Genomic DNA, 72,089 nt, shown 5'->3' with positions numbered 1-72,089 from the left:
AATCGAAATGAGCAAATGGGAAAACATGTGGAATAAAATAACAAAGTACACAAAGTCTCAAAGTTTGAGGGAAATTATTTATAAATGTAACTATGCTGGTATATCACCTCAGATAAACTTGCAAAAATATACAAAAATAATTCAGATACATGTTGGAAATGTGATAGAGAACAGGGGATGTTTTACCACTGTTGGTGGTGATGTAAAAAAGTTAAAGAGTATTGGAAGAGCATAAACAACATAATGACAATAATCTTGAAGAAAACAATTAAGTTCAAACCTGAATTTTACTTATTAAGCATGAGACCAGAAATAGAAAAAAAAAAAGAAAAAAAATTGTTTTTACATGACCATGACGGGATGCATTACATTTGCACAACACTGGAAATTAAAAACAATACCAGAAGAAAGAGATTGGCTACTCAAACTATATGAAGCATTGGAAATGGATATATTATCTCAAAAATTGGCATTAAAACCCCTGGAAGAAATACAAAAAGAATGGGAACCAATCTTAGTATATTTTGAGGAAAGGAAAACAAACAAATAGGATATAGACTTAACAAAAAGAATTAATATTTAATTGACAGGTATGAGCTGGAGGTTACGAAGAAGCGGAGAGGGAATGGGAGAGAGAGAAACTATTATATGGCTTAATTAATTAACTAATTGAATAACTATTTAATGACATATATTTTGAATTTTTTATGTTTATGTTTAGAAAGAAACGTATAAAAATAAGTAGATTATAAACTCATGAATTTTCATAGACTAAGAGAGAAAGGTAATAGATATTTGGTATAAACAGTAGCAAAGATACTGATAGAAATACAAAGGGATTAAAGCTAGGGGATAAAATCAAGTTACATAAAACAGAATATTTTGGAAATCCAAGAGGTCATGAGGGAAAGAAACTGTTAAGGGTTGAGGAGGAAATTAGTTTGTGAGGAGAGGTGAATGAAGGTATAAGCAGGTTATGTAAAAGGTTAGAGAGGGGAGAATAGAAAATGTCAGTACGTAAGAAGATTGGAAAATGATGATGTGAGAGTTGTTGGATGGGGAAGGAGAAAGATTTGGGGAAGTTGGGTTATGTAAAGAGAAGGAATGAGAAGGGAAGAAGAGAAAAGAAAAGAAGAACGGAAGAAAGAATAAGAAAATCTGCAAGATTTGAAGCAATGAAAATCTGAAGACCTCCAGTATTATAGTTTATGTTAATATAAGATGAATGTTAGACACAAAGTTTTAAAATGGTGAGAGGTGATTGAACAGATTGTTTGACTGACTGTTTGTAAGTAAGTAAGTAAAATTTTATTTATATACCGCTTTTCTCAGACCAAGGCGGTTTCCAACATTCCACATAACAATATAAAATCACAAGAAACATAAGATTAAAACCTTGTACAATAAAAACAATAAAAACTACAATTCATGCCAGCTTGACATGCTGACGAAAGAAGGGGGCGAGGAGAGAATACTTCAGGGGTCAGGGAGTCAGGGGTAAGCCTGCTCAAATAGGAATGTTTTTAACCCCTTCCTAAACTGAGTAAGGGAGGCGGCCAAGCGGAGCTCAAAGGGCAGCGCGTTCCAGAGGCTGGGGGCCGAGATAGAAAAGGCCCTCCTAGTAGTGGCAACTAATCTGGCCTCTGGAACCCTTAGCAATTGCTGCCCGGTTGATCTGAGTGTGCGGGGCGGATTGTACGGAGAGTTTGATGTTTTTAACTAATAAAAATTTAAAAATAAAAAAGAAGGCACACAGCAACAATAACTGCTGACATGTACTTCATGCAGTTAAGATGCAAAGCAGATACTATATCAGATAGTATTTCTCCATTCCTAAAGGATTTTGAATGTACTACACAAATACAGTCAAGAAAGCATACAATTGGGGCTGGGAACAGGGTGGGGAGAGTAGGAGCCATAGGCATGCTCCTGTGGCTCCTAGTACCGGACATTTCCTGGCCTTCAGCTGTCTCTCGGAGATAGCTGAAGGCCAGGAAAAGCACAAGGGGAGAAATCCCACCCCGGAAGTCCTGCCCCCAGAGGGCAGAATCCTGTCCCCAGCACCAGGTAACACAAGGTGCCAAAAAAATACTTGGTTGGGGCACATGGCCACAAAAAGGTTCGCCCTCACTGGCCTATGTTGACTTTTAAGCATAACTGGCAACGTGATTATACTGTGTATATTGGGGGGAAATTTCCCTTAAGTCCGTTTTACCTTATTTAATTAATGCACAAAAAGAAATCTCTTGTTTGTCCTGAATAGGGTAATAAATGCTTACATTCTTATGAAATCCATTACAGTCTCATCCAGAACAAACAATTATAAAAACATTAAACTGATGCTGACACAGTATATTTGCTGCAATTGCAGTTCATTTATACATCACACAATCAATGTTGCTCATTAAGGTATATCACAAATTCTTCAACACCTTAAAAACACATTTTCAGAACAAGCCTGGAACATAATTCTGTACTTATTTCATGGTAGTAAGAGAAATATGATCATGTTGTAATAGAAATGCTGATACAACAAAAACCACAACACAAGTCATGGTGGCAAGACTACAATTTCAGTTCCTCAATCAAAGCCAGTATTACACTTTAAAGACATTACAATTCACACATTTTTCTTATGCTCTGGCATGGGCTTTTGATCTAGTATTTTAGCTGCATCTCTTTGATCCGTACTTCAACCATGTGGGCTAAAAAAACAATTGTTTTTTAATGAGGTTCAAAATGACTCAATGGTTATAATGGAAAGAGAAAATTACTTTTAAAATTCAGTCCTAACAACAAAAAAAGGGGCAACATCAAACTAATTGACAGATAAATCTGGGAAAGAAAATGTTAGCTCTTTCTGTCTGTTTAGGCATACTTAACATCCCATTCATGGGCTGGGGGTGGGAGATGTGCCAGATTTTAAAAAGAACTTTACACAAACAAATCCCGATTTCTGTTGAGAATTGAAGCCCACTGGCACTCCCACTGTTGCACCTAAATATAAGTGATGGCTGGTTGAGGTATGTTGGGGAGGGGAGGGGAGAAGAAGCACGCATGTAAGAGTCCTGGTGGTGCAGTGGTTAAATGCCTGCACTGCAGCCACTTACTCAGGTTGGGAGTTCAATACCAGCACAAGGGGTCAAGCTCCACTCGGGCTTGCATCCTTCTGAAGTCGCTAAAATGAGTACCCAAGTTGTTAGGGGCAATTAGCTTACGCTTTGTAAACCGCTTAGGGAGTGCTTAAGTGCACTGATAAGCAGTATAGAAATGTACTTACTATTGCTACTTTTAAGTTGCCTGTCAACTTATGGCAATGCCACAATTTAATGGGGTTTTCTTAGGAAAGGAATACAGTTTTGCCAGTTACTTCCTCTGAAATATAGCCTGGTCTTGATTGGCAGTCTCCTACCCAAGTACTAACTGGGACTGACCCTGTTTAACTTCCAAGATCAGAGAGGATCTAGTTCTTTTAGGCATTTAGGCCCTCAGGTTGGATGTACCTGGATCTTTTTAATTTCGGTGCAAAAACATGTGAAATAATCATAAAGTGGTTTCAAAATACACAGTGTTTCTGCTACTAGTGGGGATCTGTGATCAGCTTTGCCTCTTTGAAATTTGTGGGGAAAGCTTCCAGATTGTCTTGAATCCCATCGTCTCTTCTTTTTAGACAATAAACACAGAACTTGTGGATTATAAATTTGAATAATATATTAAAGGACAGAGAATAGATGTCCTGATGTGTATGCATCTATGGAAAATTTATATATTCCAACATTGGTATTTTAATAGGCAGAAAAGTAATACTAAAAAGAAGAATATTGTTTGGCAGTGTCATCTCTGCAGGGTTGCAAACTACTGTGAGCTCATTACAGTTGAGCAGCAGACTAAGGAAGGGTCACTACAGAGGCATAAAAACAATGAACTGGAAACATGAAATGTTGTGTCAGAAAGCTTTCTCCTGCATAGAAAAATTTATATCCAATTTGCTTCAATCTATGGATTTAAGAGCAATTGAATTTAATTCAGTTTCAGTTTAATCAGCCAGCAGATAAATATTGTGCCAGTCTCTCACAATAGTTAAAAGGTTTACAGTCAATGACTTATATCCAGTTGTTAGTGCCAATTACAACAGACCCACTAAATCAATGGGAAGTTGGTAAACTGAAGTTTATGTGAATTTCACCTGATTCAATTCAACTGGATGTGTAAGTTCTCAGAAGCTTAAATATACCTAAATATAATCTCCTGAAAGAAGCAGGAGAATATCAGATAAACAGATTATTGGCACTTGAAAAATTAAAAGGATTAAAACAGTGTGTTCATCTGTGTCTTCTAACTCAGGTTAATTCAATTTTAAATCATGACTTTTTAATTGGTATACAGTTGCCCCTCCAAGTCTGCGGACTTGAAATCCATGGACTTGAAAATCTGTGGAGGGGTGACCATCATTAACCTTAATGGGTATGCACCTGTGGCGCACGCCCCACATGCACGCGTCCCATTCAAGCCTATGGGGCTTGAATATGCACAAGATTTGGAACTGGTGGCAGGGGGTCCAGAATGGATCCCCTGCAAATTCCAAGGGGTGACTGTAGTGTAAAGACTGTATTATATAAATGTATTTTAATGTTTTTATAGTATTGTTGGTTTATGTGTTGTTTTAAACTGTGTTTGTATTTTAACTTGTTGTACCCTGCCTTGAGGAGAGGTGGGAAAGAGATCAAATTTATTAATGTTGTTGTTTATTAAAGTCTACAGTAACAGTTACAAAACTTGAGACTTGTAGTTTTGTTGTGGCACCAGAGCTCTCTGATAGAGGAGGCTAAATGTCTCTCACTACGGCTCCACTTTGGCCCCTATGGCTGAATCCTACATAGGCTCTGTAAGGCACTTGAGATCTCTGGCTGGGAACTCTAATTCCCCTCCCTAAACTACAAATCCCACGATTTACAGGTGGTTTTCATGACGGTCAGAAATGAAACCGTGTCACTGTCACTGGGTGATGCAAAAGGGTCCTACTGTAAATAAAAACATTATAGTTTTATAACATTATGTTATCTTATATAGCTTTTCATTCCATATATATATATATATATATATATACGCACACACACACATATACTATATATATATATATATATGAAATGAAAAGCTATATAAGATAAAGGTCTGATGCAAACAGACTGTCTTTAAGTTTCATAGAATATTTTGGTTTGTTGTTTTTTTACTTTCCGCTCCGGGCCAACAACAAACTCCAGCTCCCAGAATTCCATAGCCTTGAGCCAGAAAAAGAATTAAAGCGGTGCCAAACCGGGTTATTTCCCCAATGTGGATGCAGAGAAGGTTGCCCAAAGTGGGGAAAGACTGGAAGGCACTGGGTTTTTCTGGAGCTTTTCCGTCACTTCTGGGTGGAGAGGGGTCCCAAAGAGTGCCTCCTTCCCCCAGGCTTCCCAGTATATCCCAGTATAACCCAGTAAAGCCCTCGCTGTCCCCCATCTTACGCACCCAGCCGCCCCTGGCGCTGATCAACTGCTCTGTTTGACTGTCTCCAAGACTCAGGATGCCTCCTGAGACCGTTGCTCTGGGGAGGGTTAAACCATTCCAGAACTAGGGGGGTGAATGGGTCCCTGAGGGAACAGGGTTGCCCCTTTTGCGCTTCGAAGTCGAGCTTTTTCTTCCTTAAGCCTTAGAGGATACTTTTTTAAAACCTAGCCCCTTTCCGACGCCTCGGATAGTTTCGCTTTTCCACGCTTTTCTCTCCCTCATGTCTCCATGCCCCCCCGCGGGCGAGAAATTGGTTTCTTCCAAGCAAAGCCTGCTCCTCCTGGCGACAGTTGAAGCCGCCAAGAGCTTTTGAGGGTGTCCCTCCGCCACCAAACTGTGCCCTTTGAGAGATTTCGGACTTCAGCTCCCAGAATCCTCAGCCACGTTGGCCAATAGTCTGGGATTCTGGGAGATGAAGTCCAAAATTCCCTTAAAGGGCACAGTTTGGAGACCATCCATGAGCTACACTGTAGAAATAAAGCAGTTTGACACACCATTTTAGCTGTCATGTCTCCATCCTGGGATATGTAGTTTCATGAGGCACCTGCACTCTTTGGCAGAGAGAAAGCTGAAGGCCTTGTAAAACTACAAATCCCAGGATTGCATAAGATGGAGCTACAGCACTCAAAAGTGGTGTCAAACTACCTTATTTTATACAGTGCAGACAAGAGGCACCTTCAGTGTGGAGGTTTTCTTATAGGATATCATGGCATGAATATCAGGGGCTGTAGGCTTTATTTAAGAGGAAGGAACTGGACAAACCACCTCTTAAGAGTCCTCTCTGCCTAAAACAGGGTGTCCAGATGTCCTAACCACGTAAGAGGGCAGGACCTGGAAAAATGTAGGACGTTTGAGGGTGCTCTGATGGTGAGTTCCTGCATGGCAGAATGAAGTTGGACTGGATGGTCCTTGGACTTTCTCCCAACTCTACGATTCTATGATTCAAGAAAAATATGGGACATTACTAAATAAAGGCTAACAGCACTCATTTTTTAAAAAGTAAATTCAAGCTCCTTAGTTCTGCTCAAAATGGAGGACAGTGTGAAATTCCTCCTGGAGTGAAGGTTGAAATGGAGGACATGTCCTGGAAGAGGAGGACGACTGGTCACCCTAGCCTATGGAAAGCCTCTTAAATTCATGGGGTCGCCATAAAAAAGACAGGCCTGTCTGAGGTTTAAGGTGACAACCTGAAGGCACACAGACACAAAATCACAGACGCTTGGGATAGGCCAGCCCAGAGAGGACAACTACAATGAGTCTGGGCCCCAAACATTCTCTCACTGGGCCCCTCCAAAGGTCACACAGACCCAGAGGTTTCCAGGAAAGGAAATCCATCCCTAGGAGGGGCAAGAAAATTCAGGGAGTCCGGAGGAGCTGTGCCTAATTTTTAAGGAACAGCCTGAGGAGGAACATGCAACCTCACCTCAGGGCCTCGCTCTGGGTTAGGCAAAGCCATCTGGGTTACAATCCTTGCATCACATCAAACTTCACGTTAGAAGTGTCGCCATCCTGGAAGAGACATAACATAAATCATGGATGGCCTGAGGGCCAAACTAGACAAACTGTGGATGGTTTTTTTGTGGGGTTTTCAGGCTATGTGGCCGTGATCTGGAAGTATTTATTCCTGACGTTTCGCCATCATCTTTGACTGACATCTTCATAGAATGCTGGCATACACACACACACACACACACTGTGTGACCCTTGGCTGAGACGAAATGATTTACACATTAATCCCCCTGCTTTTAAAACTCGTGCAGTTTCTTATATGTGTGTTATTTTACTTCTTATGTATTTTTTTATCATTGATTTGCTGGTCTTTGACCATAATAAAGTTTATTGACACATTAATCTGTGTGTTGGTCAGTTGGTGCATGGCAAGGCCTCAAGGTGGGAAGATATGCAGGAGGATATGTGTGTCCATCAATCAGTGATCCATTGTCTGTGCAGGGACCGTAGCCAAGGGAGGGGTTTCTTGGGGTCCGGACCCCCCCCTTCCATTAGAAAAATGAATGGTGTGTGTGCTGCTGCGCTGCCGCACCCAAGCCCCTTATAATGTGGCACTTATCTGGACCCCCCCCCCCTTCCTAAAATCCTAGCTACGTCCCTGGTCTGTGGGGAAACCCGTGATCCTGGGTGATGTTCATTGTATACTTGCTGGGTCTTGATTTTGGTGTTTTTCAGGACTGTAGCCACACTTTGTTTACTTCAAGAGTTTCTTCTTTTCTGTGCAGTTAGTTGTCCAGGTGTTTATGGATTTCAGTGACCATCCCTGTGCATTCTTTGACCTGATAGATCTTTCGCCAGTGTTGCCGGTGGTCAGACTTCTCCTGTTCCCTTATCTGTTGGAGTTCCCCAGGGCTCTGTTCTGGGTCCCCTTCGTGTTTCCTCTACACACTAATCCTTAGGTAACTCATGAGCTCTTTTGGTTTTTTCCTACCATCTCTTGCCAATGACACCACAGTTATATCTTTCCACACCTTACCTTCTTTCCAAGGCTTGAACAGCAAGTCTGGTCCTGCCTCACAGCCGTCTCGCCGTGGATGCGACCATCGGTGTTTGAAGCTCAACATGTCCAGGACGGAGCTTCTTGTCTTTCCTCCTAAGCCCACCCTTCAAACACTCCTTTTCTGTCTCTGTGGACCACAATTCCATTCAACCATCCAGCAAGCCCGCAGTCTTGGTTTTTATCTTTGACTCTCTCTGTCGTGTATCCCTTAGATCCAGACCACAGCCAAGGCTTGTACAGTGGTACCCCGGGATCGAATGGCCCCCTTACGAAATTTCCGGGTTACGAAAAAATCCATTGAAAAAAACGGTCCGGGTTACGAAGGTTTATTTCGGGTTACGAAAAAAAATTTGGTGCTTTTCGGCGCTTTTTTCGCACGAAATCGCGGCTTTCGCTATTAGCGCCTATGGGTTTTTTCGGCTTGCGAAGATTTGGGTGTACGAAAGCGGCGGCGGAACGAATTTAAATTCGTAACCCGGGGGGTACCACTGTAGATTCTTTTTGTATTGAATATGCCAAAATCCGACCATATCTCTCCGCCTCTACTGCCAAGTCCTGTTCCATGCCCTAGTGATCTCACGAATTGATTACTGTAATGTCCTCCTGGCTGGGCTTTCCTCTTTCTCACCTCCGTCCTTTAATCTCTGTCCAGCATTCAGCTGCACGCATTATCACTTCCCACCCACGGCTCTGACCACATCCTCTCCTGTGTTGGCATCCTTCACTGGCTCCCCCTCCCTTTCCGCTATCAGTATAAGCTCCTGCTGTCGACATTTAAAGCCCTCCATGGACTGGCCCCTCCTTACTTATCAGACCTTCTTTCTCCTCACTTCCCACAGGGCCCTCCGTTCCGGTAGTCAGGCTTGCTGTCCAAGCCCAGGATTTCCTCTGCCCCCTCCCGGATTCGCCCCTTTTCACTCGCTGCCCCTCACTCCTGGAACCTTCTTCCCTGTGAGCAAGAGCCATCACTTCTTTAACACAGACTTCAAATGGAGTTGAAGACCAGTCTGTTCAGGGCAGCGTTCCCAGGCATTGCATAATTGTCACTTGCATTTGATATTCTTTTGTTTTCTGTTTTATTGAATCATTTCCTGTATTGCTATGTATTTTATATGTATTATCCTACTAGAGATGCCCTTCCCCACCACCACTCCTGTGTCGTGTCTTTCTAGATTGTAAGCCTGAGGGCAGGGAACTGTCCAATTAAAAAGATTGTTATGTACAGCACTGTGTAAATTTACTGCGCTTTATAAATAAAGGTTAATAATAATAATAATAATAATAATAATAATAATAATAGTTGTTGGTATTTTATTTTTATTTTATTTATTACGGTATTTATACCCCGCCCTTCAGCCCTAATGGCTATCGGAACAGCTTACAATTATTATTTTTAATTAGAAGTTTCCCTGCCCTCAGGCTTACAGTCTAATTATGGTCCAGAATTTCAGTGTTTTCAAGTAGCATTTTATGCCCAGGGTGGTTTATAACATGTTCTGCTACTGCTGATTTTTCTTGTAGATAAAGGGACTTAGTAGCTTAAGCAAGGGGGAGAACTGAGAATGAGATATGAACACACAGCACAGGATGTACCTGGACTGCAGATTTCAGCCCTGAATCTGGGTGGGAAGATTGTTATCCTTGATCAAGGAGGTTCTCTCCCCTCCAGAACAGCACAGCCAAGTAGTCTGTACCAGGAGGAAAGAAGAACAACTTTATTTATAGGGTTCCAAAATTTATAAGCTTGCAAAGTGATGTTACAGAGGACTAAAAATTCATGTGTACGTTATTGAGATTCCCGTGATTTCATTTGGTGCATGTGTTTACTTGGTCTTAGTTTTTAACAAACAACAATTGAGCATTCAATTTACTTTCCCTTAGTCATGCCACATTGCCCAAGTCTAATAGTAAATTATACAATGAGCGGAGGGAGCCATAGTTCATAGCAGTTTTCCAGCAGCTGCAATAGCATCTGTAACATTCCAGACTGATTAAGGTCACTTTCCAATCTTACTATTCACAACCCCATCATCAATACAGGTGAGCTCTAGTTTGCTATACAGAAAACATGCAGGGGTAGCTGTCTTGGCCATTTAACAAATCCAAACAAAAATCCATCAGTGATGCCTTTATAGGCCAACCAAAATGCACAATATACTAGTTTGCTAATGATCATTGATTTTGGGCCTTTAAATGTGAAAATCCCTTCATTATAGAAAATCACACTCTGAGAACAACCAGCCTGATCCTGACTACAAGGAACTTGGGAATCTTGGTTTGAACTTTTAGATAAATCATTGAATTACTCATATGGTTTCAGTATTCAGTTTACAGTAGCACTTTTGAGAGAGAATCAACATGGAATAGTGGTTTGAGTGTTGGGCTGTGACTATGGAGACCAGGGTTCGATTTCCCACTTGGCCAGAAAACCCACGGGGTGTCCTCAGGCTAAGGTAACCAGATATCCTTACCACAAAGCAGGACAAGGCACTGCAAAATGTAGGGCAGGGGTAGGCAACCCTTTTGAGCCGGGGGTCAGGTTGCTGTCCCTCAGACAACTGGGGGGCCGAAGCCCAAAAATAAATAAATAAATAATTTTTAAATAAATAAATAAATAAATAAATAAACCGGGACAAATGTAGGACAAAATTTTCAAAATGGAGGGCACTTTTTAAATAAAAAATGGAGGACACATGAAAAAATTTGCTGATTTTTAAAAAAATGTTAAGATAAATGCATGTTTCTGAGGCTTCTATAGACAATTTCCCCACCATGCCCCTCGCGCGAGACGCCAAAGGCCCCGGTGGCAATCGGCGGCAGGACCAGGCTGGGGCCGGTCCCAAGGCCTCAACGGGCCGCATCCGGCCCGCGGGCCGCAGGTTGCCTACCCCTGATGTAGGGTGTTCAAGAAAAATGTAGGCCATTAGAAAAATAAAAGCTAACAATATTAATATAAATATAAATTCATGCTTCTTAGTCATGCTCAGAATGGAAGACATTTTCAAATTCTTTCTGGATAGAAGATTGAAATGGAGGACACATCCTGGAAGAGGATGACGGCTGGTCACTCTACCTCAGGCAAGTCATGTGCTTTCAGCCTCAGGGGAAGGCAGTGGCAAACCTTCTCTGAACAAATTTTGCCAGGAAAACCCCATGATAGGTTCGCCTTAGGGTCACTATAAGTCGGAAATGATTTAAAGGCACACAACAGCAACAAACACCTTTGAGACTAACTGAAAAAAGAAGCAGGTAGCATGAGCTTTCATAGACTTGAGCCTAATTCCTCAGATGCATAAAGTGGAGTACAGGAATTGTAATTTTTCATTCCTTTAATTTTGATGAGAGTGGTAGTAGTGGAAGCCACTGTGAAAAGGTGGATGCAATTCAGATTGGGAGTGAGATGGACATCCACTTAACATTCCCCCCCCCCCCCCCCCCGCAATGTCATGTCCCCTGTGTAATCCCCTTCCCTGCTTCTGTTTACCCAGTTACATGACAAAAGGATAAAACAAATGATAAAAGCTGTTCAACAGTGGAATATGCTGTCTCAAAGTATGGTGGAGTCTCCTTCTTTGGAGATCTTTAAACAGGCTGGATGACCATCTGTCTGTGATGCTTTGATTTTGTTTTCCTGTATCGCAGGATGTGGACTGGATGACCATAGTGGTCTCTTCCAACTCTATGATTCTGATTTTATGTAAAGAGCAAGAAATGGTTCCATGGTAAATGATAAGGAAGGCTGCAGCTGAGGTGGTGTGTACACATTACATTCAGAAATTAATAAAGTAACTTTTTTGGATTGCAGTTCTGACAATCACCCCTGGCTATGCTGGCCAGAGAATTCTAAGACCAAAATGTTACTTTACCAAGCTCTGATTAAAACAAAGTTTTAAACTTTGTAATTATCCAGAAAAATGATCTAAGAGTAATTTACAGTTCATGGAAGAGTGATGAGACTCTAACAAACTGATCAACAAAACATTTGAAATTAGAAAAGAAAAAGATTTATTTTGTTAAGTTTACAAAGGGATAGTTCTGTCACGGCAAAAGCAGCAAAGACTCCTGTGGTTCCTTAGCAAGCAACCAATGTATTTGTTTTTCTTCTCCAAGATAGCTATATGCAGATGCCCAGAGAAAACTAATTTGAAAATGCTTAAGTCTGGGTAAATTTCTAGAGCAGGTATTTTATTTTATGACACCACAGAATAATTTCTCTGAATGAATCTGGGGTATGTGAGAAGTCTCTGCACCTTTGCTTAATTTTGAACTGCCCTGTAGTCTTGTTCTGCAATATAACCAGCTTCAATTGGGCAGGAGAGAAATAGCAATTTCCATTCATTGAAACATTTCTCAGAGGGATAAATATGTTGGACTGTTACAGGGGAAAAAAAGAAAAGAAAAAAAGAGCACAGGCCTTTGTGACATCTTAAGAGCTTAAGGATGCTTTATTTATCCTCCTAGCAATTGAAAGGCCCTGTGTACCTTTTCCATCTTTTCTTGCAACAGATTTCCACAGTACAAGAAAGATGGAAGAAGCAAAGGAAAAACAAGGGAGGATTGAGGATGGAAGATGATGTTGTCTGAAGCCCCCATAAAATTGAGTGAATGCAGCATGGCTGAGGATGCAGTAAAAGTCTCAACTGGAACCACACTACACATTACAAATTTCATGTTGGTTATAGCTTAGGATAGGTTTTTGTGTATTAGAATTCACTACAGTTTTATCTGATGCAATCGATTCTGTCCACAAATGTTTATGCCGTGATAAATTCATTGGCCCTTAATATTGCACAAGACTTTTTTTCCTATTTATTAACTAGATTATTCATCAATCCTTTGGCATCAGTGAGGCCCAAAACAACTCCAAAGTGATGACTCAGGTTCTGAAGATGATATTCTGGGAGTGATTTACTTATTTAAAACATTTTTACCCCACTCTTCAGTTTAAAAGACTCCCAAAGCAGGGGAGGGGGGGAAACTATCGCTACCACACCATATTACAATCTGGAAGATACAACATTAAAAGAAAAAGGGATGGGAAGAGAACTGGAAAACAAATGGAGAAAGTAATTTTTAAACAGCAATGTTCTATTACTGCCATCAATGTATTGTGGAAGGTTGTATTGACAGAAGGTTGATATGTACGACATGTCCTGAAAAAAGAGAACATCTAGTCACCCTGGGTGTGAATGTAGACTTGCAACAAGGACAGGGCCCAATGCACCTAAAAGATGGAGACATTACAAAAGATGACCATTACTTGAAGGGGGACCCTCTATGACCCCCACTATACTGGATAATTACTAGTCAGGGCCCTATCACACTACACTGTTACTGTGCTATATTCTACTTACGTGGAATTCTGGAGTTTGTTGTTTAATGAGGCCCAAGAGCCCTCTAGCTGAGAATTGTAAATTTCCCTCCCTAAACTACAAATAACAGCATTCCATATTATGTTGCCATGGCAGTTAGTGTGGAATCATAGTCCTATAACAGTGTAGAGTGTTAGGGCCTTCAGTCTCCAGTGTTACATTTTTGGCAAGGTCATGAAGTGTATGGTGGTCTGTCACTCCAACAGTTCTCTTACGTAGTTCTTTTTCAATTTGCCTTCTCTTGAGACAATGAGACAGAGACAGCTTTAATCAGCTTGGATGATTTCAGCTGAGGAATGGACTGGAAAACAGAGTGTCCCTTCTGGTTCAACTGGACTTCTCAATAGTAACTGACACCACAGAATCACAGAATTGGACACCAAGGGCCACCCAGTCCAAGCCCCTGCCATGCAGGAATACACAATCAAAGCATCCCTGACAGATGGCCATCCAGGCTCTGTTTAAAAGCCTCCACCATTGGTCATAGCATCCATCTGGACCTCCTCCCTGGGATAGGAGTGAGGGGCTGGAATAAGACTGAGGCGCCCCTAACGGACGGCCTGCAGATGCCTCCATTTTCACCAGATCGGGGCTGCAGCTCCTTTTTGTGCCCTGGAGAGGGTGTGATCGCTGTGGTAGTGTGGCTCTACGGTGCTCTTTTGGCACTGTGTCATGTGGACGCAAACACCGGAAGAGCACTGTGACACCCTGCATGCCGTGTGGTGCGGCGCATGGTGTCACACTGCCCTGGAGGCAGAGCTGGGGTGTGCATCATGTAGACACTACGACCCAACTCTGCCCCCAACTTGGCCTTTAATGCCGGTGTGTACAAGGGTTAAGATGCACCATTTTACATTTGCACCAGGTTCCATGGTGATGTGGGAAACTCTGACCTGTTCATTATCTTGGCCATTGGCTCGTGGGGTCACTTTGGGCTCTATCTTTGTTCCCCCTACTACTCAGCATTTATATGAAACCACTGGGAAAAGTAGTCCTGAGATTTCTGGTTGTGTGCCACTCACTTTTATTTCTCCTTTCCATTTAAATTGGAGAAAGTTGTTTTGGTACTAAACCAGTATTTGCTCTCAGAAAACAAACTGAAGCGTAATCTAGGCAAGACAGAAAAGCAAGCGACCAGTCAAGTCAGATACAGAAATGGGGATCTGGCAGTAAGTCTGTGCTGAATGAATACCCAGACTGTTGGGGGCAAATTAGCTTACTTGCTAATTAGCTTACTTGCTGTTCACCGCTATGATCTTTGGAATAGCGATATATAAATAAAACAAATTATTATTATTAATTATTACATTCTCCTTTAAGAAACATGTTCACACTTTAGGTGTACAGTGGCCCTTCTTAATCACTGGGGTTTGGTTCCAGGAGACACACACATACCCTTGGATAACAAAATCCATGGATATACACGTATTAGCTAAAATCTATGCAGGGGGATTTTTACTTAGCTCAAAATTAAGAGAAGGTCAGCTACAAGGACCTTACGAAATTGTTTTTCGTCTGTATACCAAGGGACCGATAGATATAAGAAATGATACAGAGGCAAGCTTCTCCAATTAAGTATATTTTATTTAAAGGGGGAAATCACACAGCAATTCACTATCACACACTCATTCATTCAAGGCTCAGGAAATCAGGGGTTAGTGTGGAAAAGGTTTGAGACAGCACTACATGTGATATTTACTATATACGAGGTTTGCTTCCGAGGTCCAATTGGGTGAAATAGAATAAGGCACAGTTATTCAGAATGCATTAGTTGAACGGAAGTGCTTGAGTTAGACCAGAGACCACAGTGACGTAGAGTCCCCGGGAAATCTAAACTAGCACACTGAGGGGAGATTTCCAAGGGTTTTTAAGGGTGAAAACTAGCCGCTAGACAAAGGTGTTTGGTTGTCTGGGGTGAGGTAATCTGGTCTGTCAATAATCAAGGGAAATGGGAAGGGAGTTAAGTTAATAGTTGGCTCATCAGGTGAGACATCTAGACAATCATTGCCCATTCTTCTGAATATTGGAGGTGATGATAGTCCCATTAGTGACTCCCAAATTACCTATTGGGCAAGTCCGAGGGGCATTGTTCTCAAAAGATACCATGAGGCTGACCTCAGTGCATACATGTCCTGCCGCTTTGAGGATCATGGCGGACTACAAGGCAGAGCCCATCTGGGGTCACGTGGAATACCACACACCAAAATTCAGAAAAATGCACTATGGCTAACAAAGTCCCTTTAAATACAATGGCATAGCAAAATGGTGTCCCTTATATAAAATGGAAAATCAAGGTTTGCTGTTGGGATTTTATACTTTTTAAAAAATATTTTCAAGCCATGAATGTTTGAATCCATGGATAAAAAATCTGTGGATAAGGAGGGCCAACTTTACTCCTGAATTCAACCCCGAACCTGGATTTCCAGGTTTCTGCAGTAGCTGAGAAATCGTTTGCACAATTAAAACTAGCACAGCTGGTTGGTCCATTCCTGAAACTGTCTGATCTGGTCACAGAAACACATAGCCTTCTTTACCTACTGTTTGGATTGTTGGTACATGGTGTACATGGGGTTACACTAAAAAGCATTTGGGCACTTAAATTGAACCAAAACCCTGTAGCCACACTTTTGACCAAGACTGGTTACAGCACTCATAAAATCCTTCTGTTACAACTGCTTCACTGGCTGCTGGTCTCATTCCAGGAACAATTCAAAGTGATAGTTATGATTTATAAAGGCCTATATGGCTTGGATCCAGGCTGTCTGAAAGACCATACGAGTCCAGCAGGTTTTGAGATCTGCAGGAAAGACCCTTCTTTCAGTGTTACTATATTTAGGGAAAAGTTTGATCAGACACAAGAGAGGATCTTCTTGATGGCTGCTCTCAGACTGTGGAACTCTCTTCCAAGGGAGAATAAGTCCATTTCATCCCCAGTTGTCCTTCTGCCAGCAAGTGAAAACCTTCTGTTCAGCCAGATGGAATCTTGGAATTTGTACTTTTACATTCTCTGCCAAGGTGTGCTGGTGTTTCACAAAACGACATATCCCAGGATTCTGTAGAATGGAGCCATGGCAGTTAAAGTGGTGTCAAATTGCATTATTTCTACAATGTACATACATCCTAAGATGATAAAAGGTCTGGAAACCAAGTCTTAAGAAGACTAGCTTAAGGAGTAGAGTACATCTAGCTTGGAGAAGAAAAGACTGAGAGGTAACATGATAGCCATATTTAAATAACTGGTGAGATGTCATGTAGAAGATGGAGTCAGCTTGTATTCTGCTGTACTGGAACATGAACCAATGGATTTAAATGGTACAAAAAGAGATTCCACCTCAACATAGGAAAAACTTCTTTAATGGTGATAGTTGTTCAGCAGTGAAATGGATTACCTCAAAAGATGGTAGACTCTCCTTTGGAGGCTCTTAAACAAAAGTTAGATGACTATTTCTCAGGAGTGATTTAGTTGTGTAGTACTGCATGGCAGGAACTCAGACTAAATGTCCCTTGAGGTCCCTTCCAATTCTGTGATTCAATGAAAATAAAGACAAAAGCAAAACAACAGTGTGAGAGAATGATAATATAAAGAACAGTTATGTAGGAAGTAATGGGTCTGAAAAATGCATCACAAATACAATGGAAAAGAGGATTGTTATACCTTTAATGGTTGTGTATAAGCAGGAATTTCAGCAGTTGTAATTTGTCAGGCAAGTAGCATCTGTTGAAATTCCCTCTTTTGTACAACCATTGAAAGGGTCACAGCTCTGTTCTCTTTGGCATCTGGTTAGCTGCCAAGTGAAGGACTGCTGTTGAAGGCTACAGTCCTGAGAATAAATTCTATTACACAACTGAATCTTCTTCTGAGAAAACATAGGATTCCTATGCACACAGGCACCCTTCATGTTTGGCTTTAGAGCTTGTGCAGCACATGGAATGGCACTATACTTTCACTTTTTGTCTAACGATGCATCCGCACTGCACAGCTACAACACTTTGATACCATTTTAATAGTGACAGTTTCCATCTGAGGGATTTTGGTGATTTGTTATTATGGTAAGCTACTTCAAAATACCTTGTGAAAAGACATGACAGGCAGGAAACCAGTGCAGACTAATATGAGTTTTGTAAGAGAGCTAGCATGGTATAGTGGCTGGACTGTGACTCTGGAGACCAGGGTTCGATTCCCTGCCTGGCCATGAAACTCACTGGGTGACTTTGGGCAAGTCACACACTCTCAGCCTCAGGGGAAAACAATGGCAATCCCCCTCTGAATAGGTCTTGTCAAGAAAACCTAATGAGAGGGTCGTCTTAGGGTCACCATAAGTTGGAAACCTCTTGAAGGTAAACAACAACAACAGTAGCAACAACAAAGTTACTTCTCTGCTGTAGTTCAACGAGTTGCAATACAGTGCTCTAGGAACAAATTCTACGTGCCTCATCAAATGATAAGCCCCATGGAACTGTGCTATGGCTGTTAAAGTATAAAGGGGTTATAATGGGGCAGTGTAGATACACTCTGTAAAAACAGAAATTAGAAACAGTTACAGAAAGAAAACCGATCTGGTCATTTCATGATTTTAAGCTAGTCACAACATTTTTCTATTTAAAAAAAAAAAACCTTGTGAAAAGACATGGCAGGCAGGAAACCAATGCCGACTATGAGGTTTGCGTTACAGCCATCAGTCATCTCTAATAGAACTTCAGATGCTAGAGATGGTTTTATTCTTGTGAGTGGGGACCAGCAACTTGGCCACAAGAGGGCAGTAATCACCTAATGAACCATAGGCGATTGCCATTTTCTGTGGGGTCCAGGACTTCTCTTAATTAAGAATCCAGTCAGCGTGCTCAGAAACTGAAGTCCTTGCCTTAATGAATGGAAGAGAATGGCTGGGGTTGCTGCTTTGATGGGAAAGCTGCAACCCACTTGCAACAGAACTGGAGACCAGAAAAATGCTGCTCTCATGGGAAAGTATTCCTCCAAAAATACAGAGCTACAGCTGATCAGTTTTATGATTAGCTTTCCACTAACAGAGAACACACCCTGGTGTTTGAAACTCTGTAAACAGAGCTGCCCACCTCAGTATTTGCTATGAAACCTGCAAGCATTTACTTCTACCTAGCAAAAGCACAATGTAGAAGGGAATGTGTGTCTTTATATCTTAATCGTTTTCTAATTTCCACTGCAGCCTTAGATGGATTCCCCTCTTGAAAAATAGTAAAGGATTGCTAGGTGAACCCAGGCCAAGTACCGTCCCTGTAGAATATCCAGGTGATTTATCTGAGGCCCTTCAAAGCCTGAATTCACAGCAAGTCTCCTCTGTCTATATGGTTCATCTCATCTAATTTTTTTCTGTGTGTTTCAAGGCTTGAGACAAAATGCTTCACTGAGTCAGAAGATTAAAGCATAGAAGTTTAACTAGCTGGGAGTTCAAGAATTTACTGGGCCATAACAGGCCCAACAGTTTTGTGATTGACGGGTAAATAAGTGTCTGTGCTTATGATTGCATTCTCATACGCACTAGCCTTTACTAAACATGAAAGTTTATATCTTCCAAGACATGAGCTGCAAGTAGATCCTGTGGAGGGGTCCATCAACAAACAGCCTGTGACCGCATTACTGGAGTTAGGGACTGGGGATCCCTGTGAAAGTGGAAAAACCACACACACACACACATTTTTTTAAACCCAAAAGATCTTCTAGAGTGACTCAAGTTCCATTAAATACAATTGCACAGTAAAATGGTGTCCCATATATAAAATGGCAAAATGAAGGTTTGCTTTTGGGAATGTATACAGGGACGTAGCCAGGATTTTAGGAAGGGGGGGGGGCTTTCAGACTAAGTGCCACCATTATAATGAGGCTTGGGTGTGGCAGCGCAGCAGCACACACCATTCATTTTTCTAATGGAGGGGGGGTCCGGACCCCAAGAACCACCCCCTTGGCTACGTCCCTGATGTATACGTTTTAAAAATATTTTCAAACTGTGGATGCTTAAATCCATGGATAAAAAGGCTGACTGAATTTATTATCTCCAAAATGGAATGAGTTCTCCCTTTGTTATGAGCTTCATTATTGGTATTCATGTGAGTCTATTGAGCAATAGCCCCTTTAAAACATACCTAACACCACCATTGTGTCTCTTCCTGAAGCTATCTATAGATTGAAGAATGGATAGAGTGAGGGATCTGAAGTCTGCCTTGGCTTTCTAGAGATTGATCTGCATCATACTTGCCTTCTTTCCAAGGCAGTATTACACAGGCATGATGGAAGAAGCTATAGCTCTCAGAAACTTGCACTGTATGTAACTCTGAAAAGTAAGCATCCCTGTCAGAGTCTAGCTAGTTGTCCTCACACCAAGCATCTTGGCCCAAGGTTTGCCTCCATCTCTTTGACATGTTTGACTGGCTAATTTGTTGAAATATATCCTTGAAGAAACAACATTTCCTTTCAGGGATAGAATCATAGAATCATAGAATTGTATTATTATTAATGGTATTTATACCCTGCTCTTCAGCCCTAAAGGCTATCAGAGCGGCTTACAATTATTATTTATTAGATGGTTCCCTGCCCTCGGGCCTACAATCTAAAAGACACGACACAAAAGGAGAAGGGAATGGTGGTGGGAAAGGGGATGAGGTCCAGTGGTTATTCTCTCCCTCTGAAGCCTGGACCAAGGAAGATGGACTGGAGAGAGGGCTCTTCTAGAGCTGGAAGAGACCACAAGGGCCATCCAGTCCAACCCCCTGCCATGCAGGAACTCTCAATCAAAGCATCCCTGACAGACGGCCATCCAGCCCCTGTTTAAAGACCTCCAAGCAAGGAGACTCCGCTAAACTCCGAGGGGGTTTGTTCCATTGTCGAACAGCCCTTACTGTCAGGAAGTTCCTCCTAATGTTGAGGTGGAATCTTTGATTGAGTATTGGCTTACAAGTTTATAAGCTTGGTTTTATAAGTATGGAACATGATGGCAAAGTACTGACTTGTAAGTTTATAAGCATGGGATATATATACAAATGGAGCATGTTGATAGAATATTCTTTTATATTGCAATGATTTATACATGAGTCTTCCTTCAAAAACTACTAAAACACTACAATTGCCCCAGATGGGAGGGTGGGAAGGGAGGAGCCAAATATTGAGAAGTTTTGAAATAACTCCACTGACTTCTTATTTAATTTTGGGTACAATTCAAAGTGCTGCTTCCAAAGTTTAAGGCCGTACTTATACGAGAGTAAGTGCTATTGAAAGCAATGAGGCTTATGTATGAATATACACATAACATTTTGTAGTTCATGAGTTGGGATTTCAGTATCTCAAGAACCATCTCCTCCCTCACAAACCTGTTTGTGCATTAAAATCAAAACTGGAGGCCCTTCTGCCATCACCTCTGAGTAAGCAAGTGGAAACCAGGCAAGAGAGCCTTCGGATACTACCCACAGCAAAGTAACAGGGCCAAATGCAAAAGAGGACAGGACTGCTGAAATTTGGAGACTTGTATAAGAAAGGAAATTTCCACCTCTGAGACTGGAGGCCAGTCCTGTCCTCTTTTACAGCCATCTATCCTGCATTGTTGAGTTAAAGATACAGACCAATGTGCTTTGAGATAAAAATTTTCTAGAGTGACTTGGTAAAAGGTACAGCACTTCCATCTTTGCTTTCATTTGTTTACTATTTTATACATTTTATGTATGAATGTATGTTGTTTTATATATTTTGTCATTCTCCCTTAAGATTATCTAATTTATTTACCTTTTCAACTGTTTTACTCATATATCTAAAATGAGATGTATGACTATTTCAGATAAATAAAAATAGTGTAAGACAGGTGTTAAAGTTAAATCTCTGTGATTTTATTGCTGTATATACTCATGTATAGGTCTAGAAATTTTAGTCAAAAATTTGACCAAAAAACCCTGAGTTGACATATCCATAGTTTAGTACCGTATTTTAACTCTTATTTTAAAAGGACTCATATCTTGGTGAAAGGCAAGAGTCTAATGTGTCTTAGAAGCACTGACCCCCCCCCCCGTTCCTCTCATCCATCCAGTCTTTTGTGTTAGCACAAACCAGTTATGCCTGCTGGAATTTTGTAAGTTCTTTGGCATTGCGGAGTCAAAGGCTTTCATGGCCAGCATCCATAGTTTTTTGTGGGTTTTTCAGGCTATGTGGCCATGTTCTAGAAGAGTTTTCTTCCTGACATTCCAGCATCTGTGGATGGCATCTTCAGAGAATGCTTGCCTGGAAAAGAGTTGGGTATGTATATAGTATATCTTGATTTCAGTAAGGCATTTGACAAAGATCCCCATGACATTCTTGCAAACAAGCTTGTAGAATGTGGGCTAGACAAGGCAACTGTTAAATGGATCTGTAATTGATTGACCGGCCGAACTGATTGACCAAAGGGTGCTCAACAATGGCTCCTTTTCATCCTGGAGAGAAGTGACCAGTGGGGTCCTACAGGGCTCTGTCCTGGGCCCAGTGCTACTCAATATCTTTATCAATGACTTGGAGGACAAAATTGGGGGCATACTTATCAAATTGCAGAAGAGATCAAATTAGGGGGAGTAGCTAATACCCCTTAGGACAGGATCAAAATTCAAAATGACCTGAATAGACTTGAAAGCTGGGTCAAAGCTAACAAAATGAAATTCAACACGGAGAAATGTAAGGTACTGCACTTAGGGTGGAAACAATGAAATGCACAGATATAGGATTGGGGACACCTGGCTGAATGAAACTACATGTGAAAGGGATCTAGGAGTCCAAGTAGACCACAAGTTGAATATGAGTCAACAGTGCAATGCGGCAGCTAACAAGGCCAATGCCATTTTAGGTTGCATCAATAGAAGTATAGTGTCTAGATCAAGGGAAGTAATAGTGCCATTCTATTCTGCTTTGGTCAAGCCTCACCTGGAATATTGTGTCCAGTTCTGGACACCACAATTCAAAAAGGATATTGAGAAACTGGAGCGTGTCCAAAGGAAGGCAACTAAAATGGTGAAGAATCTGGAAACCATGTCCTATGAGGAATGCCTTTGGGAGCTGGGTATATTTAGCCTGAAGAAAAGAAGGTTAAGAGGTGATAGCCCTGTTTAAATATTTAAAGGAATGTCATATTGAGGAGGGAACAAGCTTGTTTTCTGCTGCTCCAGAGACTAGAACGCGGAGCAATTGATGCAAGCTCCAGGAAAAGAGATTCCACCTCAACATTAGGAGGAACTTCCTGACATTAAGGGCTGTTCGACAGTGGAACAAACTCCCTCGGAGTGTAGTGGAGTCTCCTTCCTTAGAGGTCTTCAAACAGAGGCTGAATGGTAATCTGTTGGGGATGCTTTGATCTTGATTTCCTGCATGGCAGGGGGTTGGACTGGATGGCCCTTGCAGTCTCTTCCAACTCTATGATTCTATGATTCTATATACAGTATATTTATTTATATACCGCTATTCCATAGATCATAGCGGTTCACAACAATAATAAAACCAGTTAAAAACAACAATGTACAACAACAATCACAGTAAAACGTAACATCAACATTTATACAAAAGGCTAAAAGGTGGAATACATCACATTGTGTCACCCTGGGAAAGGAGGAGTGATTTGCATGTATATTGTTTTGTTGCTAATGGCAGGCCTTTGGCATTGTTTTGCTTTGCTTCATCCTTTGTTACATGCCCCTAAGATTTACCTTTATCTTATCCACAGGTCATATGAAAGTCCATAATTTTGTCTTAAAACCTGCCCTCGACTGATACATGAGGTTGACTTATAGTTGAGCATATACAATATTTTTGATGGATTTATTTTCACAAGTAATATAATATCTGGATATTTCTGAGTAATAAATAATCTAGACTATGTGTCTATGTTCTGCAGACCTAGAAGTTAAATGATTAGAAACTGTCATCATTGATGCAGTTGCTTAATCTGTGCAAATAATCACTGAAGGTACAGGAGATGGAATAGAATTTAGTTGTTTGCCTTGCCCTTATTTTATATGCTTTAAAATAACAAACACAGCACTATGGGTTACATTTTTATTGCCTTGCATCATCATTTATATTTTGTGTAGTAGGAGTACTACTGCACCAAATCTGAATGCTGACATTTTATGTCCATCATATAATTTGCCCTGCAGGGGTGGGTGTGATTGCATAGGCTGCGTGGAGTGGCAAGGATTCTGTTTTTTAACATTACCCCTACATTCTCGCCCACAAAGTAGAGCGTTAATCTGGAGTAAACATCACATATTATGGCAATAGCCTTAAAATACATCTGAGAAATATGCTTAATTTTTACAGCAAAAATAACCCAGTGTTCTGTGGTAGAGAAAGAAGGCTATTTATAAAACAGTTCAGTTTTATTTCTTCTGAATATATATATATATATATATATATATATATATATAGGTTTAAAATGACGACACCATGTCAATATATAATAACAGTGCTTTCAAAGTTAATTAGCACCAGCCTGTTGCTCTTCGTTTCTCACATCCTCTTTGTTATCTGCCATCTTTCTTCGCAGAATGTACTCCATGAAATGAAATTTTGGATATAAATTTTGAAATCTTTCAAGTACCACTAGGCTATGCCATGTTGCTTTAAGAGTACAAACCTGTTCTACTGTGGTGGGGTGGGATTGGTTGTGTTTAGTATTTTTAGGCATTTACTTATTATTTATTAAGTATGTTCATGCAGCCAGAAGGCTTATAACAGGGGTAGGCAACCTGTGGCCCGCGGGCTGGATGCGGCCCGGCGAGGCCTTGGGACCGGCCCCAGCCTGGTCCTGCCACCGATTGCCGCCGGGGCCTTTGGCCTCTTGCGCGCAGGGGCAAGGGGGGCAATTGTCTATAGACGCCTCAGAAACATGCATTTATATTAACATTTTTTTAAAAATCAGCAATTTTTTTTGCTTGTCCTCCACTTTTTTTAAAAAAGTGTCCACCATTTGAAAATTTTGCCCTATATTTGTCCCGCTTTATTTATTTATTTAATGGTTTTTTTAAAATTATTTAATTATTTATTTTTTGGCTTCGGCCCCCCCAGTTGTCTGAGGGACAGCAACCCGGCCCCCGGCTCAAAACGGTTGCCTACCCCTGGCTTATAATCATGCGGAAGGCATCTTCAGCAACACCCTTGCTGCCTAGCCTACTGTGTGGATCAGAAATATATATTTGAGGTCTTACAGACTAGACCCCACCCCAGTTCTAAATCTGTGGAAATGATTCTAAGTTTGTGCTGTGCTTTCAGCATCTAGGATGGCAAATTAAAAGTAAACTAGAAGGTTTACAATTCTTCTCTGAAAAGTAGATAGGATGTTCATAGGATAGCCTGAGCCAATATTGTGTCTTTGTTTGTTTGTGTAATACACCTTATATTATCTCTGCCACAGTTCTTTGCTACTTTACAGGAAACTGAGCAGGAGATCAACATAGATTTGGCTGAAATGCATTGTAGAGATTCCATGTAATGAATGAGTTCTTACTTGGCTTTTATGTAGTTCCTGACATTAGGAATTATTAATCAGTATATTATTATTATTATTATTATTATTATTATTATTATTATTATTATTATCATTATTATGTGTATTAGTAGAATATATTAGTCAGGGATGCAGTGGCTCAAGTAGCTAGGATGCTGACTCTGTTGACTGTAAGATCAGCAGGTTGTCAGTTTGAGGCCCGGGTGCTGGCCACATGATCACAGGCTCTTTGGCTTAGTAACGGAGATGAACACTGCCCCCTACAGTCGGACATGACTTGACAACCTTCTCAACAGGGAATACCTTTACCTTACCTTTTTAGTGAACTGATATATCCTTGTTTGGCTTGTGCTGGAACTAGCCCTCCAAAACCAGGTAGAGAGAACAATGCTTTTCAGAAGCTGCTGGACCATGACAATATTTAAATCTAGCCAGCTTTGAAGGATGATTGGAATGAGAGTCCAACAACATTTCTCCAGCCCTGCCCAGAATGAATCTGATTAACTGGTAAGTAGGGGACCACTGGTTTTCTATCCGTTTTGGACCCAATAACTTTTGTTACCTTTTATTGGAACTTCAAAATTATAGCACTTGGGAACTATCTTTTCATAATGTACTGAAAAATATATAAATCTTCCCTACCAAAATGTTAATATATGGTGAAAGCAATACAACATGTGAAGCATATTTTCCAAAAATACCTTGGTTTTGTATGCCAGCCAATATAAAATGCCCATCCATGCCAGTTGCTTTCACTCCCACTATGAGGAGCTACACTCCCATATAACTAAAACAAGCATCATTTGACAAGTGTTGGAGGGTGTGCTGTTAGAACTTTCTGCACATTTGCTGCTCCCCTTAAGGCATAGCTAAATATATAAGAGAAGGTGTATTGCGAGAGAACCATAACTGCTTCCAGACACCGTGTTAGGGTGATAGCATAGTCATTATGTTACACTGACTGGGAGGAAGCAGATTACATCCCAGCCTAGTCATGTCAAACATTTTCTATGATGCACTTCTAAATGTAAAGTGTGTATTCATAATTGTGGCATTTTTCCTTAACTGGGCACTGCAGACTTTAAACCTGGTAACCTAAGGATAATTTAAAGAAGCCCATTTCCTCAGTCACCAAGCTATCAAATCAAAATAGCAGAATGAACACTTACCCATTCCAGTTAGTTGCCAGGTGATTTGAGGGCAGGAATGTCTGAGTCAGGCAACAAGATCCAAGCTAGCAACCAAGGAAGGATGGCCATGACTTGTTAATTTCCTGTTCCTTGACTCTGTCTCTCTTGTTTGAACAGTTCGGCTAGAGGTTAAATGTTAATGCCTTGAATGAAAACCCAACACTCCCTCCTCCCTCTCTTTAATCTGCCTATTCATTAACATGCCTCTAAGTGTCTTTCCTGGCTATCTCAGCCTGTGTTTTTGTTTAATTGTTGGACTCCCAGGTTCTGAGCAGTTACTTGATTCCACGAACTTGCTTTGAATACACTGTAGTGCCAGTCAACAAAGTAGCAGCCCCCCCAACCATTGGCTGCCAGTCCCTGCTGAATTTCCAGAAAACAATTTATTTCCAATTTTTTGTTCCAAAAGTGTTGGTTCCTGACATATTGGGGGGGGGGATAATTGCCAGTACCTTGCATCACATGAGAAGCAGGGACCCTACAATTGCTTTTGAGCTGGTGCTAATGGGGCTCAAAACAGGCAGGATGCTCAATATGAAATTTGCACACTTGTATGTATGTTTTTACCAAACAGTAAAAACAGAAAATATAGTGAATAGCAATAACATTAGCATTTCCATTTCCATACCGCTTATCAGTGAACTCAGCACTCTCTAAGCAGTTTACAGTCTGTAAGACAACTTCCCCCAACAAACTGGGTACTCCTTTTACTGACCTATGAAAGGACGGAAAGCTGAATGGACCTTGGAATCCTGGGAGTGAACTCACAACCTTGTGGCTGGAGTACCAACATTTAACTACTGTGCCACCAAGGCTCCTAAAACTCCCAACTAAAACAGTTAACAACATGACTACCATGAAGACAATGACAAAATAATACATGAAATATTATAGAAGCATTAAATGTTGAAATCATAAGATTAATGTATCAATAAAAGGGGGAAATACAAAGTGTGATGAGACACACCCTGCCTCACTACCTTTCTCAGATGCCAACACAATGGGACTTTCAAATCCCACCGCTTGGCACTAATATATGATGTGGAGTAAGTGAGACTCTCACTCAGAACCAGGACCCTATGGTGATTCCTTACTTATGTGATCCCACCACTGTCACCAATTATGTGATGGCTTGGCAACTACCTCACCATCTGCCACAGATCATGTAATGAGCACTGCTACTATCTTACTTGCTGCCATCAATTATGTGTTGGGGTGACAATGCCTCACTTTCAAATCTCTTAAACCCCTTTACACTGTGTGCCACCGTGAGACGAATGATGTGTGGAGATCCTCGAACGCAGATCTCTCACAAACAACTCGCACACTAGAACTCTCTTCAACTGCCAGCACTCTAGGGTTTTAAAATCCCAACACCTTGACACCAATTGTCCTAAATAATAAAAGGTCATTTTCCTTTGGTAGTGTTTTATGTATGTTTGGTAGCATGGATGATGTTATCTGTAAGCACACTTCAGGCAACTACTTGTTGAAACAAAGGAACTAATTTTATTTACAAACAAGATTAAATACAGTATCTTTCTTTTAGGATGATATTCAAGCTTGATACGGTGTATAAATTGCTTCAGTATTTACAAAGTTTCTTTCATTTGACTTTATAAACATTCCCTTATAGCCTTAGTTCTCACAGAATTTTTATTGAGACTCGGTATTTCCTAGCCCTTCTAGTTATTTCTTACACCAACAACCACTCTAACTGAACTTCCTCAATTTCTTAAAATTTTATTTCATCTGTTCTCCAGCTGACTTTAATAATCTCCACTGCCTCCTAGCAATCTATATATCCCGCAGGATATTAACACATATCCTATAATTCCGGATTCCCTAGTCCCTAACTTGGGTAACTAAACCCCTTCTAACTGCACCTCACAGCAGTTTTCCTCAGCCTTCTTGGCTGCTAACTCTTCAGGGTGCAATGACACACTCTCTTAATGCATGGCTACACCTCTCTATTTATTCCTGCTCCAGGCAGCAGCCCCCACCTTTTCTACCTTCACTCCCATTGGCTGATCTTAACATTTTAAAATGCCTGTGTTCTCCACACAAAGGATCCTATTATGCAAATACAAAGATTACTACAAATTAGGACACTACTAAATGGTAGTTCCTCAGGGGACCCAATTATACAAGAGTCTTCATGGTTCTGATCCTTGGTGCACTGTTTGAGAGTGTTGTCAGTCCTTCCTAGCCTAGCTTTAGGGCAGTGATGGTGAACCTTTTAGAAACCGAATGCCCAATTCAATGGCATTCCTGCAGCGGGTGTCACCCAGTGCCAGGGGTGGGACTTCAGGTGCAGGACTTCCTGGGAGACAGTTAAAGGCACGGGAGGCTGGGGGAAGTGTAGGAATAGGTGCATGCCTGTTCCTCCTCTTCCCCCATCCTTCCGTGCTTTCAGCTGTCTCCACATGCCCTCAGAGATGGCTTTGCATGCCAGAGAGGACACACATGCCATAGGTTTGCCACCACGGCCTTAGGAGGAGCTCTAGCTCCCCCCCCCCAATACCTTGTTCTGGAGACCATGCTAGAAAGTGCTGTCTTTGATTTTCTTCTTGATCACAGATCTAGTTGAATGTCCTGTGAAAACCCAAGGTTAAATCTCCAAGCATCTATAAAAATTGAGGAAATTATCCTTTGAAGCAAATAGGAAGTTGGCAGGAAGACAGACACTTTTTCCAATCCACCACTTCTTCTGTAGACTTTCCTTCCCCAGGAATGGGGAGAAAGAGTCATTTTTCTCTATCTTATACATGGCAGACATGCTAATTTCTCATCTGGAGAAAAACAGCAGTGGGCAAAGGAGGACTGGCAGGTGGAGAGAGGATTAAACATTCATCCTACTGGCAGCCATTTCATCAATCTAAAACATCTAATCTCCCACTGGTTTTTAGATGTTCAAGTAGACATCAAGCTCCCAGATGGAGGTCTTCCACCTTGTGGCATCTGATGTAGTATCCAGAATCTTACTGGCAATGCCAGAAATTTGTTTATGCCAACCACTTGCCAGTACTGTACTGTGAAGTCAGAAGAAAAAAAATATGTGTGCAAAAGATTAGAATGACGGCAGCCTTTTCCCACTGTGATGTCAGTGAGTGTGTGTTCCTTCAAGTCACCTTTTGACTTATGGCAACCCCATAAATTTCACAGCATTTTCTTAAGCAAGGAATACTCAGTGGTGGCTTTGCCAGTTCTGTCTTCTGCCTACAGCAGGTTGTAATCACTCAACCGAGTACTAACCAGGACCAACCCTACTTATCTTCTAAGATCAGACAGTATATGGTGCCTTTATTTCATGACAGTAAGGAACTTTTTACTACCATTACTACTATCTTTGGAGAGTCCGGAAATATAAATAAACTCTACTACTACTACTACTACTACTACTACTTTATTTTTATCCTACCTGTCCCGCAGGATTGAGGCGGCTTACAACATCAGTAAAATACAATATAAAATACAACATATATTAAAATAGACTCTATTATTCCCTCTCCCCCAAACTATACCATCATAAAATATCATTCAAACAATTAAATACTCAAAACAGTCAGCAACAGGGGATGGGCAGTTTTGGGTGTTCTGTATGATAGTCTGTATCCATGGGAGACCAGGTGGGGTACTCGGGGAAGGCCTCTCAGAAGAGATCCGTCTTGACAGCTTTTTTAAAGCTGTCAAGATTGGCAGTGTTCTGGATCTCCTCTGACAGGCCATTTCATAGTTTGGGAGCAGCAGATGAAAAGGCCCTCTGGGTAACCGGAGCCAACCTGGTCTTTATTAGTTGTAGTAGGTTTTTCCCAGAGAACCTAAGTGTGTGGGATGGATTGTATGGAAGGAGGCGATCCCACAGATAGGTTGTACCCAAGCCATGAAGGGCTTTAAAGGTCATAACCAACACCTTGTACTGTGCCCAGCAACTAATAGGCAGCCAGTGGAGAGATTTTAAGATGGGAATAATGTGGTCACCTCTAGCCCTCCCGGTGACCAATCTGGTTGCCATGTTTTGGATTAGTTGAAGTTTCCGGACTCGGCACAAGGGTAGCCCCATGTAGAGAGCATTACAGAAATCGAGTCGTGAGGTTACAGTTTCTAGGTCCCTTTGTTCCAGGAAAGGACACAGCTGATAGCAAGTACTCCTGACTGTCGCATTTACCTGATCTGACATCTGAAGCAATGAGTCCAGGAGCACTCTCAGACTGCGAACTCAGTCCTTTAACAGGAGTGTGACCCCATCTAGGACCGGTTGACCTATCCTTATACTTGGATTAGATGGAGGTTGTGCAGAAGAGGGTGACCAAAATGGTGAAAGCTCTGGTAACCATGCCCTAGGAGGAATAGCTTAGGAAGCTGACTATGTTTAGCCTGGGGAAGAGAAGATAAAGGGTGACATGATAGCCATGTTTAAATATTTGAAGGGGTGTCATGTTGAAAATGGAGCGAGCTTGTTTTCTGCTGGTCCAACACAGAGCAATGGATTCAAACAACAATAAAAGACATTCTACCTAAAAGTTAGTAAGAACCTCCTTACTGTAAGAGGTGTTTGACAGTGGAATATGTTGCCTCAGAGTGTGCTGGAGTCTCCTTTGGAAGTTTTTAAGCAGAGGTTGGATGGCCATCTGTCACAGGGGATGTTTTGATTGTGAGTTCCTGCATGGCAGGGGATTGGACTGGATGGCCCTTGGGGTCTCTTCCAATTCTATACTTCTATTATTCTTGGAAGAAAGGGTTGTTTGGCAATGGAACCAATTGCCTAGAGAGGTGGTGGGATATCTGGAAGCCTTCAAAAAGAGTCTGGAAAGCTACCCGCTGGGGATGTTCTAGCTGGAGATCCTGCATTGAGCAGAGGGTTAGACTCAATGGCCCCTGATGCCCCTTCCAAACATTAGGAAACATTATGATTCTATGACCCGATGACTGTGTTCTCTTCTTCTTCCTCCCAACTGCAATTACCATGCCATATAACCTAGCATTAGGTTGTGCCTCTGTCCTTACCCTCCAAATATAAAGCCGAGGCTTCAGTCTCCACTTCAGTACCTGCCAGGTCCTCTTAAAGAGTTGACATTTGCAATCCTGACATTTTCCACAGCTCCATCTGGGAATTAATGGCCGGATATTAACAGCGATGGGGCTGTTTATCATAATTAGTCTCATGAAGCTATTGAGCATTCAGCTCTCCTTCCCTCCTGCCGCCTCTCTCCTTTTATTATCAGCTCTGAGGAGATAACTGTAGAAACTGGGAAAAGAGATGGCTGATTTATTTATTGATTGATTTATTTTGGTCTGTCAGGTTTAGTCTTTAAAGTTTGCCAAGCTGAGCATCTCTTCGTAGTGACGATGCCAAAATTGACCTGACTTGGGCATGTAATTGGAATTACTGGAGCCATTTGGTATTTTGAAAAGACATTTATTATTCTGACATTTTCTGTAATTTAGACTTCTCCCAACACAAACTACAGAGACAGTGGTGACAGGGATATATCAAATACTGCAGATATTATAGTACTGTTTCACCTGCAGGTGTGTAGTAAGAAAATCTTCCTTAGCCTTAGGATTACTAGACCAACATTTCAGTAAATAAATAAATAAACAATGTTTATTTGAGGTGGGAAGGATTGCTTCCTACAGCCATAGGAAATATTGAACAAAGACAAAGACACTTTTCTACTTTTTGCTTGCTTGCTTGTTTATTTAATAAATATTCTCAATTTTCATCTTGAAAGCCCCCCATGGCTCACAGAAATGTGCTAAAGTACAAGTAACAACCTAAAAACAACATGGAACATTACACATCTTTTATTTACCCTTGTGTTTGTGCCTATGTGTGCTGTATGCCTTCGTGTTGTTTCTGAGTTATGGCAACCTATCACTGGATTTTCTTGGCAAGATTTGTTCAGAGAGGGTTTATCTTTCCCTTCCTCTGAGGCTGAGAAAGTGTGACTTGCCCAAGGTCACCCAGGTTTCCACTTTTCTTTTAAAAACCAAGTTTTAACCAGAAAATAACTGAGAGAAATGGATTGCCCTGACAGGATATTTTGCAATGTGGGAATCACAAGTGGTAGGTACTATCTTTCATGTCCACTTGCCTCACTCCTGAGAGTGGGGAGACTGCTGAAGGACCGCAGATCCTGATAGGGATACCTGGAAAGGTATACCTGGGACAAGGCAGTCTTTTGGATATTCTAGCCCCAAACTATTAAGACCTTTAAAAGTTAGCATCAGCACCTTAATTTAGTGTGATTTACTGAAAAACAAAAACAAAACCAGTTTGTGTTATAGTAAGGGTTGGCCAGGTTGAAGGAGTGTGTATGTGTGTATGTATGTGAAGATAGAAAGTCAGGTGTGGGCTGTCTGGAAGAAAGGAAGTTTGCATATAGATCCAGCCTGGATAGGAGAGTGAGGTGGGGAGGCATCCTGTTTTTCAAGGTTTAGGGCTCAAAACTGTCTGACAGGTCATTATGAATTTTGTTTGTTTGCATCTGCATTTTTACAAAACAGAAACAGAAAAAGCATTTCATCATCACGACCATTAACATCACCATCTTTACCATTCTTGGAAGGAGTTAGAATCGTGACTACCAGGAAGGCAATAATAAAACAATAAATGAAATACTGCAAAATGGATTAAAGCATAACATTAATTTATTAGCAGATTAAACAATATGCAAGATGTTGTTATTATTGTTGCTGTTATTATTATACTGTTATGCATATCAAATTATTGATATTCCCCCATTTCCCCCTTTGCACTGAGTCTAATCTTGCTTTCTGTATGATATGTTCTGCAAAGAAATTAAACTGATAGGGTGATAAAATGCAGCCTTATCTGAACCCCTCGCCCTTGTTGATGGACTGCCATTACGTTTCTCGATATTATGTCCTGCCAGGGACCTCTTGTCCAGAGTAGAGATTATGCATCAAGGCAATCAGAAGTTGTAGCATTCCCATTTCTTTTAGAGCAAAGCATAGTTTCTCATGATCTCCCAGTCAATGGTTTTGCTATAATATATAAAGCACAAGTAGATTTTTTGCTGAAATTTTTTGCTATATTGTATTAACCAAATTATGTTTGCAATATGATTCCTAGTGGTTCTTCCTTTTCTTAATCCATTTTGGAATGTCTGGTATTTCTTGTTCATATATGGTAAAAGTCTTTGTTTCAAAAGCTTAAGAATCACTTTTCTTGCACAGGAGATCAGTGCAATAGTCGGTTGGTTGCTTTAGTCCTTGGTATCCCTTTTAGTGGGTCTTGAATATATATTGAGCATTTCAGTTTTTGGGCCACTGTTTTGTTTTCCATATTTGTTGACAGAATTTTGTTAGAATTGGAATAGATACTGTGTCTGTAGCAAGTTAAAACAGAAGTTGCTTCACTTTCTGTTTCAAAACAGCCTTTCTGGGCCTAAATTAGTCTAGGAGGTCCTAAAAGTATGTCAACAATGCTCCTCCCCCCCGCCGCATCATAGAGGGTATTTGGGATAAAAATGGTAACAAAAGGGAGGGATCCTAGCTAGGCAGGCCCTGGGAATGCCATGCAACCTGTGGGCTACCTTTTGTTCACCCCTGTAGTAGCCTTTTTCTTTTTGGGTTTTTCTCTAGTCCACAGAATAAAAATGATTGCTGCAAGATCTTCACCTTATTTTCCTTCTACCTCCCCTTGATTTAGCCTTGAGTATGAACATTCATAAGCAGAATGACTACCTAGAATTCACCCCCATATGTTCAGGGTTGCATACCTCTTCATTTATAACTGGGAGACTGAACTTCAAAAGCTGTCTTCATCTTTTTTGTGTGCTTGATCATGTAGTACATATCAGATTGAGGAAGGTAACTTACCCATCAGTTTTTGTGGTCCACTTTTGTCAGATCATTTCATGGGAGGACCCAAGCTGCAGAGTCCATGGAGAGGAGAGAGGTCTTGCTGGTGTGATATGGTAAAAATTAGGATGAGAGATCCAGTTAGGAATGATGTTCTGAAGATGACAGTTAAGGAAATAGAAATTGAGGGTCTGATTAATAGTGTGTGTGTGTTGTGTGCCTTCAAGACATTTCTGACATGGTGATTCTAAGGTGATTGAACCTATAATGGGGCTTGCTTGGCAAAATTTGTTCAGAGGAGGTTTGCCATTCCTTAACATTTTTGCCTGATGAAGAAGCTAAGGAAGCTTTGGAAGCTTGTATTTTTTGCATGTTGGTTGGTCCCATAAAGGTATCACTGTTTTGTGGATTTTGGATTATGTTGTATTTTGCTTCATGGCCAACATGTCTGCCCATGAATATGTTTGGTTTACTGTTACTGTTTACGTTGCAATAATGTAATGATGTAATGCCGTGCTGTTCAAAGTGGTGGTTACAATAATGCAATGTGGTGCTGTTCAAAGTGGTGGTCTCTGGACCAGTGCTAATCTTTAAGCCATTGGTTGCTGGTCTCTGGAGAATTTCCAGGAAAAACAAATTGTAGTCAGTATGCACAAATATGGTTCCAGTCCCTGGCACATTGGAAAAAATAATAAGTGCCAGTCCCCTACACCAGATAATTTGAGAAGCACTGGTATAACACACATTGTGTTCCTTTGTGAACAGTTCAGAAACTTTAGTAGGTCCAAAGCACTGCAGCCAGGCTTCTGACCTGGACAGGGAACATGCAGCTCCTCTCATGAAACAGTTTCACTAGCTATGGTTTTCACTGTACCCTGCTGTATATCTACATCTAATTCTATATACTTGGCTATTCTAGTCATGTCCCCCCCCCCCATTGTTTGGATGTCTCATTTCTCTTTCTGTTGCAATCCTGTCTTCCAGTGATCTCTGTCAATGTCTTGCTGGTTTAACTTCCAACAATTCCACTGTCTTTTTTCCAACCAAGTCAAAGAGATTATCCAAAGTCTCCCATCCAGATGTTTGCTAGGTAAACATAAAAGATTTTGTGTTTACACATTACCCATTAACATTCTTTTGCTGATGTGAAGGTAGTAATTATAGAGCCAGATGGGGCTGTACATACAGTCATTGACACCAAGCCCACACACTGCTGGGTGGCATTTTTTAATGAGAGGCCAACCACTAGCAGGAAGATCAGCAAAGCAATTAAATACTGAATTTCTAAATCTACTGCATAGCTTATTCCAGGTGAAAACAAAGTGCTTTTGGCTGCAGCATTTGGCAAAAAGAGTGCAGTACATGAGATACACTCCAAGCTAATGTGCAGATTCCCCTTGTTACAACATGATGGTAATAGTACAATAATTATATGCCATCACCTGCAAGCATAATACAAAGACAACAGTGTGCAGTCCTGAAATCACTGAACATAATAATACTTTGCCAAAAAAGTGTACTCTTTCATATCCTCTTACCACAGGATGACCCTGACTCTATGGAGAGCTCCACACCAACACTTGCTGGTTCTGGTTCTGGTATGGGGAACCTTTACCTAATTTGAGACTCTCCATAGGATCAATCTGTCAACAAATATGGAAAACAATATAATGGCCTACATATTGGAAACACTCCATATACATTCCAGTGCCAAAGAAAGGGCACAACATTAATTGCAGTAATCACAGGACCATTGCATTAATTACAAGGAAAGTGCTGTTCAAATTCTGTAATAAGGACTTTTACCATATATATATATATATATATATATAGAGAGAGAGAGAGAGAGAGAAATGCCAGATGTCCAAACTGGGATCAGGAAAGGAAGAGGAACAAGGGATCATATTGCAAAAACATTATCTTGTATAATGGAGCACAGCAAATAATTTCAAAAGAGAATCAGCCTGAGCATTGTAGATTATACCAAAGCCTTGATTGCATAGATCATGAAAAACTAAGGATTGCTCTTAAAGAAATGGGTGTGCTACAACATTTTTTATGATTCATAACCTGTATTCAGGACAATAGGCTACTGTTAGGACAGAATATGAAGAAATGGAATGGTTTCCAATTGGCAAGGGGGATTCAGGTAAGGCTGCATTTTCTCATCCTACCTATTTAACTTGTATGCCAAACATATCCTACATAAAATAGGATAAGATTTGAGGAAGGAGGGGTGAAATGTGGACAAAGGAATATCAACAATTTAAGATATGCAGATGACACCAAAGTCAAGGGTAAAAGTGTAATGTAAGGTTTACAGTTGAACATTAAAAAAAAAGAAAGACCACAGACAATTTACATAACTTTAAAGCAGACAATTAAGACAGTGGCCCAGTACAGACCACCCAAAAAGGGTGGTCTGCCAGCACCCTGGTTTGCTCCACAAGGAAGCCATAGTGGACAAATCGTGTGGCCTCGAGGAGCAAAAAGAACCTGCAAAAAGAGGCGCTAATGGCGCACTCGCGACATCCTTATGGTGCTGCGATGTGCAAATGCTAGGCATCCGTCATGTCAAAATAGCGGCGCCCATCTGTACGGAAGATGTACTAGGGTTACGGGGCATCTGTAAGCGACACCCCAAGGCAACTCTAGCATGTCATCAAGATGTGCCACGAGGCCCATCTGTACCGGGCCATTGAAATAGTTCAAGATTTTCCATACCTTGACTCAGTCTTTAATTAGAATTGAGATTGCAGTCAAGAAACCAGAAGTCTAGGACTTCGAAGGGCAGCTATGACGGAGCTAGACAAGTGCTTGAAATGTCAAGACACATTACTGAATAAATACTAAAGTTAAGATTGTCTGTGTGAAATCTGGACAGTGGAGAAAGCTGATAGGAAGAATATCAACTCATTTGCAATATGGTGCTGGAGAAGAGTTCTACAGTCACTGTGGACTGCTAAAAAGATCAATAAACGGGTCCAGAACAAATCAAGCCTGAACTCTCCCTAGAAGCCAAGATGACTAAACTGAGAGTGTCACACTTTGGACATATCATAAGCAGACATGATTCCCTAGAAAAGACAATAATGCTTGGTTAGGTAGAAAGCAGTTGGAAAAGAGCAAGACCCCATTTGACGTGGATGGACTCAATCACGGAAGCTAGGGCCCAGAGTCTGCAAGAACTGAGTATGGCTGTTGATGATAAGGTGAGTTGGAGGTCTCTTATTCATTTCTTTTTGTTGTTGTGTGCCTTCAAGTTGTTTCCAACTTATGGCAACCCTATCACAGGGTGTTTTTCCCCCCAAGATTCATTCAGAGGAGGTTTGCTATTACCTTTGTTTGAAGCTGAGAATGTGTGACTTACCTAAGGTCACCCAGTGAGTTTCATGTCAGAACAGGGAATGAGACTCTGGTCTCCAGAGTCATAGTCCAACACTCATACCACTACTCCATGCTGGCTGTCCTCTCATTCATAGGATAATCATATGTTGAAGATGACTTGACAACAGATAACAATGACAACAAGATAAATTGGGGGTGGCCAAAGCTCCAGGGATCAATTTCTGAACTTGCCCCCCCCCTCCAAACTGCATTCACAGCACATTTAAATATATCCAGAAGTAGTCAGACATCCACTTCTGGGTTTGAGTGAAAAAATGTTTGTCTTTTTAAATGTGTGGGGTTTCCTGAACTTTGTATAAAAGGAAAATGCCCTCCCCAAGACTTGTAGTACTGTCAAATATCCCTTTTGCCCCACCCAAAATTCAGAAAGGGGATTCCCAAGAGCCATCACCCGGGGAAATATATATTATATGTCATGGCCAGCCATAAGGAGGACTCAGAGGACGACGAGGAAGACAGCTCCTCAGGTGCAGGAGGAACCTGAGGCTGTGCCAGGCCCCAGTTCTGCTCTGCTAGGTCTGAGCTCTGCTCTCCCAGCCCCAGTGGATTTGGCTCAGCCAGACCCTAGTTCTGTGGGATCTCCTCCAGTGGAACCTGAGGCTCAGCAGCCCATCCTTGCCCCAGTAGAAGTGGCAGACCTGAGAGACATAGAGCAGCAGAGCATTGAGGTTCCTACCTTTAGCCAGAGGAGATCAGAAAAGGCATGCCTTCAGCGTTCCAAGAGGCTTGCTGAAAAATGCTCATTAGACAATTAGCAGCTGTGATAAGGAAGCTAGATATAAGGCACCTGGCAGACGCTGAGCTCTCTTGCCACAGACTATTAGTTCTCATTAGTGAATGCTGCTTGGTCTGACTCCTGGCTTCCTAGACCCTTGACTGCCTTTGAATCCTTGACCTCGGACTGGACGCTTTGACCAACCCTCTGGCACTCTTGACCTTGAACTGGATTGGTAGTATTGCTCTCTGTAATCCTGAACATTGGACTGGCTAGTGGCTTATTCTATTGGACATTGTTTGGTATTGTTGAGGAACTGCTTCTTGGCAGCTTGGCGTGTTTACCTTTTGCCCAGCAGGCTCAGCATTCCCGGACATTATGGTTTTTGCATGAAGCTTGGGTGTAGAGAAACATTTTTCATGACCTCTAGCATTTGAATTAGTCCTAACCTTCTAGATGTCATTGAAAAAAATTCAGTGTCATATCAGGTACTTTTCATGCACAAGATTCCATGTTCAATCTTTGGTATCTATGACAAGTAAAACAGTCCAGAAGTACTGAAGGAGGACATTTTTCTTTCTGAAGTTGCTTCTAGTGAATACTGATATATTAGGATAATGTGGACCTCTGGCCTGATTTACAACTGTTTAAAGATGGGGTGGGAAACCTGTGGGTCTCCAGATGTTGTTGATGGACTTCAGGTCCCATCCAGCTTGACCAGTATTGTCAGTGGTCATGAATACTATGGGTTGTAGTCCAACAACATCTGCATGGCCACAAGTGTCCCTATGCTCCTTTAGGGATTGCTTAGATGAAGATAACAGATTTCAATTAACTTTGCAAAAGGGAGAATGACTCACTCTTTATCTAGTAGAGTTAAGCACCTTCATAAATGTCCAGGGCAAAGGCATAATAGGGGTGAGGGTGAATAATAAACATTTATGGCACTCATAAATAAATATGGAAATAAAATCAAGAGTGGCACAAAACATTTGCTTAAAAGCTCTAAATACCATGTCACAAATTTTGGAACAATAAAATGAGGGAAAATGCAGTTAAAAACAATAACATTGTTTTAACAGCTTTGATTACCACAGCTTAGTAAATGTGAACATACTGAATTGGCCACTTGTGGGCCAATGCAATTTAAAAAATGTTAGAAATTATGTCTTTAGGTCCATATGTTTATTTCTCCCTGGAGTGGCACTTCTGCTTTGCTTTTAGTATGCTTGCAAATGGTTTGGCATCTGAAGAACATAAACACTGAACATGAGATATGCTACTTGTCATGGAGAATCTCAGAGAAAGGATCAGTCTCTACAAAAACCCATGAGGACACCCCAGGAGGCAGAACAGGGAGGATGGAAATTTGGGAACAAGAGCTGAGATGCCAGTATGGAGCAGCATAGTGACTTAACGTTAAACTGGGTTAAACTAAACTAAGCTGATTAGCTACTGAGCCAGAAAGCAGTACAGTCAATTGCTCAGTGTTCAAGATTATATCCTATAGCAGAGAGGAGGGAACCTTTGGCTCAGCAATTTTTTTAGACTACAAGTCTTACACTGGAACTGATCGGGAATCATTGACCACAACATATCAGATGGATAAAGGTTCCCTATTCCTGTTCTACATCAAAATTGTATAAGACTGCACAAACTCTCATTCTAGATGCTTTGTAATTCATAGGGGACAAGACAGAATACTGAATTTAGCTTTGAAGATCACACTGGAGTTGGAAGGTTACAGCTGGTTTATATAAATGACTACATAAGCTGCACATAAATGTCTTGGACAGAATAGATACTAGGCTACAGTACTTGGGCATCTTAAAGTTGATTGTGATGCTCTTATTCTGGAATTATGGAGCCTACATGAGGGCCATACCAAGGTCAGCCAGGACATAATGCATGTTTGCGAAAGGGTTCTTGGGTCTCTGACATCTGATGTAAAGGTTTTGCCCTGTTTATCAGGCAAGGACCAAAGGCCAGACACTTAGTATTGGTCTCAGTTCAAAGCACTGAAAGCTTAATTGTGCCCACCACTAGTGTCAGGGGGCAATATCATACTCCCATTTTTCACCACTCCTCCTTCGAGTCATTAGGCAGTACTGTCATCTATTTCAAGTGTACAAAAGCTACAAGCTGGGCCTGGGCTGAGATAGGGATCACAAAGCACAGAAACTTCCTTTCAGGGCCTCAGCTTAGCCATGAAATGTGTGCAGAAATAACAGACGGGCTGTTTCTAAGAAAATGCAGCATGCCTTTTCCTCATCACTCACTGTACATCATAAGATTCATGACTTTTGTGTGTCTATTATTAGCAAGGAGGTGAATGGTGGTGAGGTGAATGAGATCACAGAACTGATATTGTGTTTTAGAGTGATTCTATTTAGCCAATCTACTGTGAGATAAGGAAGCTAGCTATGAAAAAAAATTAAAAAAACAGACTCTTTCTCATTATTAATGGAGAACAGACCTTGTAAATTCAGTTTATGGATTGAAGTTCTGCAATCATTTTCAGGGTGATAAAACACTCTCTGATCTGGGAAGTGTTAGTGTTTGCACTAATGCATCAATGTTACATTGTGAGAGTAAGGCAGTTCATTAATATTAAATGTAAAGAGCAGCTTGTACACCAAATTGCTAACAAACTCATTCATCATTAAATCATCAAATTAGAAATTAATTCAGAATTACTAAAATGGCCACCATGACCCCCTAAACTATACCCCAAAAGTAATGGATTAAAATAGTGAACTGTTAATCATGTTTCAAAAATATAATATTGCTGGCTTTTAATGATTAAAATAATGAATTTAGTGTTGAAATTTTTTAACAAATTGGGAAGACAATTTTTTTGTAATTAATTATTTTCAAGCTCTAAACATACCTAACCTCAAAGAGCAGCAACAAAACCAAGGAAGATTCAAAGGAATTATTTTATAATGTGAAAGATGCCAGCCACAGATGCTGGCGAAATGTCAGGAAGAAATTCTTCTAGAACATGGCCACATAGCCCGAAAAACCCACAAAAAACTATGGATGCTGGCCACGAAAGCCTTCAACTTCACATAAAAAGATTTGTTGCTATTGAGAAAGGCTGTTATCAGTAGAAGAGTTGTCCAATTTGATATTCATTTGTTCCTGTATGGAGAATAGTCATTACTTACAAGTGACCATTCACGTATCAAAGTATCATATAGTGGGACTATAGCTTTACTACAGGCAGTGTGTGGAAACTTAGGCCACCACATTGTTGTTGTTGTTGTGTGCCTTCAAGTTTTATGATGACCCTAAGGCAACCATGTCATGGGGTTTTCTTGGCAAGATTTGTTCAGAGGAGGTTTGCCATTCCCTTCCCCTAAGGCTGAGAGCATGTAAACTTGCCCAAGTTCACCCAGTTGGTTTCATGGTTGAGCAGGGATTCCAACCCTGATCTCAAGACTTGTAGTCCAGCACCCAAACCACTACTCCGCTCCATCACCAGGGTTAATAGGTATTCCATATTTTGAAATATTTCTTATTAGTTTGATATCCCTAAAGAATCTGATTCAACACAGAAGCTATGTTTTAGCCCTGCTGGGATGACCAGTGTCCCCTTTTACAAAGGAGAACCCTTTATTTTGAAGGGCTGGCAAAGGGCTGTTGCCACAGTTAGCACCTCAGCAGAATCAGCAGGCTCACAGGTCATTTACCCACTCAAGAGTTATTGTAAGAGTGTGTGTGTGTGTGTGTGTGTGTGTGTGTGTGGCTTCTAGCATTGGTTGTTAGCAGGTTGGTAAGCACCCTTAACACCTATACCACTTTGTATAGCCTAAAGGATGGAGAATGATTCACCATCATGTGGCTATTACTATTTTGTCCCTTAGTCTTACATTAATGTAAAAATGTTGTTGTTAACTGTCCACGAGTTGACCTCAACCCATGGCGACCCTGCGGATGGGACACCTCCAAGAACCCCCATCTTCCACTTGGCTGCTTAGTTCCTGCAATCCCATGCCCATATCCGCCCTGATTGAGTCTATCCATCCAGTTTGTGGTCTTCCTCTCCTTCCTCTGTCCTCTACATTTCCTAGCATTATTGTCTTTTCCAATGATCTATGCCTTCTCATTATATGATCAAAGTACATCAGTCTCAATTTTATCATCTTGGCTTCTAATGATATCTCTGGCTTGATCTGTTCCAAGACCCAGCTGTTTGTCTTTTTGGCTGTCCACAGTATCCTAAGCATTCTTCTTCAGCACCATATCTCAGATGAGTTGATTTTTCTTCTGTCTGCTTTCTCTACTGTCCAACCCTCACATCCATACATAGTGATGGGGAATACATTGGCTTGGGCAATTCTAACTTTTGTGCTCAGCTGTATATCTTTATTCTTCAGTAGTTTTTCTAGTTCTTTTATAGCTGTCCTTCCCATTCCCAATCTTCTTCTTATTTCTTGACTGCAGTCACCATTCTTGTCTATGGCCCATTACAGACGGGCTTAAAGTTATGCGCAGAGCGCATACTAGGTTAAGGCGGGGCGTGCTTCCGCACTGCCCTAACGCTGTGCGCGCTGTGCGCGCACAAAATGGCAGCGCCGTTCCACACAGCTGCCGCCATCGATACGTCACGACCGTGCCACCTCCAAACGAGGTGGCGCGGTTGTGACGTATTGGGGTTGCGGCAGGCGCCTAGGGCGCCCTTTCCGCAACCCCGGAAGGAGCTCCGTTTCGGAGCTCCTTCCTGGTTTGGTCCGCTGGGCGCAGCGGACCAAAGGAGAAAGGGGCCAAACGGCTTTCCAGGCTGCGGGGAAGGGCCTTTTGCCGCTTCCCTGCAGCCCGGAAGCGGCAGATCGGGGCCTCAGCGGCTGCCGTCTGAACACTGAGGCCCCGATCTGGCAGGGAAAGGTGCCCTACAGGCTGCCCCAAAGGGGCGGTCTTATGCACCTATATTTGATCCTAGGTATGGGAATTCTTTAACTATAGGATCTCCCTTTTTCTAGAACTCAATAGCTGTACGATATCCTTCCATTTTGTTTTTCTTTAATGATCTACAATGGTAAAGGGGGGGAAAAACTACCCAGAGAGGCCACGAGTAAAAGTGGAGACAAATCTGCAGCACTTACCAGGGTGACCAGAGAGCCTCTTTTTCCAAGACAAGTCCTTTATTTCAACCTTCTGTCAAGGAGAAATTCCAAAATGTCCTCCATTTTGAACGTGCCTAAGAAGCGTGAATTTATATTTCTATGAATGGTTTTGGCTTTTATGTTGGGATGTCCTCCATTTTTCTTGAATGATGTACCTTTTACAATGCTTTGCCCTCCTTTGCAGTTAGGACGTCTGGTCACCCAGCACTTAGCCTGCCAAGGTCTGGTCATCAAGTGAGCCAACAGCCTCTGAAAGCATCCATTGTAAGCCACCCTCCCTCCCCAGTATGCAAATAAGAAATAGGGATGGTATAATAGTAACAGCTCATTGGCTGCTGCCTGTCTGTTTCAAGGCTGGCAGTCATAATGGGGGTCTAGATGTCCTGAGCGATTTAGGGTTATTCTTGTGCTCTGTACTTCTGACTTTGGCCACAATGGCCTAAAAACCTTGGTTTCACCAACTGCCAGCAACCAAACACTCAAGGCCAACCCCTTTTCATAAGTGAAACCATCTCATACTATGTTGTGTGTAGCACTGGGCCTTTCTTTCACTGGTTTGGGGGACTGCTCCTGTGCCAAGCTTTGTTCCAGGCCCAAAGTAATACCCCAAAGTGGCTACTCAACAACAAACCCCTGTCTCAGGTACAGGTGCCATCTTGAAGCCAGGTCTTAATAGTGGAATAGGTATATAGACTGCATAATTATTTGAACATCAACTAAGATAACATGGTAGAAAGAGGATCTGTGAATCTTTGAGACCTTGAAGCTCTCACCTTTCTGCATAGAACATAAGAAGCTGCATTTTTACCAGGTCAGATTATTTGTCCATCTAAGTCAGTAGGATTTAGACTAGCAGTGGCTCTCTACAGTCTTGGGAAGGGGTCTTTTCTATCACCAACTTCCCCATCCTTTTCATTTTGAAGTGGAGATGCCAGATCTTGAACCTGTTGCCTTCTGCATACAAAGTACCTGCTCTGCTATGGAAGTATGTTGCCTCCCTTCTCTTGAGCTACAAGGCCAGGAAGGTGGCTGTTTAAAAGGGCAGACAAAGAGAAAGGCATCAGTAAATGCCTGATCCAGAGAATGGTATTTCTAAAGTCCTGTGAGAAGAGGAAACAACATGATCAGTGGTGAGTGGAAAAAGAGAAAAAGAATTAGATCAGACCTCAGGGTGATTATCTGCAAGAATTATCATTGTCCATGTAGTTCAAAAGTGCAAGATAGGTTGTTGTTGTTCGTAGTGGTGGTAGTGGTGTGTGCCTTCTAGTTGTTTCTGAAAGAATTAAGTAAAAGTCCTCCAGATTTCCAATGTGTTATATATAACAATGGGACAGCGAAGCATTAGTAAGGCTATATTTGGTCTGATATTGTTGTACCCAGCAGCTGTGCATCATTAGTATTTCAACTCACATGAGGCTGCTAGTCACACCTTTTTGCCAGTTAAACGCTCTCTTTTGCTCTATCTTGTCCTCTAGATATGACCAATTGATGAATCTCACATAAAGTCCTTCTTTTGGAGATTCTTGAATCTGCTTGTGGATTATGGATACCAAAAAGGACCAGTATGATGGTGAAGAGAATGACATAAATATGAGGCCTTATTCTTTGGGACATTACACAACTCAGGGTAAGTTTACTGCAGAACACGGCAATATAAAGTGCCCTTCAATACTCATATGCAGTCTGTTTTCCTAGCAGAAGCTGGTACACACTGACTCTTGGGGTGTAAGACTCACGAATCTGCTTATGAGGAATGCATTCTAATATAAATATGTAGAGGCTGGCCTTACCATAACACAGTGGATTCTTTCACAATACATATTTATAGTGCTGATTCCACTTTAACTGCTGTAGCAACATACTGTGGAATCTTGGGAGCTGCGGATGGGGGAAAGATGTGTTTAGAATTCTTAGCCAAAGAGCAATAGTGCCCCACCAAACCTCAAAGGCCAGAATGGCAAGTAAAATGGAACCATAGGGCTACAATTGTATATTACTTTTATTGCTGTTATTTTATTCATTTATTTCCTGCCTTTCTCCTAATACAGTGGCCCTACCATATCAGTGGGCTAGCCATCCATGGACTCAACAGTCCACAGATCACCCTGCCCCATCACTGCCCACTTACTATAATGGGCTTGAGCATGCACATTTTTTCTCATCTGCAGGGCCTCCTGGAACCAAACTCCTGCAGATGGGAAGGTTGCACTATAATGGGGCTCAAGGCAGCTAACAACATACTTAAAAACAAGACCTTGAAACAGTAGTACTTGCACTGGTGACCTCTCGACTCTACTTCTGCAGTGCTCTCTACATGGGGCTACCTTTGTACCAAGTTTGGAAACTTCAATTGGTACAAAATATGTCAGCCGGGTTGTCATGGGCACATCCAGAACTGTCCATATTACACCAGTTCTAAAATCTCTTCACTGGCTGTCTATCAGTTTCTGGGCAAGGTAGAAGGTGTTGGTTCTACCCTTTAAAGCCCTACATGGCTTGGGTCCTGACTACTTGCGGGAGCGCCTACTTCCATACAATCATCCCTGCACACTTCAGACCTCTGGGAAGAATCTGCTACAACCTAAGAAGACCAGACTTTCAGCAGTGACCCAGAGGACTTTCTCATCAGCTGCCCCCCAGGCTCTGGAATGACCTGCTGGATGAGATTCGCCATATTATCACCTTGGAAGCCTTTAAAAAGGCTATTAAGGATATTCTGGCAGGCCTTCCCAGACTAGGTTAGATCCATTAGATCCATTAGACTTGCCTCCCCTTCTGTTGACACCTCTATTGCTACTGATACCAAAATTGTTTAATACCATCACTCCCGTCCCTCCCTCCTCTAGAGGAAGATTCATTTCTTCCGCTAATCTGCCCGAAATTTTAATGTATTTCTATTGGACAGTTTTAAATTTTTTATGTTTAATCTCTTTTTATGGATTGATCACTGTTTTTATGATTGAGGAGAGGGCTGAGGTTTTGAGGTTTTTAAATTGTAATTTTTAATTGTTTGATGTTTTACTTATACTGTTGGAGTCTGCTTTGATTCCTTTGTGAAAAAGCAGAATACAAATAATAATAATAATAATAATAATAACAACAACAACAACAACAACAGTGTGCCCGTGTCATACGCAGCTTTCAGCATACGCTGAAAGCCACATGGGGAGGAAGGGGTGGCATGTCACATAGGGACTAATGGGATGTGCGCCCATGGCATGCGCATGCTGCTGCACCACCACAAGCATGAGCCCCATTTGTTTAAATAGGGCTTGAGCACATGTGTAATTTGCTTTACATAGGGGAGTCCGGAAGGGATCCCCTGTGTAAAGCAAGGGCACACTTTATTATTATGAGTGTAGATTAAAAATTATACAAAGCTTCGATAAAAGTAAAAATATAAAAGTTACTTTAAAAGAAATTAAACAATTTATAAAGTTAAAAGATTAAACCTTTAAAACCTCAACATTAATTAAAAGATGATAAAAACCATAAAACAGCACATCCAAAGCTGGGTGGCACATGAAAGTTTTCACTTGCCTATGGAAGGAAACCAAAAGAGAGCCACCCATGTCTCCCCAGGGTGGGAGTTCCTAAAACTGGGAGCAGCTACCAAGTAGACTCTCTCCCTCTTTCCCACTAAATGAGCCTGAGAAGCTAGTAGGACTGAGAGAAGGGCCTCTCCAGAAGAGCATAGAACTCTAACTGACTTAGAAAGGGAAATACAGGGGCTGTACAGACCGGTACTTTGTGCCAGCCTGTACGCACGGTGAGGGCTGAGTGTCCACATGATCGAAGCTCTTACTGTGCTGCCCAGCCGCCATTATGGCATGCGCCCATGATGACGCACGCCAGGTACAGTCCCCAAATGGCACTTATGACGCCCCTTCCAGGAAGCTGCTTAGAGCAGTGTCTTTTTGCTTCCTACAGGGAGCGGATTTGTACTGCTGCGTGCGGCTCTTGAGGCACCAATCCAGGGCAAAAAGGGGCGGCGTCCTACCACCCATCTGTACAGTCGCTCCATCCTTCAAGTAGCCTGTACCCAAGCCATATAGAGCTTTATAGGTCATCACCAGTGCTTTGAATTCTGCCTGGAAATGGACTGGCAGCCAGTGGAGTTGTTGCAACAAAGGAGTTGGGCGCTCTCTGTATCCAGCAACAACAATCTGGCTCCAGCGTTTTGGATCAACGGATGTTTCTGAGCACTTTTCAAAGGCAATCCCATATAGAGCACATTACAGTAATCCAAAAGGGATGTAACCAAGGCATATGTTACTGTGGCCATATCCAACTTCTCCAGGAACAAATGTAGTTGGTGCACTCGCTTTAACTGTGCAAATACATTTCTGGGCACCACTGAAAGCTATGCCTCTAGGCTCAGAGTTGAATCCAGGAGTACTCCTAAAGTGCAAACCTGAATCCCTGTTCCATAATCTGTCTTTTGACTGACCAGGAGCACCTCTGTTTTGCCTGGATTAAGCTTCAATCTGTTTCCTCTCTTCCACTCAGTTACAGTTGCCAGGCTGTGTTTAGCACAAGAATAGCTTCCTTGAATTAGGTGGAAAGGAGAAATATAGCTAAGAATCATCAGTATACTGGTGATACCTGACCGCCAAACTCTGGGCAATAGCTCCCAGATAGATAATCTGCCTCATCCAGGAATTCCAGGAGTTGCGAAGGCACCATACACTTGTGTACCTTAGCTTAAAAAGGGGATATTGGAGACTGGCCTATAGTTATCTAGAACAATAGGATACACGAAAGCCCCCCCCCCCAAAAAAGAGATCTTACAGCAGCCTCATTCAGGCAAGTTGTGTCTTCCTTGTCCTAAAGAGGCATTAATAACTTTCCTTACTCACTCAGCCTGTCCTCCTCTGGTCTGTTTAATAAGCTAGGGAGGGCAAAGGTCTAGTATACATGTGGTGAATCTCACCTCTCCAAGGATCCTGTCCACATTCTCAGGCTGCACAAATTGAAAAATATCCATCAACACTGGACAAGCAGGGGCCAAGGTTATATCCACTAGACCTGTATCAACTCTGGTGTCCAGGTCGGAGTGAATCCAAGCAATTTTATCTGCAAAGTGGTGAGAAAATTCTTTACAGTGGATTGTTGAGAGGCTTACATTTTCCTTTGGATGAGATGGTAACAGATCTCTGATCACTTGAAACAGCTCCATTAGATGGTTCTGTGAGAAAGCTATGGTGTTAGACAAAAATGTCTTTTTTGTTACCTTTATTGCCTTACCATAGGCTTTCAGATAGATTTTATCCTGTTTTCAGTCAGACTCACTTTTGAGTTGTCTGCCTGTGTTGTTCTCATCTCTGTCTTGTTTCATTGCTGTCAGCTCCTTTGAAAATTAGGGGGCAGGTTTACCTCCATTCTGTGAGAAGGAATGCTTAGGAGTGATTGTGTCTACCACCTATTCCAGTGGTGTGGGCATTTCTTCAGTCCAGAGATCAATCATGGCTTCATCAAGATTGCAAGACAAAGCAGCAGCAAATTGTATCAGGAAGCTATCTAGAATCTTAAATCTCCTCGTGTAGTCCATCTTAATGGGTCACCTGCCCCTGCAAAGACTCTGAGTCCTAGCATGTCTAAACCTGATCAAAAAGTGATCTGTCTATAACAACAGAACACTTCTCCATTCCCAGATCATCATCATTCCATCCTGAACAGAAAACAATGCCTAGAAAGGGCCCAGAACCATGAGCGAAGCCAGACACCACTTGTAACAGACTCATGATTGCTTTTGCTATGAAGTCCTCAGCATTTTCAGCCTAGAGGGGCTGCATGAAAGGGCTCAGCATTACATCCTGTAAAAATTACAGTTGTGTCTTGGATCCACAGAAATGTTCATTTACAGTTGGCCCTCCTTATCCATAGATTTTTTAATCCATGGATTCAAACATCCATGGCTTGAAAATATATATATATTTTTAAAGTATAAATTCCAAATAGCAAACCTTGATTTTTCATTTTATATAAGGGACATCATTTTGCTGTGCCATTATATTTAATGGACTTGAGCATCTACTGATTGAGTTATCTACAGGGGATCCTGGAACCAACCCCCAGTGGATAACAAGGTCCCACTGTACTTTACGCAGTTCCTTAATTTTTGGTTTTTTAACTTGAAGCTATGTCTCATCATCATAAGTTCCTTTTCTCACACACAGTGAGGAACATTCAGTGTTCTAGAGAGACGTAGTCTGGAAGTGATTTAGGGCTGTAATGTTGTGCATTGGGGTGCCTTTACTCGATGCCTGGATTTATGCTCTGAATGTAAATGGGTTCCTTCAGCTTTGCATCTGGACAATGCTACTCTCCTGGCTTTCACCATAACAGAAAGGAGATTAAAACAATAAATAGAATCCAAGGCATTTCTAGCAGGAGCGTTATATTTCCTGAACATAACATACTCAGTACAATAAAAATAGCTTCAGTATGTGCTCAGAACAGGAATGGCATTGGAAACAGGAGGACTAATGCTATCATTATGCCTTTCTGGCATAGGCAGTTAGCCAAGTGCATGACCCTAGTTGTTTCTAAATCAAGATGTAACACAAACCTACCTTTGACCATGTCTACATGGGCCAGAAAACCCCATGAACAGCAAGAGCAGTATTCTGGCTCCCAAACTGCCCTAAATTCCCCCTGTTACCTAAGCATTCTGGAGTGATGCCAGGTGGCTATCTACTCACATACATCCCATTGTGCCACCTGTTGCTGCCAGCTCAAGTTACTTTCTCTGAGGCTAAAAATGGCCAGCATCAATCACATGGCTGGGCACCTTGTTCTGACCACAGAGGGAGTAACTTGTCACAGTGGTAGTGGGCGACACTGAGAACAGCCACCCAGCATCACTCTGGAGGTCTCTGGAAAGATCTGGAGCAAAATGTAAGTTTTCAACATCTGTTTTAAGGGTTATATAATGTGGGTTTGGTGGTGACCTGGCCATATGTTATTTGGACAGTTTGCACCAAAATCAGGCCCTATGTCATCTCGACTGATTGCTGTAAAAACAGGGTGTGGGGAGGACCTGCTATTTGACTTGTTCAGACACAGCCTCTGTCTCTCCATCCATACAGGTTTAAGACAGCTTTATGAGAACCATCAGCTCTGTGATGCCACCTTGGTTGCTGAAGGAAAGAAATTCCCATGTCATAGGTGAGTTTCTGTATTTGCTGCTTTGCTAGCTTCTTTGGTGAATATTGGCCTGATAAATCAGGGCATGTCCTTATAGTTACCAAAAGGCTGCTTTACTTAGGAAGGAGGAGTTGCCTAACCAAAAGTAGAGTGCACACATCAGCGCAGAGATGCTCCAGTTTTGAGGGAATGTTATAACCACTAGCATTGCATATAACAAACTTTGTCACCATGAATCCTATCAGATCACTTCCCCTAATAAGCCAATGATTCTGTTCTAGCACTAGTCAGATGCCTGAAAAAGCTTAAATTTTTTAATTCTTGTCTGACACAAGCTCAATTTTTTATTTTTATATATATTTTTGTAAGATTAGCACAAATTCTGCTCTTGGTAATACTAGACTAAATTTATACAAATTACAGTTTATAATTAAGATTTATAAAATTATGCATACTGTGGGGAAAGTGGATAGATTCGCCCCCCTCCCTCTCTTAATAATAGAACTCAAGATCATTCAGTAAAACTGATTGGCAGGAGATTAAGGTCTGGCAGAACAAAGTACTTCCTCACACAACACATAATTAATTTATGGATTTAATTGCCATCCAATATGTTGATGACCACAACATTAGATGACATTAAAAGGGGATTAGAAAAATTCATGAAGGATAAGATTATGAATTGCTTTGAAAACTTGCTTGGGACTTCTAGGAATATAGCTCCTAGAATCCCCCAGCCAATATGGTCATGCCCATTGCTGGTAGGGACATTCTGGGAACAGTAGTTCAAAAAAGGAATGGCACAGTTATTGGCTATGGTACCTCCATTTTCAGTCATGAATGAGCATGACTTTTGCAGGCATAACATTACAAATGCCCAGGGAGAAGGACCAAACCTTTAGCAAGCACAGGTTTATAACTACACCATCCTACACCTGTTTGGATCCCCAGTAGCAATGTATCTTTAGCCTCCACTGGTACTGTCCAGCAGGTATAACTCAGGATTGTGTCCTACTCTTTCTAACAATAAGCAGCCAAGTGCTTCAGGTATTTCAGTAGCATGGAAAGATGACAATGGCCTCCTCCTGTTGTTTTTTGTACAGCGCTGTGTATAATTACAGCGCTATAGAAATAAAGTTTAATAATAATAATAATACATGATGCTCTTGACGTCCTTTCAAATAGGGAGATTTTCTGTAGATATTCTCCTTGGTACTGTGCCTCATGGTAATAGGTGAACACCTCTGTTCACAAAAAAATATGAGATCTCTACATGAACCATTTAGCCTGCAGAGAAATGTACATTTGAAAGGAAGTATAGACTAGCCCTACCACTTGTTTCAAAGCACTTGTGTTCTTTCATGTATATCCTTGACATTTCTCTCCTCCTAGCAGATTTACAGGTAAACTAGTCCAGAGGTACATGGGAGGTAAGGTGGATTTCCAAGTTATTCCAAATGACACTAATTGTGGGTCAAACTAAGCATTATGGGCACAGCAAATTCACTGTGATTGAACACATTTCCCCTCTAACAACAGAAAATAAGTGATCCAGAAGTCAGAACTGCAAATTAAGCCTCTTTATGCTTTTCAAAAATGAATGCTATACATTAGTGAGGAAAGGCATGTATTATGACAAACACATATTTCACCACTTGGGGGAGCACCTCTTCCAAATTCATTCTAAGTGTACAGTATTATATGGTTTGGCCCTGAGAAAGCTGAATATAAGTGTCCTTAGGGTTGTGAAATCGAAGGCTTTCATGGCCAGCATCCATAATTTTTTGTGGGTTTTTCGGGCTATGTGGCCATGGTCTAGAAGAGTTTCTGAAGATGCCAGCCACAGATACTGGTGAAACGTCAGGAAGAAACTCTTCTAAAACATGGCCACATAGCCCGAAAAATCCACAAAAAACTATGTCCTTAGAGTTCTTCCATCCTGAGTGGTACTCATTTCTGTTTAGAGACAGAAATGGACAAATTATCAATTTCATTTTTCTCAGTTATTTTAATTTTAGTTACTCCCAATTACTTATTATCTTAAAATTGTGTCCCATTTCTGGATCAGTCTATGATTTTTTTAGGTGGACATAAGGATGCTTACATTATTTTATCCTAATATATGTATTTATGAAAATAATATTGCCTGAAACAAACTATTGCAAGCCATATTCTCTTAATGTAATTCATATTTGTTCATGAGGCTCACTAATAGACATTTTTATGTAGACACCTGTATTTGGAAAGTTGCATCCCAAAATTCAAATACATTGGAATATTAAGGGGAAAATATGTTTTTGTTTGCATATTCAAGAAGAGTAATGCTAGGTAGTTTCACATTCATATGCAAAGTGAATGAGTTTCTCCCTGTCCCACTTTAGCTGGATTACATGAATTCAAAGGCTTTAGGGTATTTATAATTAGCATGAGCTCATTTCATGTTTTGATGCTGTTGCTTTACTGTCTTTCTTTACAGGGCTCTGTTGGCCTCATTCAGCCCCTACTTCTATGCTATGTTCACCAGGCCGTTTAGGGAATGTTGGGAAAGACATGTTGTGTTTGAAGAGATGAAATCTTCCATCCTTCAGAGAATCCTAAATTATATCTACACTGGGGAATTATTGCTCATACCTGAAACTGCTCAGGATCTCTTCACAGCAGCTAGCAGGCTTATCATCCTCCCATTACAGGAGATCATTGGCAAGTAAGACAGAATCCTGTTTTAGAAATGGAAAAGGGGCTATGTTTGGGTAGTTACTGGTGATAGTGGTTCCCAAACTGTGATCCTTCAGGTTATTTTAGACTGCAGCTCACAGAGGCTCCAGCCACCATGGCCAACAATAAGGAATTCTGGGAGCTGAAGTCCAAAACATCTGGCAGGCCAAAGTTTGAGAACCAATGCTTTAAGAGATATGGAGCTCCCCCTTGCAGGAGAAGGCACACTTTTTTGTGGTCCATAAATGACATTGAGGGTCTATGAGTAGCCTTCAGAGGACCTGTGAACCAAGCACCAAAATGAAAAGAAAGTGGATTTCCTTCCTTTCAATTTCCTCCTTGTTATTTTGAAAACTTCACCACAGCCCGAGAAAGACAGGCTGAAAGGGGCATGGTGACGGCAATCCTAGGGTTCTGGACTGCACAGCAACCAAATGGTCTGGAACCCTAGTATGTAATGGCGGTGTCCTGATGGCAGTGTCCCGTCCACATGGGCGCCACCATCTTTATGTAAGGAATGTGCAGCATATGTACGTTGCTGTGTGTCCGTTACGTCACGAGTGTGCCAGTGGTGCACTCGCGATGTAACCTGGACACCGCAAGAAGAACCTGGAAGTACTGGGTTCTTTTTACTCTGGAGGGACATCACACTGTTTGGCAGCTGTGGCATCCCTCCGGAGTTAAAATGAGCGCCTGCAGACCGCCATTTTCGGGTGGTCTGTACTGCACCTTAGGTACATTTTTCAGGTGTGTGTGTGGGGTCCCTAGCATTCATCAGGTTTTCATAGAGGTCTGTGATCCCAAAAGCTTTAAGACCGTTGTTGTTGTTGTTGTTGTTGTTGTTGTTGCGTGCCTTCAAGTCATTTCCAACTTGAACCTATCATGGGATTTTCTTGGCAAAATTTGTTCAGAGGAGGTCTGCTATTGTCTTCGCCTGAGGATGAAAGCATGTGACTTGCTCAAGGTCACCAGTGGGTTTCATGGCTGAGAGAGAATGAAAACCTGGTCCCCAGAGCTGTGATCCAACATTTAAACCACTCACTACACTGGTGCCCAAAACCATTATACAACACCACTTATTTAATATTTTTGCAACAAGTCTGAAATGAATAAGAAACATATCAGGATAGTAAATGAGAACATGGAGATATGTGCCACAGAATTTTCAGTACCAGTATCTGCTGAATAGAAGGTGTCCCATGCTTATTTTCCTGGAGTATATTAAGTAGGCTTTTCATACCTATCTTTAATATAATGAATCTCTTCACCCCAACCAAGGTCCAGGATCATGGCAAAAGTCAAGGATCAAGATCTTGGCAAAGGTCAAGGACTATATTTCACCTGGTCCACAGTCAGTTTCAGTTTTGACATGAACTGGTAGGGCCAATAAAGAATGAGAAAATTCCTGGTTCATACAGGAGTCTCTTAAATGTGGAGGTTCATAGAAAGCATCACCACATTCCTTATTCACCAAAAGAGAATTCATTTAAGGAAAATGACTAGGACACTCCCACTAACCCATAAGAATTTACCTGCAGCTGAGGGGCTAGTTTAGGGAATCTTCTTAGTTAAAAGTGATGTAAGATGTTCCTTACTGACTCTCTTTGTAGGGCACTGTTGGCCTCATCCAGCCCTTCCTTCCATCCATGCCATTTTCACCAGGCCTTTTAGAGAATGTTGGCAGACACATGCCTTTGTTTGCAGAGTTTTCCTGTTGCCTCTTCTCCTGGACTTCACAAAAGAAAAGTATTATATAGCTGTGATCTGACATTTATGCTCACTGTTTCATTCCCACAGTATCTTTGGACTTGTTGATCTTTTGCTTGGCCCACTGGTACCTTCCCTTACTATGGCTTACCTCTGTTTCTACTGGTCTCTTCTTATCAAGTCCTGATCTGCTGCCTTCCAATGCTGATCTGCTACATCTTCCTCTCCTAGGAATTCCTCTTTTTAACACAACTTTAAAAGCCCTTAGATCAAGAATGAAGAAACTACAACATATAGGTAATATGTAGCTCCCCATGGCAAAATAAATAAATAAATGTTTTGCTCCCAAATGCATTCTGAAGGTGTGAGGGGGGGCATTTTTACCATGTTTTTGGTCCTTTTAAAGATAGTAGATTAGAAACTGAAGTGAAGTGGACCTTAAACAAGGGGAAAGTGCCCTCCACACCCTCCAGGAGCATTTGGGGACAAAAGGTGAACTTTTTGTAGATGCATGTATGCAGTGGAAGGATGTGGCCCTCCAAGGTCTCTTAAGGAGCCAATGTATCCCCCTAAACTCCAGTAGTTGCCCACATCACCTTAGATTCTAAACAGTCACTCATTCGTCACCTTCTGAGAGACATACCTTCACCTCTTTTCTTCTCACTGTTTAGAAGTTTAGGCAAAGTGTGTGAGGAATGGGGAAGGTCACTTCATAACTATAGGAAGCCTAGGGAAAGATGAATGGCAGCTTATAGTCCAAGCAAAGTGGGAATGCTTCACCCTAAAATGGAATGGGGATGAGAGGCACTTTACTGTTAGGTCCACGAGGTGACCATTAGACAGATGGAAAGAACTGCAACCTCACCCTAACTATCTTGGTTTTCAGGGTTTAACAAAAGATACAACTACATGATTTTCAAAAACCTTGACAAATTCATTGCCAAGTTCACAATGTGGCCTTCTATGCAGGGGAACACAATTCAGCATGCTAATGGGTGTGATCAGATCATTACCTTTTGGAGTGTAAGATTTCTTAGCAGTTTCCTGTTGGTGCTCATTTCTTCTCTCTCTTTTCCCAGATTCTTGGCTGACAGTATTTCTATGGACAGCAGCCTAGGGACTTATGCTTTGGCATATGCTCATAACCACCATGCTTTGCTCCGTGTGGCTGCACATCACATTTTCTTGAACTTTGAACCTCTTTCTGCACATGAGACCTTCCCAGGCCTGGATCTTAGCACAGTGGTCAGCATTATTTCTTCAGACAAACTTCTAGTATCCTCAGAACTGACTGTGTACCATGCTGTGCAGCACTGGGTGAGGTCTCAACCAGCTGAGCATCTGTCACTGATCAAGAAGCTCATGAGACAAGTCCGCCTCCCACTTCTAACATCTGAGGAGGTTGCTACTGTCCAGCAAGATATCATTGCAGAATATGGGCATGCACATTTGCAATGGGAGCAGCTGGATGGAGCTGGGAGACTCCTGAAGTGTGGGGGTCTCAGGCATGGCATGTATGATGACTGGATTGTGAGTTTGGGCCTTTTTGTAAGCAACATGCAAGGAGGAGTGGTTGAACGTCTGAAAACTCATTTCTTGGGATTCAACCTGCAGATGGAAAGTTGGGAGGAAATCCCACCTTTGATGTACCTTGACTCCTCTGGCTTCTTGTCTGTGGGGCACAAGCTCTATGTCTCTGGGGGGCAAAGGCTCAATGGATCTGTCTTAGGCAATCTACATGAATTTGATGCTCTTACAGGCCAGTGGATACAGCTGCCTTCCATGTCCATACCCCGTCGTGAACACGGCTTTCTAGCATGTAAACAGAAACTCTATGCACTGGGGGGACGGAGTGGAAGAAGTGTGCTTGATTCTGCAGAAAGCTTTGACTTGGTACAGAAGTTCTGGTCTCCCATTGCCAGCCTACCCTTTGCAGTCAGTCATTTTGCTTCTGCCACCCTGAAAGACAAGCTGTACCTAATTGGAGGATTCTCTCACACAAGGGCAAGTGGCCTTGCTCATCGTGGCATCCTGATTTATAATACAAACTTAAATGTGTGGAACCAGGTGCCCCTGGCTTTTCAGTGTTACAAATCAACGGCAGTGACCATGGACAATGGGATTTTTGTAATAGGTGGATTAGTTGAGGAAAGCAGCCGGCGTGAGACCCCTGGCACTGTAATCCGAGCTCTGATTTCTGGCACCCATAAGTGCTTTTTCCTCAGCAAGGATGGTACTGTGAGCCAGGATGTTGCCATTCCAGAGCTCCCCATCCTGGTCTTGCCGCCCTGTGCAGTGCAGTGGCAAAGACGAATTCATGTGCTGGTAGGGAATACAATTTACCAATGGAAGCCTGGAGAGCCCAGTTGGACCAGAAGTCGAAAAAGTGCTCCCAACACAAGGGTGACATTCTTAACTGTGGTTAATGGTGTGATGCTGAGGGTACCAAAGAAAGCTCTGCAGCCCCTTTTACGAGAAGCCTCAGCAGCACTGACAGCAGTTTGGGTAGCTGATCAACAGCCTTATTGATGCTCCCAAATCCAGGTCACTTCCTCAGTTTCTCCATGGCACCCAGAAGTGGGAGTACCACCATACCAAGCTGTTCCCCTTGAGATCGTTAGTCCTGATTTCTTTAAGATTTGAATACACGTACATTGTTTGCTTCTTATAGCACTTGAGACAGGGTGTCTAAGGCTGAGACTAGTGGCCTAACTACTGAATAAATCACATTCCTACCACTTGTGCCTCTTGATGTTAGAAACAAGTGCCTGGGCAAACTCCCTTCATCTTGCCCATTTGTGTTCTGTCTTCTGTCTTAGTCATTGTACGCTTTCTTTTCACCTATGTCATCTGATCCTGTACACATTCACATAATCCTGTACTCAGTGCTTTATTTTCTTTCTTCTCCTATCCTTCTTACCCAACTCATTAATTTTTTTTTACATGAAAACTATTTGATCTCTCTCTCTCTCTCTCTCTTTCTGTTTTCCTCTTCTCATCCCCACACATGTTTTTCAATGTTTAGGGATAGCACTTTTAGTTTTGTTTCTTAACATGCAAAGCAGAAACCATAGCCAGAAAGGGTAAAAAGGATGAAGCAAAATATTAAGAACAGCTATCATGAAGAGAGAGTCACTGGACCATAGATGCTGATGATAAACCTTCCTTTCAAAATATTAATTGGCTTAATATTTATACATCTGTATTGATTTTGTTATACATTTATATTCTGCTTTTCATCCATGAAGCACAAGAAGGTATATCTGTACATTAATCCTCTTTTTTGGTTTTTGGTTTTATTATCATAGCAACTCTATCAGGTCGGGGAGGGCAAAATATACTATTGATTGGTATGTGAGCTTCACAGTTGAGTGGGGATTTGAATTTGGGTTTCCACACTCTAAGGGTGTATCTACATTATACATTACAGCCCTCTGAAGCCACTTTCCCTACCATGGCTCTATCCTATGGAATCCTGCAATGTGTAGTTTCATGAGGTACTTAGAATTCTCTGTCACAAAACTGTCATACCATAACCTGGGGAAATTTGGTGACCAAAATACCAATCCTAGGATTCCACAGAATACAGCCATGGCTGATAAGGTGGTATCAAACTGCTCTAATTGTGCAATATGGATACCAACTAATACAACTTCACTAACTCTTCTGTCCTGCTCTCTGTCTGCTCTATAGCTAATAGTGTTCTAGCCATTTGGGGGGCAGTTTTTGCACAAGTAGGAAAAATAAATGGCAAACCTATTTCTACAGTGTACGATTCTGGCAATATATGTATGTACTAGTGTTGACGGTTGTATATTAAATTGTTTGCTGGTTCAAGGTGACAGAAGAGAGGTAGGGGAAAGAATTCCTGCACAAACAAATATCAGTAGCACAGCAGTGTCATTCCTTCCTTCCTTCCTTGCATTTACATCCTTTGGTTTAGCCAAAATGGCTCCTAGGATGACTCACACGATATGTCCTCATCAGTTTACGTGCTTTTCTGTCTGTGCATCTCTGTGCTGTGTGCCTTCAAGTCATTTCCTAATTATGACAACCATAAAGTGAACCTATCACAGGGTTTTCTTGGGATGTTTCTTCAGAGAGGGATTGCCTTTGCCATACTCTGAGAGAGTGTGACTGGCCCAGGGTCATTCATTGGGTTTCCATGGCCAAGCTGGGATTCAAATTGTGGTCTCCAGAGTCATAGTCCAATGCTCAGACTATGCTACTCTGGCTCTCTACACTGTACAGCTAGCATGTTATTAGTACAAGGCATATTTCAGTAATAGCATCAATAAATGCAGAAAAGTACACATCTAGTTCTGTGAGCCCACTTTCAGCCAGCAGCACCCCGCCCCAGGCAGTTCTTCTGAGCACATCCTCGTTTGGAAGGATTATACACAGTACCAAGCCTGTTTTTAGTCTAGGATCCATGATGAGGACCTGGGTCAGAAATGTTTCTGTATTTGTACTCTTCCACCTGTCTACTGACCCACACCTTCCATCTTAAATCGCTTTTCTTTTCTTTTCTGAAAGCATCAGCTATTCCATTCCATTCCACATATATGCACCCACAGAGTCCAGCAGAATGGGCCTACTATCATACACTCCAGGGACCTCTGCAGTACCAATAAGTCATAACAGTGCTGGTGTGAAAACTGGAGCAGGAGTTAATTATACTCTATAAATTATGCCCAGCAGAGCAGCCAGCTCCCACAGAGAAATGATTGCAGGTAGGCAGGTGAGATCTACAAATGGTCCTGCCCTATCTCTTTGATACCCAGCTTGCCTTTCTCTGTATCTCCTTTGACATTTTATTTCTCTCCTCCCAGCCGCTTTCTCAAAACTCTCTCACAAAGAGGATCACAAACTGCCACGGTAGTAACCCTTAACAATGTACACTGAAATCTTGGATAACAACCATAACCCCACTTGCCTGCCCTAGTAGCTGGAAACATGATTCCCCAGGGGAGTTGCTACAATGCGTCCCCAAATGTTATATCGCTCGCCTTTATGCAGCCACCTGCATGGCATAGTAATGGCCACCTGCTCAACCCTTCAGCTATATAAAGCACATCCACATCAAGCTGCTCAGCAGAGGCCTTGGTCTTTATAGCAATGGAAAAAGACAAAACAGCAACAGGGGAGACCTTTAGCTTGGGGAGAGAATTAAAGTCAGCAGAAACCCAATTTCGAACCTCCACAGGGCGTTTGGAACTAAAGTTCGAAAAATTTGAGTGAAGCATTACATTCTGCTACACTACACTCTCTCCTGGCCCTTGAATATACTACTGAAGCAAAGCATGCAAAGGGAACAAGTGTGTAAATTGTTTAATACACCCTTTAAAAATTACCTCTGAGCATTCCTTGCCTAAGAAGTAAAATAAATAAATAGATAAATGGGGGGGGGGGGACCCTCTACATAGTTCATGGGGTTGCTGTAAGTCGACAGGTAACTTGAAAGCACATGCACACACACAAACTTGGAATTCAGGTTTCTTTGCTTCAAATGTGAGGAAATTTAATTTTGCCTCAACAGATTATTTCAAACAGTAGAAGTCAATATCATATTTTGGAGGCTCAGGGTAGGTTTTATACAGAAATATTGAATGATGGCCACACTTACAAGACTAAAATAGGATATTTTACACCAGCATGGTGTAGTGGTTTGAATGATGGACTAGGACCCTGGGAGACCAGAATTCAGATCCCTGGAAATCCACTGGATAATCTTGGACAAGTCATATTCTCTCAGCCTCAGAGCAAAGGCAACGGCAAACCTCCTCTGAACAAATCTTTCCAAGAAATCTTATGGTATATGTTTTGTTTGATTAAAATAAAAAAATTAAAAAAGAAATCTTATGATAGGGTCACCTCAGGGTCACTATACGTTGGAAAGTACTCAGATGAACACAATAGCAGCAGCAGCAGCAGCAACAACAGTTCAGGCTACCCATGACTGAACAGTGGCAGGGGCAAACAAAAGGATCAAGGAGGGCTGGAGTAACTCCCCTTCAAGGAAAGTTTACAGCATTTGGTGTTGTACAGCTTAAAAGATAAAGAAAAGAAAAGAAAGAGGAAGTGATTAATAGGAGATAGGGAAAGAGGTGCATAAGATGATGTACACTGTGGAGAAAGTGGTTAGGCATAGGTCTGGATCCCTCTCTCATAATGCTTGGACCTGTGATCAGCTGCTCAAGCTGACTGGTGTGAAACCTGGGATAGGTTAAAGGAAGGCAGCACATAATTAAATTGTGAAAATCACTACTGCAGAATACGATGGTGGTTGACTCTTTGCCTCACGTTAAAAGGGAACTGGACAAATTTCTGGAGGATAAAGTAATGCAGAGCTGTTGGAGATATATCTTCCAAACTGTACCAGAAACAATGTCCTTCAGTGTATCGGTTGTTGAGGAACATAAGTGGGAGAGTGCTCTTGCGCTCATGTCTTGCTTGTGGCTTTCTTCTAGGGTATTATGTTGTCCAATTTCTGAAGAGTAGGTTTAGACTCGGAAGAAGGAGCAGTAAAGATAGAAAGAATCTAATCACCAATCTAAGATATATGGATGATATCATACAGCCCAAAAAACCATGAACTTGGAACAATTACTAAAGAAAGTCAAGGAAGAAAGTACAAAGGCAGGCTTGTTACTGAACATAAAGAAAAGAAAAATAATGAGCACAAAGGATCTCCATAAATTCAACTCAAAAAATGAGGAAATCAAAATAGTTTAAGATTTTCCATACTTTGGATCAAACATTGATCAGAGTGAGACTGCAGTCAAGAAATAAAAATACTAGGAATGGAAAGGGCAGTGATGAAAGAGCTAGAAAGGACCCTAAAAAGATATACAAATGAATACTAAACTTAGAATCATAGAAGCCATTGTATTTCCCATCACCATGTACAGATGTGAGAGCTGAACAGTGAAGAAAGTACAGTAGATGAAGAGAAAATCAACTCCTTTGAGATGTGCTGGAGAAGAGTGCTATGGATACTGTGGACAGCCAAAAAGACAAATTGGTCCTTGAACAGATCAAGCCTGGAAGCCAAGCTGATTAAACTGAGACTGTTGTACTTTGGCCACATAGTGAGAAGGCATGGCTCATTGGAAAAGGCAATAATGCTAGGAAAAGTAGAAGGTATCAGAAGGAAAGAAGAAGAAGGAGGCCACACACCAGATGGATGGGCTCTATTAGGGAGGTGACACACATGAATTTGCAGGAACTAAGCAGAGCAGTGGAGGACAGGGGGATTTGGACATGTCTCATTCACAGGATTGTCATGAGTCACAGTCAACTTGAGGGAAGTTAACAACAAACAAATTTATTGAAGAAGCGGTGTCAATGGATCATAGCCACCATATGCTTCTTTACAGAGTCCTGTCAGGCAAGAATTTCTTCCTACTCTTTGTGGGTATTGTATGTATACTTGAAATCCTAGGTCAGCAGGAATGTTGCACTGGCTTCATAACCTCTGCTTGGTTCAGAATCACATTTTGACTTTCATTAGTTCAGTTTTGAACACTGTAATTGAACTAATCAATGTCAAACTTTTCCTATATTAAAATGTAAATGAAGCAAATTATTCCAAGTCAGAGTTCACAGAGGTACTCAAGGGATGTAAATTTGAATTTGAGGGTTTGTCAAAGGAAATTAACACTCACATTTGATTTTAATGGCACTCTCCTTATTTAATCACCTGTGTATACGATTGTGGACAGTTGCATGTTTGTGTGCACAATTGTACGTTAGCCTGTTTTCTATGATCATGTATGAAGTTGTGTGGGTACATATTTATAACTATATGCAAGCACCAGGGCACATATACATCTGTATGTATAGAAATGAATATACTCTGGCCTCTGACTCTCATTTACTAGGTGAAAATGGAATTAATTTCCAGCCTCCTGACCCCTTTGGTTGCCATGGCATCTGAACATCCACAATACACCATGCTGAGCTTCGCTCTCCACTGATCCCAAGAGTTTGGAGACACCGTATAAACCAGAACAATACAGGTCTCTTTTCCTTTCTTTATTATGCCAAATAAAGAGGAAGTCAGTGACAGCAGATTACTCATTTGTACTATATTCCGTCTACTGCTGGAAACAATAAAAGCAACCTGGAGAAGCAACTGAAATTGTATCTTCCACAGGAGATGCTTAACGTGGGAGGAAATCTCACATTCTAGATATTTGTCAATAAACCAAAACATTTCTGTAGTGCTATTCAAGTGTTTTACATACATTACTATTTAAATTTATTTCTCAATTTATAAAATAATTTTGTAGACAGTCATCACTAGAGCCACCCCCCCGTCTGTCTCCTCACTTCCTCTTTCGTTGTCTTGCCTCTCTATCTCCATCGTTGTCTGTTCTCAGTCGCCCAGTCCTCCAAAGTTGCTTCCTTCTTCCTCCCCTGGGTCCGTCACTTCCCATTTCTAGATGCCTGCCCCAATCCGTCTCGTCTATCCGCCGTCGGTCCTCCAACGCTGCCTGTACTCTAGACTCCCAACTCCTCCTCCTCGAACTCCCCATCTTCAACACAGGTGCGTCTTTTTAATTTACCTACATGTCCAAGGACGTTCTAATTTCCTATCGTTTCAAGGACGGAGCACTTCAACCTTTTATCAAATTTGTTAACCCCTTCAGGGCTTTGTGCTCCAGATTTTAAGCCAGTCTCTTTATAGAGCAAATCCACAATAGGGTAGCACAAAAAAGTAAATAATTAGCACAAAAAAGTACAAAAAAAGTAAATAATATATCCTTGATGGATAGTCTTACAAGTCTTACAAGTATGCACTACAAAAAGCTGTTAGTCCATATGTTGATTTTCCGAATGTATTATCTCAACTGTCCCAAATTTTTATAAGAGTCCCAACGTTTGAAAGAAAAAATTTCCAAGAGTGTATCCCAATCAATCATATAAATATTCCAACTTTTAACTTCTTATTACGACAATCCTCTCAATATTCAATATTCAGTGTTTACTTTGGTTGAACAATCTCTATTAACTCCAAACTCCAAACTCAAATATCCAAAAGAAAGCTCCTCGATAACTTATCTTTTAAGGGAAGAAAGAGTCTCTCTGCTGCTCTCAGGTGAATGGCTAAGTTGTAGCTCTACTTTCCGGAGAGTATTAAGCAGCCTTACTGTATATCTTCATCAATTTTCAAAACAAATACTCTTAAATTGGTGGGTGCCTCTGTATGGGGAGCCTAAGGCTTCCCATTAAAGTTTGTGCTGTGGGCGTGGATTGCTCTTCAGGCTCCGTTCCCCTGCTTTCTCCCCGTGTTCTTCTGACACGGGTCTACTTCTGTCTCCAGTGCTGGGGATGTCCATTTGAGCCCTCCGTCGAGCCCCCTCCGAATTCCCTCTTTTTGGGGGGGAAATTTCGGGACTTCAAAATGTCTTTTGAAGTCTCAATCCCGTGCTCAAACAGAAAGATCCCAGAGCTGTCTGGAATCCATTCAGTGGGGCGCCATTCCAACCCGGAAGTCTCTTCCCGTTATATGTTTTAATGCTACAACAGGCTGACACAGCTATCTCTAAAGAGACACTGTCAAGGATGGGCTAGGAGGCTGTTACCAGGGTAGTACCACAGAGAAGGCTCCTGACCTGTGTTGTTGCCAATTGAATCACTTTAGGGCAGTGGTTCCCAAACTTTGGTCATCCAGGTGTTTTGGACTTCAACTTCCAGAATTCATGACCACTGGACAAGCTGGCTAGGACTTCTGGGACCTGAAGTCCAAAATAGCCAGACAACCAAAGTCTGGGAATTACTGCTTTAGGGGATGGATGTGCATGCAGATAACCTTGTGATTTTCATGAGTATCATTATCATCAGAGCCTGAAAAAAACAGTTTATGTTAAAGAGAACTTCAGGGACTTCTACTGTCATAGAAAAAGTAGTACCAAGTTGTACAGCAAAACATGGTTGGTTCTGTCAGTGCAACTGCTGGGGTCCAACAACCCTTGTCAGCAACTCAAACGAGTCCTGGGGTTAAGCCAGACCCTTGGAGCAGAGCTGGCAAATTTCCAGAAGCTGAAGCGTGGCTCCTCGAGTCCAATTGGGATGACAGCAACTGGATGTCTTCCAGGAACTGCAGTAATGCAGGAACCTCCAGGGACACACAGCAAACCGATGCTGTAGCTTCTTCTGATAAAGCACCAGAGAAACAAAAGTCCCCAAAGTGCTCTTTATTAAGTGCTATAATACAAAACTAGATCTCTCAAACTCCACAACATACCAATCCAACTCATACTTCAAACCCACACCACACACTTGCAACCCTTGGGCTTATATAGTCTCCAGACCATGTGGTCTCCCAAACCCAGTGAGTTCAGGTGTGTAGCCATGCCATGTGTCTCCTCTGCAATCCAGACACATGTTTCATCATCCATGGCTACGTGCACTTGGATACTGAAGAGTCCTTGACACAATGAGCTTCAGCTGTGCTAGATCAGCCTTGCCACTCTGCTGAAGGCTCATGGCCAAACACACACACATCAAGCATTTCCCTGTGTGCTGTGTTTTAACCCTTCAAATCCTGACAGGTTCTGCTGCTTTTTTAAACTGAAAGAAGTCAGAGTAGATTATGTTAATAAATATCTATATATCTACCTTTCATCTATGTTGGAAGTGATTTTAATAATTAAGAGTATCGTCCATTATAATGTTCTGTTTAGTCTGTTGGTGTTTTTTGTGTGTTATGTAAAAAGGATGAGAGAAAAGAAGATGTGGAATTATTTGAATTAAGACAGTGTCTGTACTGAAAACCGATATAGGTTTTATAGAAGATTACCTTTGTCTGGTAATGCTGAAATACTTGGATTTAAAGGTGATGAATATACACACTACTTGGAAAGAAAACAGGTTCTGTTCTTACAGTTTTTCAGTTTGAGTTGTGGGCAAACTCTTTATTTAGAGAGTTTAGACTTTTGAGAGTAAGGCATGTACAATATTTGCCTGTGACTATGTCTTCAAGTGAGAGTTGAAAGATTCTAAGCAGCAAAGATTCCTAAATAAATTTAGCAGTCATGGGATAAGAGGGCAGGTATTCTCATGGACAGCTAACACAATACAAAGACAAAGCAGAGAATGGGAATAAATAGAGAGGGATCTGTATTGGGAACAGTGAGAACCCCCTGCACTTTTTCAAAAACATCTGTACTTACGGGATCGGGTAAAACAGAGAAGTAGATTAGAATGTGAAAAATGGGGTTGTGAAAATCTCTAAAGGGCCAGTGGGCAATAAAATGTAAAATGTGGCTCAGTATAAGAACAGTGATAGGGGTCAGAATGACATCCCATCTAGTCCAATGTTAAGTTCACACAGAAGAAAGCCACAAGCAAGACATGAGTACAAGAGCACTCTCACACTTATGTTCTTCAACAACTGAAGGACATTGTTTCTGGTACCATTTGGAAGATATATCTCCAACAGCTCTGCATTACCTTATCCTCCAGAAATTTGTCCAGTTCCCTTTTCTTCATATGATATTTTCTGCATATAAGTTGAACAAATAGGATGATAATATGTAGGATGGGCAGTGGTTCCCAATGGGGAACTATTCTGGTTCTCCATATTCTGTTCTAACACTTGCCTCTAGTCCTAAGTACATATTTCTCATCAGGACTATCAGATGTGTGGCACTCTCATGTCAATAATAATAATAATAATACTGTATTTCTATACCGCTCTTCCGGAACGATCAAAGCGGTTCACAGATCTGTAAAAATTATACATCATATAAGTGCACATCATAAAATATCTATCAGTAAAACTAATAAAACCAACAGCGTATAAAAACAAACATGGAATCTATCGATCGCAGTTAACCTTTTCTATCAGAGGAGACATTTTCTATAAAGAGTCCAAAGGAAATGCTAATTGGAAGAGGTGGGTCTTTAGAGCCTTTTTAAAAGCATCCAATGTAGAGGTCATATGAAGCTCTTCTGGAAGTTTATTCCAGTACATTGGTGCAGTCGATGTAAATGCTCTCTGGTGAGTTGCTGCCAATCTCACCTTAGGATGTACTAGTAGATTTTTCCCTGATGTTCTGAGAGTGCGGGGTGGACTGTATGGGGAGAGGCATTCCCTCAAGTAACTCGGGCCCAAGCCATATAGGGCTTTATAGGTAATAACCAACACTTTGTATTGAGCCCAGAAGCTAATAGGCAGCCAGTGTAGAGATCTTAGTACTGGTGTTATGTGGTCTGACCTGGAAGTTCCAGCAACCAGTCTGGCTGCAGCATTTTGAACTAATTGTAGCTTCTGAACCTGGTACAAAGGTAGCTCCATGTAGAGTGCATTACAGAAATCCAAGCGAGAGGTTACCAGTGCATGTACTACAGTTTCAAGGTCCTTTCGGTCCAGACAGGGACGCTGTTGGCGTATCAGCTGAAGCTGGTACCAAGCATTCCTGGCCATCACATCCACTTGAGATGCTAACTGCAGAGATGAATCCAGGAGTACTCCCAAACTGCGAACTTTGTCCTTCAGGGGAAGTGTGACCCCATCCAGGACTGGATGGCAAATTTCCCTTTCTGGACTTGGGGTACCTATCATGAGTACCTCTGTTTTCTCTGGATTCAGCTTGAGTTTGTTTTTCCTCATCCAGCCCATTACTGACTCCAGACAGGCATCCAAAGGAGAGATGCCATCCTTAGTCACTGTATCAGTCGGAGACATGGAGAGATAGATCTGGGTGTCATCAGCATACTGATAACACTGCGCTCCATGTTTCCAGATGATCTGACCCAGCGGCTTCATGTAAATGTTAAATAGCATGGGGGACAGAATGGCGCCTTGAGGGACGCCAGATTTCAACTCTCTTTTACTAGAGCAACTGTCCCCCAGCCTCACCATCTGGAATTTTCCTGAGAGGTAGGAGCAGAGCCACTGGAGTGCAGTGCTCCCGATATCCAACTCTCCCAGGTGTTCCAGAAGGATACGATGGTCGATGGTATAGAAGGTCGCTGAGATGTCCAAGAGCACCAACAGGGTCACACTTCCCCTGTTGATGCCCAGATGAAGATCATCAACTATGGCGACCATGGCAGTCTCAACTCCGTATCCTGCTCTAAAGCCAGTTTGAAATGGGTCTAGATAATCAGTTTCATCCAAGACAGCTTGGAGTTGAGAGGCGACTGTCCTTTCGATCACCTTGCCCAAGAATGGTAATAAAGAAACCGGTCTATAATTACACATCTGCAGGGGATCAAGGGAGGGTTTCTTTAGAAGTGGTTTCACTATTGCCTGTTTTAAGGCCGATGGAAATATCCCCTCCCGAAGAGATGCATTAACTATACGATGTAATGGAGTTTTTATAGCATCTCCTCCCTGAACGGTCAACCAGGAAGGACAGGGATTGAGAGGGCACGTCTTCCTTTTCACACTCACAAGTAGCTTGTCCACATCCTCGGTATTTACAAAGAGTGTTCCATAGTTTTTTGTGATCTGTACAGTCAAAGGCTTAGCTATAGTCTTTAAAGCACATATTGATTTTCTTTTGGAATTCCTTGGTGTGCTCCATTAGCCATTGTATGTTTGCTATGTGGACTCTAGTGCCTCTGCCTTTCCTGAACCCCATTTGTACCTCTGGGATTCTCTCTCCATATATGATTGGACTCTATCTTGCAGAATATTAAGCATAATTTTGCTTGTGTGGGAAATTAATGCTATGGTCCTATAGTTGCTGCAGTCTATTGTGTCCGCAGAAACTATAGCAACTGTGGGGATAAATATTGAACATTTCTAGTTTCTTGGTCATTGTTCTGTTTTCCATATTTGTTGGGATATTTTAGTTAACTCTGGAGCTGATACTGTCTGTGTGGATTGTATCAATTCAGCTTGAATATTATCTGTTCATTGTGATTTATTTTTCCCAATTTCTCTTATTGCAGCTTCCACCTCACTTTCTAGAATTCGGGGTTCATCTTTGTATGTGTCTTCATTCCACGTGTCATTCATTTTTTCATTTCTTTTATGTAACTTTTTTGTTACAACTCTTCTATTGCAAACAATGTCTTTTTATTTCTTCTTGGTCTTTTAATACGTTCCTCTTCTTATCATAGAGCATCCTGGCTTTGGGTTTGAACTTCCCTTAGAGGTCTCTTATCTTGTGGAAGAGATTTCTCATTCTTCCTTTTTGTTATTGTCTTCTGTTTCTTCACATTTATTATTATAGTAGTCCTCTTTATCCTTGTGTACTAATCGAACAGTTGCATTCATGGTTATGATTTTGTTCCTATCATCCTTTTGTTTTGCTTCTCTTTTTTCCTTTACTGTTTGAAGTGTTTCCTCAGTTACCCACTGTGTCTTCTCTTTCCTTTTGGTCACCAAAAGTGTCTTCTTGCATTCTTCCTTGATTATGTCCCTGGCTACTGATCATAGTTGTTCTGGTTCCCTGTCAATTATGTTTGATAGCACAAATTTGTTTTTTACATTATCTGTAAATTTAGAGAGGCAATATATGCAGAAAGGAGATCCTCCTCCTCTGCACGTATTGCGTCTGCAAAGTCTTGTCCAGCAGAACTGTTTAGGGTGGTGAGGGAACAGACGGTAATGCCATCTATCCAAAACCCTCTACTTAACCCAACAACAGCCTGTCATGACGCATTTAATAGCTACTTTGCAGGTAAAATCTCCCAAATAAGAACCAACCTGGATGCCAGTGTTGGAGCAAAATTGACTAATGAGGTGTCCAGTAAACCCATTTATGAGATTAAATTGGATCAGTTCGAGCTTCGAGTACTGATGATGTGGACAAGATCCTTGGAAAGGTGAAGAAGACGATGTGTCCCCTTGATCCTTGCCCATCATGGCTGGCCGTCCAGGGGGGTGATGCCTTGATGGCACTTTTTAGACGTGTCATCAAAGCATCCCTTAGGGAAGGTTATGTACCATCTTCTTTGAAGGAAGCGGTCATTAGACCACTCCTGAAAAAAACCTTCCCTTGACTCCCTGGATATGAAAAATTATAGGCCTGTATCCCATCTGCCATTTTTGAGCAAGGTGACTGAGAGGGCTGTTGCTCTTCAGTTCCAAGTGATCTTGGACAAACCCAATTATCTAGATCCATTTCAAAGTGGCTTCAAGACGGGATATGGGGTGGAGACTTCCATGGTCATTTTAATTGATGACCTTGGTCTAGCCATCAACAGAGGAAGTGTGACCCTGTTTATGCTTCTAGACTTCTCAGCAGCATTTATTACGATAGATCATGGCATCCTCTTGGAACGCTCTACAAGAATAGTTTCTCCATCTTCTGTTTCCAGTTATATAGTCTATCTGATTTTTGTACTGACCATCTGGTGATGTCCATCTGTATAGTCTCCTTTCTGGTTGTATGAAGCAGGTATTTGTAATGAATAGATTGTTGGCCTCACAGAATTCTATTAATCACTCTCCTGCTTTATTTCTTATGTGTAGTTCAAATCTGTGTACTGTTTTTGACTCTTCTTTGCAGCCTACTTTAGCATTCCAGTTGCCTATGACTTGTTTGAAGTCCTGTGTTGGTGTGCTGTCAATTTCTTCCTGGGCTCCTTCATACAGTCTCCCAACTTCCTCTTCCTCTGTGATGCATACACTTGGATTATGGTAATATTTATAGATTTTCCCTGAAACCTTATTGATATGATTCTATCTGATTTTACATTATATCCTTTGCCTGCTTTTGCTATACAGTAGTCTCTTCCCTTATGTGGGAGATCTGTTCCGGATCTCCCCCCGCATAAGGGAAATACCGCATAAGCTCAAGCCCCATTAAAGCTAATGATGCTCATGCTTGCGGTGGCGTGGCAGCGTGCATGCACACAGGTGCATGCACCATTACTCTTTCCAGTGTGCAGCACCATTTGTTTTGGTGCGGCTTCCAATGTATGCTGGAAGCCGTGTAAGGTGTGCCCGCATATAACGTGGGCACACTGTATTTCTCTTTAGTATGATTGCTTTCCCATTTCTTTGTGTCTTTTCATTTCTTGAGTAAAACATTGAGCCAAAGTAACCCATTCCTGTCCATTTTAGCTCCCTCACTTCTAGTATTGTTATGTTTATGCTTTCCATTTCCTTTTTTACTATGTCTAGATTCCAGTGGCTCATGCTTATCAAATTCTATGTTCCTATAATGTGTATAGTGCAGCTTTGGACAAGCTTTGCTTTGTTGAACATGCTTGCTGTTTGGCTCCCCATCTTTGAGTTTATTTGCACCCTTGATGAGCTCTCTGTTGTGATCTCCCAGTGTTGCTCCTTTCTATTTCTCTGTTTTTATACTAGTCCTTCCTTTTGTTTCATTTGGGCTGTTTCATCACAGGGTTTTCTTAGTGAAAGGGGTTTCATAAGGAGGGTCACTTTTACCTTCCTTCGTGCAGTGCTAATATGCGTTAGCTATGGTGTCACTGCTCATCTCTCTGTGAGATCTTAGAGCAATGTCATCCACCACTACTGACCTTGCCCAGCAAATATTTGTCCCTCTATTCCATGCACTGCCTTGTTTTTGACTGAGTTGTTTCCCCTCCCAGCCACTCTCTCTTTATTTTTCTCAGATCCTTCAGTTGCCACCAGTTGGCCTGCTCCTTTGTCCTCCCCCATTGTTCTTCCTCTTCCCAAAGATGACCCTACAAAACAGCTCACCTTCTGCTCTCTTTTCAGTATATGGCCATCCACAAATATTTATATCATAAAGCCTTCCATATTTTTGCACTACAACTCCTATCATGTCTTACCATGGTTATGCTGGCTGAATTGATGGGAGTTTCTGTCTAAGAATATCTGGGGGATGGAACATGCTACATCCCTATTTTTAAAAATAATCAGTTTGCTTTAATGCTAATTCATATGAGTGACCTGCTTCTATATTGATATTTTGCTCCTCTGTGGTGAGTACTCAAGAAAGATAACCTGTCTTTTATTTTCCAATACATATTCTTAGATACAAAAACACATATACTTTAACAATAGTCCAACTAGACATGACAGAGTCTTTTATCATGTAATTCCAGAACCATTAGGGAAGTAGCAGTAGTTTTCATTGTGTGTTCTGTACCTTCAAGTCATTTCCCACTTATGGGGACCTGTGGTCTAATAACTCTGAAGACCAGGATTTGAATCTCCACTTCCGCTATGGAAATCCACTGGATGACCTTGAAATTGAAATTGATTGAAATTTTATTTATATACCGCCGTTCCTATGATCACGGCGGTTTACAAAACAAAATGAAAAACAGAGTCCTCTGGGCTGCTCCTGCCCAGGCGAGCCGGCTTTATGGAGGCCGCTCTCACCGGCCCCTCCCCCTGGAAAAACGCCGCTCCGGCGGCAAGGAAGAGTCT

General features: G+C 41.6%; 1 protein-coding gene across 2 annotated transcripts; it reads left to right on the top strand.

Annotated features, from left to right (window-relative positions):
• The first annotated feature begins 43,680 nt into the window (after positions 1 to 43,680).
• On the top strand, positions 43,681 to 57,492 carry LOC121923592 (kelch-like protein 17). 2 transcript variants are annotated; one of them, XM_042454146.1, is made up of 5 exons: positions 43,681 to 43,825; positions 44,659 to 44,810; positions 50,275 to 50,353; positions 52,809 to 53,036; positions 55,834 to 57,492. In XM_042454146.1, exons 2-5 carry the CDS (start codon positions 44,726 to 44,728, stop codon positions 57,281 to 57,283), a joined length of 1,842 nt encoding a protein of 613 aa, XP_042310080.1. In that variant the 5' UTR covers positions 43,681 to 43,825; positions 44,659 to 44,725; the 3' UTR covers positions 57,284 to 57,492. The 2 variants fall into 2 exon arrangements, with proteins under 2 accessions (XP_042310080.1, XP_042310081.1); XM_042454147.1 differs by lacking the exon at positions 43,681 to 43,825 and adding an exon at positions 43,950 to 43,994.
• Positions 57,493 to 72,089: the final 14,597 nt, after the last annotated feature.

This window comes from Sceloporus undulatus, chromosome 2 (genome assembly GCF_019175285.1).
Source record: "Sceloporus undulatus isolate JIND9_A2432 ecotype Alabama chromosome 2, SceUnd_v1.1, whole genome shotgun sequence".
In the NCBI taxonomy this organism is placed as follows: domain Eukaryota; kingdom Metazoa; phylum Chordata; class Lepidosauria; order Squamata; family Phrynosomatidae; genus Sceloporus; species Sceloporus undulatus.
Note: the sequence above shows the minus strand (reverse complement) of the source record. Positions and strands in the feature narration are given on the sequence as shown.

Coding starts and splice junctions, on each gene's coding strand:
- LOC121923592 (XM_042454146.1), top strand. CDS start 44,726: ATGGATACCAAAAAGGACCAGTATGATGGTGAAGAGAATGACATAAAT. Junction 44,811..50,274: donor GGGACATTACACAACTCAGG/GTAAGTTTACTG, acceptor CCATCCATACAG/GTTTAAGACAGCTTTATGAG. Junction 50,354..52,808: donor AAGAAATTCCCATGTCATAG/GTGAGTTTCTGT, acceptor CTTTCTTTACAG/GGCTCTGTTGGCCTCATTCA.